At 33.2% G+C, this 72,089-nt stretch overlaps 2 protein-coding genes and 1 pseudogene across 2 annotated transcripts; 1 reads left to right on the top strand and 2 right to left on the bottom strand.

The window, feature by feature from the left end:
* Positions 1–24,884: 24,884 nt before the first annotated feature.
* On the top strand, positions 24,885–28,055 carry LOC139856808 (uncharacterized; annotated as a pseudogene).
* Positions 28,056–43,294: 15,239 nt separating this feature from the next.
* LOC139840857 (purple acid phosphatase 22-like) lies at positions 43,295–46,878 on the bottom strand. The gene is made up of 5 exons (XM_071831114.1): positions 46,679–46,878; positions 45,519–45,813; positions 44,151–44,719; positions 43,937–44,025; positions 43,295–43,520 (listed from the first exon to the last, which is right to left on the bottom strand). Exons 1-5 carry the CDS (start codon positions 46,829–46,831, stop codon positions 43,295–43,297), a joined length of 1,332 nt encoding a protein of 443 aa, XP_071687215.1. The 5' UTR covers positions 46,832–46,878.
* Positions 46,879–58,828: 11,950 nt separating this feature from the next.
* On the bottom strand, positions 58,829–62,614 carry LOC139886397 (uncharacterized). Its single transcript, XM_071870210.1, has 5 exons — positions 62,364–62,614; positions 61,484–61,740; positions 60,983–61,194; positions 60,157–60,421; positions 58,829–59,383 (listed from the first exon to the last, which is right to left on the bottom strand). The coding sequence occupies exons 2-5, from the start codon at positions 61,733–61,735 to the stop codon at positions 59,084–59,086; spliced, it is 1,029 nt and encodes a 342-aa protein (XP_071726311.1). The 5' UTR covers positions 61,736–61,740; positions 62,364–62,614; the 3' UTR covers positions 58,829–59,083.
* Between the last annotated feature and the right edge of the window lie 9,475 nt (positions 62,615–72,089).

Genomic DNA, 72,089 nt, shown 5'->3' with positions numbered 1-72,089 from the left:
ATAACGGAAAAGTAAATGGAAAAAGGCGGGATGTTACATTTTCTCCGTACACCATTAAGGGTTTTCCTTTTTCTCGTATAATGCGAATTGCATTTTTGTAACAAACGATCTCTGCTTTCACTTCTTTCAACCAGTCCATACCGATTATCACATCAAAACTCCCTAACTCTACTGGTATCAAATCAATCTTAAATGTTTTGCTAACCAGTTTAATTTCTCGATTCCGACATATATTATCTGCTGAAATTAATTTACCATTTGCTAATTCGAGTAAAAATTTACTATCCAAAGGCGTCAATGGACAACTTAATTTAGCACAAAAATCTCTACTCATATAGCTTCTATCCGCACCCGAATCAAATAAAACGTAAGCAGATTTATTGTCAATAAGAAACGTACCCGTAACAAGCTCCGGGTCTTCCTGTGCCTCTGCCGCATTAATATTGAAAACTCTTCCGCGGCCTTGTCCATTCGTGTTCTCCTGGTTCGGGCAATTTCTAATAATGTGGCCCGGTTTTCCACATTTATAACAAACTACATTGGCATAACTTGCTCCGACACTACTTGCTCCGCCATTACTCGTTCCGACACCATTTGTTCCTTTCGTTCTATTAACCCCTGGTCCGTAGACCTCGCACTTCGCCGCGCTATGACCATTTCTTTTACACTTGTTGCAAAATTTGGTGCAGAACCCCGAGTGATACTTTTCACACCTTTGGCATAGCTGCTTCTGATTGTTGTTGTTGTTGCGGTTATTATTGTTGTTGGGATGATTGTTGTAGTTGCTGTTGTTGTTGTTGTTGTTAGGCCGTTTGTTGTAGTTGCGATTGATGTTTCGATTGTTGGGATAATTGTTGCGATTATTGTTGTAATTGCTGTTGTTGTTGTATTGGTGATTCTTATCACCGTTTTCCTCCCACTTTCTTTTGACTTGCTTCACATTGGCCTCTTCAGTGGTCTGTTCTTTAATTCTTTCTTCAATCTGGTTCACTAGTTTGTGAGCCATTCTACATGCCTGTTGTATGGAGGCGGGCTCGTGTGAACTTATATCTTCTTGGATTCTTTCCGGTAATCCTTTCACAAACGCGTCGATCTTCTCTTCCTCATCTTCGAATGCTCCCGGACACAATAGGCACAATTCTGTGAATCGTCTTTCGTACGTGGTAATATCAAATCCTTGGGTTCGTAACCCTCTAAGTTCTGTCTTGAGCTTATTGACCTCGGTTCTGGGACGGTACTTCTCGTTCATCAAGTGCTTGAATGCTGACCACGGTAGTGCGTACGCATCATCTTGTCCCACTTGCTCTAGATAGGTATTCCACCATGTTAACGCAGAACCTGTGAAGGTATGCGTAGCGTACTTCACTTTGTCCTCTTCAGTACACTTACTTATGGCAAACACCGATTCGACCTTCTCGGTCCACCGTTTCAATCCGATCGGTTCTTCGGTTCCATCAAATTCCAAAGGTTTGCAGGCAGTAAATTCTTTGTAGGTGCATCCTACACGATTTCCTGTACTGCCAGATCCAAGGTTATTGTTGGTATGTAGCGCAGCCTATACTGCAGCTATGTTTGAAGCTAGAAAAGTACGGAATTCCTCTTCATTCATATTCACGGTGTGTCGAGTAGTCGGTGCTATTTCCTTCAAAATAGTCAAATGGAACAAGTTAATCATACAGAATATTAAGAGTAGTTAATAGTATTTCGTAGCATAATATGAACTCATTTATAAAAGCTTTTTCTTCATATTAGCGTTTTATAAGTTTAAATTCGGGTAGTACCTACCCGTTAAGTTCATACTTAGTAGCTAATATACAATTCAACTACTATAATTCTATATGAAAAACTGATTGTAATAATATTTCGCGTTCAAACTTTTATACAATATTTTACAAACTTACAATACCGCTTATTTTACATAAAGCATGAAATATAGCACACAATAACTTTGATACAAGATAGTTGTGAAGATAATTCTAGCTAGTACACAAGTCGTTCAGCAAAGGCAATAAAGACACGTAATTCATACGTCCAGAAACAAGTCATGCATTCTGGTTTTACTAGGACTACTTCCCATCCTTGGTCTTGTGGAACATAACCGTTATGGCCGTTGATAAGACAGCGTGTTGTAACGTCGTCAAAGGGACGAGGGTTACGTAATGACCAACAGTCTCGTAATAATCTAAAAACCTCATTTCTTACCCCAATTACCGACTCCGTCACTTGTGGGAATGTTTTGTTTAATAGTTGTAGCCTGATGTTCTTGTTCTCACTTTGGTGAGAAGTGAACATTACTAACCCGTAAGCATAACATGCTTCTTTATGTTGCATGTTAGCTGCTTTTTCTAAATCACGAAGTCCTATATTCGGATATACTGAGTCAAAATAATTTCTTAACCCGTTGCGTAAAATAGCATTTGGGTTCCCCACAGTATATGCGTCAAAGTAAACACATCGTAACTTATGGATTTCCCAATGTGATATCCCCCATCTTTCGAACGAAAGCCTTTTATAAACCAAGGCATTCTTGGAACGTTCTTCGAATGTCTTACAAACTGATCTCGCCTTAAATAGTTGTGCCGAGGAATTCTGACCGACTCTAGACAAGATTTCATCAATCATGTCTCCGGGTAGGTCTCTTAAAATATTGGGTTATCTATCCATTTTGTGTTTTTATACTGTAAAATAGACAAGAGTTAGATTCATAAAAAAATACTTATTAATACAAGCAATTTTTACATATATCATAAAGCATAAGCACACTATATTACATATATTACACCACACGAATACAACTATCTTATTCCGACTCGCTCGTTTCTTCTTGTTCGGTTTTGGTTCATTTTGCCAAGTTTCTAGGGATATATGATGTTCCCCTAATACGAGCCGTCGTTGTCCACATTGGTTTAGAAAAACCTGGTGGTTTAGAGGTTCCCGGGTCATTGTTACAACTTAAGGACTTCGGGGGTTGACGATACATATAAAGTTCATCGGGGTTGGAATTAGATTTCTCTATTTTTATGCCCTTTCCCTTATTATTTTCTTTTGCCTTTTTAAATTCAGTTGGGGTAATTTCTATAACATCATCGGAATTCTCGTCGGAATCCGATTCATCGGAGAATTGGTAATCCTCCCAATATTTTGCTTCCTTGGCGGAAACACCATTGACCAGAATTAATCTTGGTCGGTTGGTTGAGGATTCTCTTTTACTTAACCGTTTTATTATTTCCCCCACCGGTTCTATTTCTTCTTCCGGTTCCGATTCTTCTTCCGGTTCCGATTCTTCTTCCGGTTCCGACTCTTCTTCCGGTTCCGACTCTTCTTCCGGTTCCTCTTCGGGAACTTGTGAATCAGTCCACGAATCATTCCAATTTACATTTGACTCTTCATTATTATTAGGTGAGTCAATGGGACTTGTTCTAGAGGTAGACATCTATCACATAATATCAAACACGTTAAGAGATTAATATATCACATAATATTCATATGTTAAAAATATATAGTTTCCAACAAAAATGTTAAGCAATCATTTTTAAAGAAAACACGGTCGAAGTCCAGACTCACTAATGCATCCTAACAAACTCGATAAGACACACTAATGCAAATTTTCTGGTTCTCTAAGACCAACGCTCGGATACCAACTGAAATGTCCCGTTCTTATTGATTAAAAACGTTCCATATTAATTGATTTCGTTGCGAGGTTTTGACCTCTATATGAGACATTTTTCAAAGACTGCATTCATTTTTAAAACAAACCATAACCTTTATTTCATAAATAAAGGTTTAAAAAGCTTTACGTAGATTATCAAATAATGATAATCTAAAATATCCTGTTTACACACGACCATTACATAATGGTTTACAATACAAATATGTTACATCGAAATCAGTTTCTTGAATGCAGTTTTTACACAATATCATACAAACATGGACTCCAAATCTTGTCCTTATTTTAGTATGCAACAGCGGAAGCTCTTAGTATTCACCTGAGAATAAACATGCTTTAAACGTCAACAAAAATGTTGGTGAGTTATGTAGTGACCCGAACTTTTCCATGTTTATATATATTAATTGAGATTGATGTTTACATGATTAAATGTTTCCAACATGTTAAGCAATCAAACTTGTTAAGACTTGATTAATTGAAATAGGTTTCATATAGACAATTGACCACCCAAGTTGACCGGTGATTCACGAACGTTAAAACTTGTAAAAAACTATATGATGACATATATATGGTTATATATATAGTTAACATGATATTATGATAAGTAAACATATCATTAATTATATTAACAATGAACTACATATGTAAAAACAAGACTACTAACTTAATGATTTTGAAACGAGACATATATGTAACGTTTATCGTTGTAACGACATATAATGTATATATATCATATTAAGAGATATTTGTACATCATAATATCATGATAATATAATAATTTAAAATCTCTTTTGTTATTATAAACATTGGGTTAACAACATTTAACAAGATCGTTAACCTAAAGGTTTCAAAACAACACTTACATGTAACGACTAACGATGACTTAACGACTCAGTTAAAATGTATATACATGTAGTGTTTTAATATGTATTTATACACTTTTGAAAGACTTAAATACACTTATCAAAATACTTCTACTTAACAAAAATGCTTACAATTACATTCTCGTTCAGTTTCATCAACAATTCTACTCGTATGCACCCGTATTCGTACTCGTACAATACACAGCTTTTAGATGTATGTACTATTGGTATATACACTCCAATGATCAGCTCTTAGCAGCCCATGTGAGTCACCTAACACATGTGGGAACCATCATTTGGCAACTAGCATGAAATATCTCATAAGATTACAAAAATATGAGTAATCATTCATGACTTATTTACATGAAAACAAAATTACATATCCTTTATATCTAATCCATACACCAACGACCAAAAACACCTACAAACACTTTCATTCTTCAATTTTCTTCATCTAATTGAACTCTCTCAAGTTCTATCTTCAAGTTCTAAGTGTTCTTCATAAATTCCAAAAGTTCTAGTTTCATAAAATCAAGAATACTTTCAAGTTTGCTAGCTCACTTCCAATCTTGTAAGGTGATCATCCAACCTCAAGAAATCTTTGTTTCTTACAGTAGGTTATCATTCTAATACAAGGTAATAATCATATTCAAACTTTGGTTCAATTTCTATAACTATAACAATCTTATTTCAAGTGATGATCTTACTTGAACTTGTTTTCGTGTCATGATTTTGCTTCAAGAACTTTGAGCCATCCAAGGATCCATTGAAGCTAGATCCATTTTTCTCTTTTCCAGTAGGTTCATCCAAGGAACTTAAGGTAGTAATGATGTTCATAACATCATTCGATTCATACATATAAAGCTATCTTATTCGAAGGTTTAAACTTGTAATCACTAGAACATAGTTTAGTTAATTCTAAACTTGTTCGCAAACAAAAGTTAATCCTTCTAACTTGACTTTTAAAATCAACTAAACACATGTTCTATATCTATATGATATGCTAACTTAATGATTTAAAACCTGGAAACACGAAAAACACCGTAAAACCGGATTTACGCCGTCGTAGTAACACCGCGGGCTGTTTTGGGTTAGTTAATTAAAAACTATGATAAACTTTGATTTAAAAGTTGTTATTCTGAGAAAATGATTTTTATTATGAACATGAAACTATATCCAAAAATTATGGTTAAACTCAAAGTGGAAGTATGTTTTCTAAAATGGTCATCTAGACGTCGTTCTTTCGACTGAAATGACTACCTTTACAAAAACGACTTGTAACTTATTTTTCCGACTAGAAACCTATACTTTTTTTGTTTAGATTCATAAAATAGAGTTCAATATGAAACCATAGCAATTTGATTCACTCAAAACGGATTTAAAATGAAGAAGTTATGGGTAAAACAAGATTGGATAATTTTTCTCATTTTAGCTACGTGAAAATTGGTAACAAATCTATTCCAACCATAACTTAATCAACTTGTATTATATATTATGTAATCTTGAGATACCATAGACACGTATACAATGTTTCGACCTATCATGTCGACACATCTATATATATTTCGGAACAACCATAGACACTCTATATGTGAATGTTGGAGTTAGCTATACAGGGTTGAGGTTGATTCCAAAATATATATAGTTTGAGTTGTGATCAATACTGAGATACGTATACACTGGGTCGTGGATTGATTCAAGATAATATTTATCGATTTATTTCTGTACATCTAACTATGGACAACTAGTTGTAGGTTACTAACAAGGACAGCTGACTTAATAAACTTAAAACATCAAAATATATTAAAAGTGTTGTAAATATATTTTGAACATACTTTGATATATATGTATATATTGTTATAGGTTCGTGAATCAACCAGTGGCCAAGTCTTACTTCCCGACGAAGTAAAAATTTGTGAAAGTGAGTTATAGTCCCACTTTTAAAATCTAATATTTTTGGGATGAGAATACATGCAGGTTTTATAAATGATTTACAAAATAGACACAAGTACGTGAAACTACATTCTATGGTTGAATTATCGAAATCGAATATGCCCCTTTTTATTAAGTCTGGTAATCTAAGAATTAGGGAACAGACACCCTAATTGACGCGAATCCTAAAGATAGATCTATTGGGCCTAACAAACCCCATCCAAAGTACCGGATGCTTTAGTACTTCGAAATTTATATCATATCCGAAGGGTGTCCCGGAATGATGGGGATATTCTTATATATGCATCTTGTTATTGTCGGTTACCAGGTGTTCACCATATGAATGATTTTTATCTCTATGTATGGGATGTGTATTGAAATATGAAATCTTGTGGTCTATAATTATGATTTGATATATATAGGTTAAACCTATAACTCACCAACATTTTTGTTGACGTTTTAAGCATGTTTATTCTCAGGTGATTATTAAGAGCTTCCGCTGTCGCATACTTAAATAAGGACAAGATTTGGAGTCCATGCTTGTATGATATTGTGTAAAAACTGCATTCAAGAAACTTATTTTGTTGTAACATATTTGTATTGTAAACCATTATGTAATGGTCGTGTGTAAACAGGATATTTTAGATTATCATTATTTGATAATCTACGTAAAGCTTTTTAAACCTTTATTGATGAAATAAAGGTTATGGTTTGTTTAAAAATGAATGCAGTCTTTGAAAAACGTCTCATATAGAGGTCAAAACCTCGCAACGAAATCAATTAATATGGAACGTTTTTAATCAATAAGAACGGGACATTTCAGTTGGTATCCGAGCGTTGGTCTTAGAGAACCAGAAAATTTGCATTAGTGTGTCTTATCGAGTTTGTTAGGATGCATTAGTGAGTCTGGACTTCGACCGTGTTTTCTTTAAAAATGATTGCTTAACATTTTTGTTGGAAACTATATATTTTTAACATATGAATATTATGTGATATATTAATCTCTTAACGTGTTTGATATTATGTAATAGATGTCTACCTCTAGAACAAGTCCCATTGACTCACCTAATAATAATGAAGAGTCAAATGTAAATTGGAATGATTTGTGGACTGATTCACAAGTTCCCGAAGAGGAACCGGAAGAAGAGTCGGAACCGGAAGAAGAATCAGAACCGGAAGAAGAATCGGAACCGGATGAAGAAATAGAACCGGTGGGGGAAATAATAAAACGGTTAAGTAAAAGAAAATCCTCAACCAACCGACCAAAGTTAATTATGGTCAATGGTGTTTCCGCCAAGGAAGCAAAATATTGGGAGGATTACCAATTCTCCGATGAATCGGATTCCGACGAGAATTCCGATGATGTTATAGAAATTACCCCAACTGAATTTAAAAAGGCAAAAGAAAATAATAAGGGAAAGGGCATAAAAATAGAGAAATCTAATTCCAACCCCGATGAACTTTATATGTATCGTCAACCCCCGAAGTCCTTAAGTTGTAACAATGACCCGGGAACCTCTAAACCACCAGGTTTTTCTAAACCAATGTGGACAACGACGGCTCGTATTAGGGGAACATCATATATCCCTAGAAACTTGGCAAAACGAACCAAAACCGAAGAAGAAGAAACGAGCGAATCGGAATAAGATAGTTGTATTCGTGTGGTGTAATATATGGAATATAGTGTTCTTATGCTTTATGATATATGTAAAAATTGCTTGTATTAATAAGTATTTTTTTTTATGAATCTAACTCTTGTCTATTTTACAGTTTAAAAACACAAAATGGATAGACAACCCAATATTTTAAGAGACCTACCCGGAGACATGATTGATGAAATCTTGTCTAGAGTCGGCCAGAATTCTTCGGCACAACTATTTAAGGCGAGATCAGTTTGTAAGACATTCGAAGAACGTTCCAAGAATGTCTTGGTTTATAAGAGACTTTCGTTTGAAAGATGGGGGATATCACATTGGGAAACCCATAAGTTACGATGTGTTTACTTTGACGCATATATTGCGGGGAACCCAAATGCTATTTTACGCAACGGGTTAAGAAATTATTTTGACTCAATATATCCGAATATTGGACTTCGTGATTTAGAAAAAGCGGCTAACATGCAACATAAAGAAGCATGTTATGCTTACGGATTAGTAATGTTCGCTTCTCACCAAAGTGAGAACAAGAACATCGGGCTACAACTATTAAACAAAACGTTTCCATAAGTGACGGAGTCGGTAATTGGGGTAAGAAATGAGGTTTTTAGATTATTACGGGACTGTTGGACATTACGTAACCCTCGTCCCTTTGATGACGTTACAACACGCTGTCTTATCAACGGCCATAACGGTTATGTTGCACAAGACCAAGGATGGGAAGTAGTCCTAGTAAAACCAGAATGCATGACTTGTTTCTGGACGTATGAATTACGTGTCTTTATTGCCTTTGCTGAACGACTTGTGTACTAGCTAGAATTGTCTTCACAACTATCTTGTATCAAAGTTATTGTGTGCTATATTTCATGCTTTATGTAAAATAAGCGGTATTGTAAGTTTGTAAAATATTGTATAAAAGTTTGAACGCGAAATATTATTATAATCAGTTTTTCATATAGAATTGTAGTAGTTGAATTGTATATTAGCTACTAAGTATGAACTTAACGGGTAGGTACTACCCGAATTTAAACTTATAAAACGCTAATATGAAGAAAAAGCTTTTATAAATGAGTTCATATTATGCTACGAAATACTATTAACTACTCTTAATATTCTGTATGATTAACTTGTTCCATTTAACTATTTTGAAGGAAATGGCACCGACTACTCGTCACACCGTGAATATGAATGAAGAGGAATTCCGTACTTTTCTAGCTTCAAACATAGCCGCAGTACAGGTTGCGCTACATACCAACAATAACCTTGGATCTAGCAGTACAGGAAATCGTGTAGGATGCACCTACAAAGAATTCACTGCCTGCAAACCTTTGGAATTTGATGGAACCGAAGGACCGATCGGATTGAAACGGTGGACCGAGAAGGTTGAATCGGTGTTTGCCATAAGTAAGTGTACTGAAGAGGACAAAGTGAAGTACGCTACGCATACCTTCACAGGTTCTGCGTTAACATGGTGGAATACCTATCTAGAGCAAGTGGGACAAGATGATGCGTACGCACTACCGTGGTCAGCATTCAAGCACTTGATGAACGAGAAGTACCGTCCCAGAACCGAGGTCAATAAGCTCAAGACAGAACTTAGAGGGTTACGAACCCAAGGATTTGATATTACCACGTACGAAAGACGATTCACAGAATTGTGCCTATTGTGTCCGGGAGCATTCGAAGATGAGGAAGAGAAGATCGATGCGTTTGTGAAAGGATTACCGGAAAGAATCCAAGAAGATATAAGTTCACACGAGCCCGCCTCCATACAACAGGCATGTAGAATGGCTCACAAACTAGTGAACCAGATTGAAGAAAGAATTAAAGAACAGACTGCTGAAGAGGCCAATGTGAAGCAAGTCAAAAGAAAGTGGGAGGAAAACGGTGATAAGAATCACCAATACAACAACAACAACAATTACAACAATAATCTCAACAATTATCCCAACAATCGCAACATCAATTGCAACTACAACAAACGGCCCAACAACAACAACAACAACAACAACAACAGCAACTACAACAATCATCCCAACAACAATAATAACCGCAACAACAACAACAATCAGAAGCAACTATGCCAAAGGTGTGAAAAGAATCACTCGGGGTTCTGCACCAAATTTTGCAACAAGTGTAAAAGAAATGGTCATAGCGCAGCGAAGTGTGAGGTCTACGGACCAGGGGTTAATAGAACGAAAGGAACAAATGGTGTCGGAACGAGTAATGGCGGAGCAAGTAGTGTCGGAGCAAGTTATGCCAATGTAGTTTGTTATAAATGTGGAAAACCAGGCCACATTATTAGAAATTGCCCGAACCAGGAGAACACGAATGGACAAGGCCGCGGAAGAGTTTTCAATATTAATGCGGCAGAGGCACAAGAAGACCCGGAGCTTGTTACGGGTACGTTTCTTATTGACAATAAATCTGCTTACGTTTTATTTGATTCGGGTGCGGATAGAAGCTATATGAGTAGAGATTTTTGTGCTAAATTAAGTTGTCCATTGACGCCTTTGGATAGTAAATTTTTACTCGAATTAGCAAATGGTAAATTAATTTCAGCTGATAATATATGTCGAAATCGAGAAATTAAACTGGTTAGCGAAACATTTAAGATTGATTTGATACCAGTAGAGTTAGGGAGTTTTGATGTGATAATCGGTATGGACTGGTTGAAAGAAGTGAAAGCGGAGATCGTTTGTTACAAAAATGCAATTCGCATTATACGAGAAAAAGGAAAACCCTTAATGGTGTACGGAGAAAAGGGCAACACGAAGCTACATCTTATTAGTAATTTGAAGGCACAAAAACTAATAAGAAAAGGTTGCTATGCTGTTCTAGCACACGTCGAGAAAGTACAAACTGAAGAAAAGAGCATCAATGATGTTCCCATTGCAAAAGAATTTCCCGATGTATTTCCGAAAGAATTACCGGGATTACCCCCACATCGATCCGTTGAATTTCAAATAGATCTTGTACCAGGAGCTGCACCAATAGCTCGTGCTCCTTACAGACTCGCACCCAGCGAGATGAAAGAACTGCAAAGCCAATTACAAGAACTTTTAGAGCGTGGTTTCATTCGACCAAGCACATCACCGTGGGGAGCTCCTGTTTTGTTTGTCAAGAAGAAAGATGGTACATTCAGGTTGTGTATCGACTACCGAGAGTTGAACAAACTTACCATCAAGAACCGCTACCCACTACCAAGAATCGACGACTTATTTGATCAACTACAAGGCTCGTCTGTTTATTCAAAGATTGACTTACGTTCCGGGTATCATCAAATGCGGGTGAAAGAAGATGATATTCCAAAGACTGCTTTCAGAACACGTTACGGTCATTACGAGTTTATGGTCATGCTGTTTGGTTTAACTAATGCACCAGCTGTGTTCATGGACCTTATGAACCGAGTGTGTGGACCATACCTTGACAAGTTTGTCATTGTTTTCATTGATGACATACTTATTTACTCAAAGAATGACCAAGAACACGGTGAACATTTGAGAAAGGTGTTAGAAGTATTGAGGAAGGAAGAATTGTACGCTAAGTTTTCAAAGTGTGCATTTTGGTTGGAAGAAGTTCAATTCCTCGGTCACATAGTGAACAAAGAAGGTATTAAGGTGGATCCAGCAAAGATAGAAACTGTTGAAAAGTGGGAAACCCCGAAAACTCCGAAACACATACGCCAGTTTTTAGGACTAGCTGGTTACTACAGAAGGTTCATCCAAGACTTTTCCAGAATAGCAAAACCCTTGACTGCATTAACGCATAAAGGGAAGAAATTTGAATGGAATGATGAACAAGAGAAAGCGTTTCAGTTATTGAAGAAAAAGCTAACTACGGCACCTATATTGTCATTGCCTGAAGGGAATGATGATTTTGTGATTTATTGTGATGAATCAAAGCAAGGTCTCGGTTGTGTATTAATGCAACGAACGAAGGTGATTGCTTATGCGTCTAGACAATTGAAGATTCACGAACAAAATTATACGACGCATGATTTGGAATTAGGCGCGGTTATTTTTGCATTAAAGACTTGGAGGCACTACTTATATGGGGTCAAAAGTATTATATATACCGACCACAAAAGTCTTCAACACATATTTAATCAGAAACAACTGAATATGAGGCAGCGTAGGTGGATTGAATTATTGAATGATTACGACTTTGAGATTCGTTACCACCCGGGGAAGGCAAATGTGGTAGCCGATGCCTTGAGCAGGAAGGACAGAGAACCCATTCGAGTAAAATCTATGAATATAATAATTCATAATAACATTACTACTCAAATAAAGGAGGCGCAACAAGGAGTTTTAAAAGAGGGAAATTTAAAGGATGAAATACCCAAAGGATCGGAGAAGCATCTTAATATTCGGGAAGACGGAACCCGGTATAGGGCTGAAAGGATTTGGGTACCAAAATTTGGAGATATGAGAGAAATGGTACTTAGAGAAGCTCATAAAACCAGATACTCAATACATCCTGGAACGGGGAAGATGTACAAGGATCTCAAGAAACATTTTTGGTGGCCGGGTATGAAAGCCGATGTTGCTAAATACGTAGGAGAATGTTTGACGTGTTCTAAGGTCAAAGCTGAGCATCAGAAACCATCAGGTCTACTTCAACAACCCGAAATCCCGGAATGGAAATGGGAAAACATTACCATGGATTTCATCACTAAATTGCCAAGGACTGCAAGTGGTTTTGATACTATTTGGGTAATAGTTGATCGTCTCACCAAATCAGCACACTTCCTACCAATAAGAGAAGATGACAAGATGGAGAAGTTAGCACGACTGTATTTGAAGGAAGTCGTCTCCAGACATGGAATACCAATCTCTATTATCTCTGATAGGGATGGCAGATTTATTTCAAGATTCTGGCAGACATTACAGCAAGCATTAGGAACTCGTCTAGACATGAGTACTGCCTATCATCCACAAACTGATGGGCAGAGCGAAAGGACGATACAAACGCTTGAAGACATGCTACGAGCATGTGTTATTGATTTCGGAAACAGTTGGGATCGACATCTACCGTTAGCAGAATTTTCCTACAACAACAGCTACCATTCAAGCATTGAGATGGCGCCGTTTGAAGCACTTTATGGTAGAAAGTGCAGGTCTCCGATTTGTTGGAGTGAGGTGGGGGATAGACAGATTACGGGTCCAGAGATTATACAGGAAACTACCGAGAAGATCATCCAAATTCAACAACGGTTGAAAACCGCCCAAAGTCGACAAAAGAGCTACGCTGACATTAAAAGAAAAGATATAGAATTTGAAATTGGAGAGATGGTCATGCTTAAAGTTTCACCTTGGAAAGGCGTTGTTCAATTTGGTAAACGAGGGAAATTAAATCCAAGGTATATTGGACCATTCAAGATTATTGATCGTGTCGGACCAGTAGCTTACCGACTTGAGTTACCTCAACAACTCGTGGCTGTACATAACACTTTCCACGTCTCGAATTTGAAGAAATGTTTTGCTAAAGAAGATCTCACTATTCCGTTAGATGAAATCCAAATCAACGAAAAACTCCAATTCATCGAAGAACCCGTCGAAATAATGGATCGTGAGGTTAAAAGACTTAAGCAAAACTAGATACCAATTGTTAAGGTTCGATGGAATGCTCGTAGAGGACCCGAGTTCACCTGGGAGCGTGAAGATCAGATGAAGAAGAAATACCCGCATCTATTTCCAGAAGATTCGTCAACACCTTCAACAGCTTAAAATTTCGGGACGAAATTTATTTAACGGGTAGGTACTGTAGTGACCCGAACTTTTCCATGTTTATATATATTAATTGAGATTGATGTTTACATGATTAAATGTTTCCAACATGTTAAGCAATCAAACTTGTTAAGACTTGATTAATTGAAATAGGTTTCATATAGACAATTGACCACCCAAGTTGACCGGTGATTCACGAACGTTAAAACTTGTAAAAAACTATATGATGACATATATATGGTTATATATATAGTTAACATGACATTATGATAAGTAAACATATCATTAATTATATTAACAATGAACTACATATGTAAAAACAAGACTACTAACTTAATGATTTTGAAACGAGACATATATGTAACGTTTATCGTTGTAACGACATATAATGTATATATATCATATTAAGAGATATTTGTACATCATAATATCATGATAATATAATAATTTAAAATCTCTTTTGTTATTATAAACATTGGGTTAACAACATTTAACAAGATCGTTAACCTAAAGGTTTCAAAACAACACTTACATGTAACGACTAACGATGACTTAACGACTCAGTTAAAATGTATATACATGTAGTGTTTTAATATGTATTTATACACTTTTGAAAGACTTAAATACACTTATCAAAATACTTCTACTTAACAAAAATGCTTACAATTACATTCTCGTTCAGTTTCATCAACAATTCTACTCGTATGCACCCGTATTCGTACTCGTACAATACACAGCTTTTAGATGTATGTACTATTGGTATATACACTCCAATGATCAGCTCTTAGCAGCCCATGTGAGTCACCTAACACATGTGGGAACCATCATTTGGCAACTAGCATGAAATATCTCATAAGATTACAAAAATATGAGTAATCATTCATGACTTATTTACATGAAAACAAAATTACATATCCTTTATATCTAATCCATACACCAACGACCAAAAACACCTACAAACACTTTCATTCTTCAATTTTCTTCATCTAATTGAACTCTCTCAAGTTCTATCTTCAAGTTCTAAGTGTTCTTCATAAATTCCAAAAGTTCTAGTTTCATAAAATCAAGAATACTTTCAAGTTTGCTAGCTCACTTCCAATCTTGTAAGGTGATCATCCAACCTCAAGAAATCTTTGTTTCTTACAGTAGGTTATCATTCTAATACAAGGTAATAATCATATTCAAACTTTGGTTCAATTTCTATAACTATAACAATCTTATTTCAAGTGATGATCTTACTTGAACTTGTTTTCGTGTCATGATTTTGCTTCAAGAACTTTGAGCCATCCAAGGATCCATTGAAGCTAGATCCATTTTTCTCTTTTCCAGTAGGTTCATCCAAGGAACTTAAGGTAGTAATGATGTTCATAACATCATTCGATTCATACATATAAAGCTATCTTATTCGAAGGTTTAAACTTGTAATCACTAGAACATAGTTTAGTTAATTCTAAACTTGTTCGCAAACAAAAGTTAATCCTTCTAACTTGACTTTTAAAATCAACTAAACACATGTTCTATATCTATATGATATGCTAACTTAATGATTTAAAACCTGGAAACACGAAAAACACCGTAAAACCGGATTTACGCCGTCGTAGTAACACCGCGGGCTGTTTTGGGTTAGTTAATTAAAAACTATGATAAACTTTGATTTAAAAGTTGTTATTCTGAGAAAATGATTTTTATTATGAACATGAAACTATATCCAAAAATTATGGTTAAACTCAAAGTGGAAGTATGTTTTCTAAAATGGTCATCTAGACGTCGTTCTTTCGACTGAAATGACTACCTTTACAAAAACGACTTGTAACTTATTTTTCCGACTAGAAACCTATACTTTTTTTGTTTAGATTCATAAAATAGAGTTCAATATGAAACCATAGCAATTTGATTCACTCAAAACGGATTTAAAATGAAGAAGTTATGGGTAAAACAAGATTGGATAATTTTTCTCATTTTAGCTACGTGAAAATTGGTAACAAATCTATTCCAACCATAACTTAATCAACTTGTATTATATATTATGTAATCTTGAGATACCATAGACACGTATACAATGTTTCGACCTATCATGTCGACACATCTATATATATTTCGGAACAACCATAGACACTCTATATGTGAATGTTGGAGTTAGCTATACAGGGTTGAGGTTGATTCCAAAATATATATAGTTTGAGTTGTGATCAATACTGAGATACGTATACACTGGGTCGTGGATTGATTCAAGATAATATTTATCGATTTATTTCTGTACATCTAACTATGGACAACTAGTTGTAGGTTACTAACAAGGACAGCTGACTTAATAAACTTAAAACATCAAAATATATTAAAAGTGTTGTAAATATATTTTGAACATACTTTGATATATATGTATATATTGTTATAGGTTCGTGAATCAACCAGTGGCCAAGTCTTACTTCCCGACGAAGTAAAAATTTGTGAAAGTGAGTTATAGTCCCACTTTTAAAATCTAATATTTTTGGGATGAGAATACATGCAGGTTTTATAAATCATTTACAAAATAGACACAAGTACGTGAAACTACATTCTATGGTTGAATTATCGAAATCGAATATGCCCCTTTTTATTAAGTCTGGTAATCTAAGAATTAGGGAACAGACACCCTAATTGACGCGAATCCTAAAGATAGATCTATTGGGCCTAACAAACCCCATCCAAAGTACCGGATGCTTTAGTACTTCGAAATTTATATCATATCCGAAGGGTGTCCCGGAATGATGGGGATATTCTTATATATGCATCTTGTTATTGTCGGTTACCAGGTGTTCACCATATGAATGATTTTTATCTCTATGTATGGGATGTGTATTGAAATATGAAATCTTGTGGTCTATAATTATGATTTGATATATATAGGTTAAACCTATAACTCACCAACATTTTTGTTGACGTTTTAAGCATGTTTATTCTCAGGTGATTATTAAGAGCTTCCGCTGTCGCATACTTAAATAAGGACAAGATTTGGAGTCCATGCTTGTATGATATTGTGTAAAAACTGCATTCAAGAAACTTATTTTGTTGTAACATATTTGTATTGTAAACCATTATGTAATGGTCGTGTGTAAACAGGATATTTTAGATTATCATTATTTGATAATCTACGTAAAGCTTTTTAAACCTTTATTGATGAAATAAAGGTTATGGTTTGTTTAAAAATGAATGCAGTCTTTGAAAAACGTCTCATATAGAGGTCAAAACCTCGCAACGAAATCAATTAATATGGAACGTTTTTAATCAATAAGAACGGGACATTTCAAGTTATAGGTTTAACCTATATATATCAAATCGTAACAATAGACCACAAGATTTCATATTTCAATACACATCCCATACATAGAGATAAAAATCATTCATATGGTGAACACCTGGTAACCGACATTAACAAGATGCATATATATAAGAATATCCCCATCATTCCGGGACACCCTTCGAATATGATATAAATTTCGAAGTACTAAAGCATCCGGTACTTTGGATGGGGTTTGTTAGGCCCAATAGATCTATCTTTAGGATTCGCGTCAATTAGGGTGTCTGTTCCCTAATTCTTAGATTACCAGACTTAATAAAAAGGGGCATATTTGATTTCGATAATTCAACCATAGAATGTAGTTTCACGTACTTGTGTCTATTTTGTAAATCATTTATAAAACCTGCATGTATTCTCATCCCAAAAATATTAGATTTTAAAAGTGGGACTATAACTCACTTTCACAGATTTTTACTTCGTCGGGAAGTAAGACTTGGCCACTGGTTGATTCACGAACCTATAACAATATATACATATATATCAAAGTATGTTTAAAATATATTTACAATACTTTTAATATATTTTGATGTTTTAAGTTTATTAAGTCGGCTGTCCTCGTTAGTAACCTACAACTAGTTGTCCACAGTTAGATGTACAGAAATAAATCGATAAATATTATCTTGAATCAATCCACGACCCAGTGTATACGTATCTCTGTATTGATCACAACTCAAACAATATATATTTTGGAATCAACCTCAACCCTGTATAGCTAACTCCAACATTCACATATAGAGTGTCTATGGTTGTTCCGAAATATATATAGATGTGTCGACATGATAGGTCGAAACATTGAATACGTGTCTATGGTATCTCAAGATTACATAATATACAATACAAGTTGATTAAGTTATGGTTGGAATAGATTTGTTACCAATTTTCACGTAGCTAAAATGAGAAAAATTATCCAATCTTGTTTTACCCATAACTTCTTCATTTTAAATCCGTTTTGAGTGAATCAAATTGCTATAGTTTAATATTGAACTCTATTTTATGAATCTAAACAGAAAAGTATAGGTTTATAGTCGGAAAAATAAGTTACAAGTCATTTTTGTAAAGGTAGTCATTTCAGTCGAAAGAACGACGTCTAGATGACCATTTTAGAAAACATACTTCCACTTTGAGTTTAACCATAATTTTTGGATATAGTTTCATGTTCATAATAAAAATCATTTTCTCATAATAATAACTTTTAAATCAAAGTTTATCATAGTTTTTAATTAACTAATCCAAAACAGCCCGCGGTGTTACTACGACGGCGTAAATCCGGTTTTACGGTGTTTTTCGTGTTTCCAGGTTTTAAATCATTAAGTTAGCATATCATATAGATATAGAACATGTGTGTAGTTAATTTTAAAAGTCAAGTTAGAAGGATTAACTTTTGTTTGCGAACAAGTTTAGAATTAACTAAACTATGCTCTAGTGATTACGAGTTTAAACCTTCGAATAAGATAGTTTTATATATATGAATCGAATGATGTTATGAACATCATTACTACCTCAAGTTTAGTAGGTAAACCTACTGGAAGTGACAAGAAATGATCTAGCTTCAAAGGATCTTGGATGGCTTGAAAGTTCTTGAAGTAGGATCATGACACAAAAACAAGTTCAAGTAAGATTTTTACTCGAATTAAGATAGTTTATAGTTATAGAAATTGAATAAAAGTTTGAATATGAATATTACCTTGAATAAGAAAGATAACCTACTGTATATAACAAAGGTTTCTTGATCTTAGATGATTACTTGGAATGGATTAGAAAGCTTGGAAGTAAATTAGTAAACTTGAAGGGATTTTTGAAGTGTTCTTGAAGTGTTCTTCCTATGATGATTATAGCTTGATTCTTGAAGTGATTTTTGATGAAGATGATGATTAACTACTGGAAAAATACGTTCATAATAGTGTGGGTGTGTTGAGAGAGAATTAGAAAGAGAATTGGAAGTGAAATGGAGTGAATGATGAGTGGTAATTGGTGAGTGGGGTTAAAGGAGTTCTAGTTAGTTGACTAGCTCATGGTAGAAGTTAAAATTGATTAGTCATACATGACATAATCAAGAGTGGAATCCCATGCTAGTTCCTATTGGTATATACTCATAGTAAGTACGTTTTGAAGCTGTGTATAATACGGATAAGAATACGACTAGAATTCTTGATGAAAGAAAAGAATGGAAAAGTAACTGTAACCATTTTCGTTAAGTATGAGTGTTTTGATATATGTCTTGAAGTCTTCCAAAAGTATTTTAATACATCTAAATACACTACATGTATATACATTTTAACTGAGTCGTTAAGTCATCGTTAGTCGTTACATGTAAGTGTTGTTTTGAAACCTTTAAGTTAACGATCTCAATTAATGTTGTTAACCCATTGTTTATTATATCTAATGAGATGTTAAATTATTATATTATCATGATATTATGATATATTAATATATCTTAATATGATATATATACATTTAAATGTCGTTACAACGATAAGCGTTACATATATGTCTCGTTTCAAAATCCTTAAGTTAGTAGTCTTGTTTATATGTATATAACTCATTGTTAATATACTTATGGAGATACTTACTTATCATAATCTCATGTTAACCATATGTATATCCATATATATATATCGTCATGTCGTTTTTACAAGTTTTAACTTTCGTGAATCGCCGGTCAACTTGGGTGGTCAATTGTCTATATGAAACATATTTCAATTAATCAAGTCTTAACAAGTTTGATTGCTTAACATGTTGGAAACATTTAATCATGTAAATATCAATCTCAATTAATATATATAAACATGGAAAAGTTCGGGTCACTACAGTACCTACCCGTTAAATAAATTTCGTCCCGAAATTTTAAGCTGTTGAAGGTGTTGACGAATCTTCTGGAAATAGATGCAGATATTTCTTCTTCATCTGATCTTCACGCTTCCAGGTGAACTCGGGTCCTCTACGAGCATTCCATCGAACCTTAACAATTGGTATCTTGTTTTGCTTAAGTCTTTTAACCTCACGATCCATTATTTTGACGGGTTCTTCGATGAATTGGAGTTTTTCGTTGATTTGGATTTCATCTAACGGAATAGTGAGATCTTCTTTAGCAAAACATTTCTTCAAATTCGAGACGTGGAAAGTGTTATGTACATCCGCGAGTTGTTGAGGTAACTCAAGTCGGTAAGCTACTGGTCCGACACGATCAATAATCTTGAATGGTCCAATATACCTTGGATTTAATTTCCCTCGTTTACCAAATCGAACAACGCCTTTCCAAGGTGAAACTTTAAGCATGACCATCTCTCCAATTTCAAATTCTATATCTTTTCTTTTAATGTCAGCGTAGCTCTTTTGTCGACTTTGGGCGGTTTTCAACCGTTGTTGAATTTGGATGATCTTCTCGGTAGTTTCTTGTATAATCTCCGGACCCGTAATCTGTCTATCCCCCACTTCACTCCAACAAATCGGAGACCTGCACTTTCTACCATAAAGTGATTCAAACGGCGCCATCTCAATGCTTGAATGGTAGCTGTTGTTGTAGGAAAATTCTGCTAATGGTAGATGTCGATCCCAACTGTTTCCGAAATTAATAACACATGCTCGTAGCATGTCTTCAAGCGTTTGTATCGTCCTTTCGCTCTGCCCATCAGTTTGTGGATGATAGGCAGTACTCATGTCTAGACGAGTTCCTAATGCTTGCTGTAATGTCTGCCAGAATCTTGAAATAAATCTGCCATCCCTATCAGAGATAATAGAGATTGGTATTCCATGTCTGGAGACGACTTCCTTCAAATACAGTCGTGCTAACTTCTCCATCTTGTCATCTTCTCTTATTGGCAGGAAATGTGCTGATTTGGTGAGACGATCAACTATTACCCAAATAGTATCAAAACCACTTGCAGTCCTTGGCAATTTAGTGATGAAATCCATGGTAATGTTTTCCCATTTCCATTCCGGGATTTCGGGTTGTTGAAGTAGACCTGATGGTTTCTGATGCTCAGCTTTGACCTTAGAACACGTCAAACATTCTCCTACGTATTTAGCAACATCGGCTTTCATACCCGGCCACCAAAAATATTTCCTGTGATCCTTGTACATCTTCCCCGTTCCAGGATGTATTGAGTATCTGGTTTTATGAGCTTCTCTAAGTACCATTTCTCTCATATCTCCAAATTTTGGTACCCAAATCCTTTCAGCCCTATACCGGGTTCCGTCTTCCCGAATATTAAGATGTTTCTCCGATCCTTTGGGTATTTCATCCTTTAAATTTCTCTCTTTTAAAACTCCTTGTTGCGCCTCCTTTATTTGAGTAGTAAGGTTATTATGAATCATTATATTCATAGATTTTACTCGAATGGGTTCTCTGTCCTTCCTGCTCAAGGTATCGGCTACCACATTTGCCTTCCCCGGGTAGTAACGAATCTCAAAGTCGTAATCATTCAATAATTCAATCCACCTACGCTGCCTCATATTCAGTTGTTTCTGATTAAATATGTGTTGAAGACTTTTGTGGTCGGTATATATAATACTTTTGACCCCATATAAGTAGTGCCTCCAAGTCTTTAATGCAAAAACAACCGCGCCTAATTCCAAATCATGCGTCGTATAATTTTGTTCGCGGATCTTCAATTGTCTAGACGCATAAGCAATCACCTTCGTTCATTGCATTAATACACAACCGAGACCTTGCTTTGATGCGTCACAATAAATCACAAAATCATCATTCCCTTCAGGCAATGACAATATAGGTGCCGTAGTTAGCTTTTTCTTCAATAACTGAAACGCTTTCTCTTGTTCATCATTCCATTCAAATTTCTTCCCTTTATGTGTTAATGCAGTCAAGGGTTTTGCTATTCTGGAAAAGTCTTGGATGAACCTTCTGTAGTAACCAGCTAGTCCTAAAAACTGGCGTATGTGTTTCAGAGTTTTCGGGGTTTCCCACTTTTCAACAGTTTCTATCTTTGCCGGATCCACCTTAATACCTTCTTTGTTTACTATGTGACCGAGGAATTGAACTTCTTCCAACCAAAATGCACACTTTGAAAACTTAGCGTACAATTCTTCCTTCCTCAATACTTCTAACACCTTTCTCAAATGTTCACCGTGTTCTTGGTCATTCTTTGAGTAAATAAGTATGTCATCAATGAAAACAATGACAAACTTGTCAAGGTATGGTCCACACACTCGGTTCATAAGGTCCATGAACACAGCTGGTGCATTAGTTAAACCAAACGGCATGACCATAAACTCGTAATGACCGTAACGTGTTCTGGAAGCAGTCTTTGGAATATCATCTTCTTTCACCCGCATTTGATGATACCCGGAACGTAAGTCAATCTTTGAATAAACAGACGAGCCTTGTAGTTGATCAAATAAGTCGTCGATTCTCAGTAGTGGGTAGCGGTTCTTGATGGTAAGATTGTTCAACTCTCGGTAGTCGATACACAACCTGAATGTACCATCTTTCTTCTTGACAAACAAAACAGGAGCTCCCCACGGTGATGTGCTTGGTCGAATGAAACCACGCTCTAAAAGTTCTTGTAAATGGCTTTGCAGTTCTTTCATCTCGCTGGGTGCGAGTCTGTAAGGAGCACGAGCTATTGGTGCAGCTCCTGGTACAAGATCTATTTGAAATTCAACGGATCGCTGTGGGGGTAATCCCGGTAATTCTTTCGGAAATACATCGGGAAATTCTTTTGCAATGGGAACATCATTGATGCTCTTTTCTTCAGTTTGTACTTTCTCGACGTGTGCTAGAACAGCATAGCAACCTTTTCTTATTAGTTTTTGTGCCTTCAAATTACTAATAATATGTAGCTTCGTGTTGCCCTTTTCTCCGTACACCATTAAGGGTTTTCCTTTTTCTCGTATAATGCGAATTGCATTTTTGTAACAAACGATCTCTGCTTTCACTTCTTTCAACCAGTCCATACCGATTATCACATCAAAACTCCCTAACTCTACTGGTATCAAATCAATCTTAAATGTTTTGCTAACCAGTTTAATTTCTCGATTCCGACATATATTATCTGCTGAAATTAATTTACCATTTGCTAATTCGAGTAAAAATTTACTATCCAAAGGCGTCAATGGACAACTTAATTTAGCACAAAAATCTCTACTCATATAGCTTCTATCCGCACCCGAATCAAATAAAACGTAAGCAGATTTATTGTCAATTATTGTGGTGAGTGGGGTTAAAAGGAGTTCTAGTTAGTGGACTAGCTCATGGTAGAAGTTAAAATTGATTAGTCATACATGACATAATCAAGAGTGGAATCCCATGCTAGTTTCTATTGGTATATACTCATAGTAAGTACGTTTTGAAGCTGTGTGTAATACGGATAAGAATACGACTAGAATTCTTGATGAAAGAAAAGAATGGAAAAGTAACTGTAACCATTTTCGTTAAGTATGAGTGTTTTGATATATGTCTTGAAGTCTTCCAAAAGTATTTTAATACATCTAAATACACTACATGTATATACATTTTAACTGAGTCATTAAGTCATCGTTAGTCGTTACATGTAAGTGTTGTTTTGAAACCTTTAAGTTAACGATCTCAATTAATGTTGTTAACCCATTGTTTATTATATCTAATGAGATGTTAAATTATTATATTATCATGATATTATGATATATTAATATATCTTAATATGATATATATACATTTAAATGTCGTTACAACGATAATCGTTACATATATGTCTCGTTTCGAAATCCTTAAGTTAGTAGTCTTGTTTATATGTATATAACTCATTGTTAATATACTTATGGAGATACTTACTTATCATAATCTCATGTTAACCATATGTATATCCATATATATATCGTCATGTCGTTTTTACAAGTTTTAACGTTCGTGAATCGCCGGTCAACTTGGGTGGTCAATTGTCTATATGAAACATATTTCAATTAATCAAGTCTTAACAAGTTTGATTGCTTAACATGTTGGAAACATTTAATCATGTAAATATCAATCTCAATTAATATATATAAACATGAAAAAGTTCGGGTCACTACAATAGGTATCCGTGGGTGGAGGAATGACTTCCCTTTTACTTTAGGGTAGAGGAAAGGACTGTCTACATCTAACCTCTCCCATACTCCACTCTAGTGGAATTGGGTATTATTGTTGTTGTTGTATATATATACATATATATATATATATATATATATATATATATATATATATATATATATATATATATATATATATATATATATATATATATATATATATATATATATATATATATAATCGAAGATTTGAGAAACTAGAGAAACACAACTGAAGCAGCGAAAGACGAAGCATAATAGGTCCAAAAACAACAATCAAATTAAAGGCGCCAGAGAAAACTCTATCAAAATCTATTAGCATTTTAGCAAGACTCAATAAGCCTTTTTTCTTAAATGCTTATATTATTGGTTAAGTTGTAAAGTCTTTTTTTTTTTAAATATCATACTCAATATATACTCCTTTTTTTTTTTTTAAATATATATTATATTCAATACTCAATATATATTCTTCAATATATTAACACTCCCAAAAACCCACTAATAGAAGGGGATCATTCTCATAAACACTTTTTTATCCTCACACATCAATAATTGAGTATTATTAGAAGAGTAAAAGGTTAAAATAGGTGTGTGAGGATAAAAAAAGTGTGTGTGAGAATCATCCCCTGATAGAAAGCAGGGTAAGATCACATCACACACTATTTTAATCAAAATTTCTTATCCTCTGTTTTTCAACCCAAATACTAGTATTTTTGGTTTCAAGAATTCTAAAACTTCAAAATCTTGAATCGAATTGGGTTATATGGATTCCATCAAGAACGGTGGAGGTTTTTGGAGGGTGGTGTATGTTGTGTTTATGGGTCAATTGGTGTCTTTTTCAATGGCTCTTATGAGTTTTAACTCTTCCCTTTCTGCTAATCTAGGTTCGTTTTTAATTTAATTATATTTTCTTAATAGTTTTCTTCATATTACTATGTCTATATATATATATATATATATATATATATATATATATATATATATGTGTGTGTGTGTGTGTGTGTGTGTGTGTGTGTGTGTGTATCCAATGAATTGTTATTTTTTGTGTTTTGTAGGTGTTAATGCACCCTTTACACTTGCATTTTGTTCTTATGTGGCTTTAACATTAGTCTTTGGAAGCATCTTATTATACCGTCGTCAACACCTACAAGTAAATCTTATATCATGTTCATATATTTTGATACATGATTTGTACGTAACTCAGATTGGTTAATTCAATACCCAACGGATAATTGTGTTTGGACATATTTTGTTATCCCCTAAAAGATTTGTTTTTTATATTATTTTTGTTGCAGGTTTCCTGGTATTGGTATCTCCTCATTGCATCAGTGGATGTCCAAGGAAATTTTCTTGGTTAGTAAAATTAGTACTTACAATCTAAGCAAGAATTTGAGGTCAAACATATAATCTTCAATTTTACAAAACGGGCATGAAATCTTTGATTTATATGGAAAAATTTTGTACCAGCATTTAAGTTGATTAAGTGATTCCTAGATAAACAACTCCTTGTATTAGATTTAGTGTTATAATCATTTAGATTTTGAACTTGACTTAAATGCTATTTGACCTGAAAAGTCAACCATAGTGAACAAGTCTGTGAAATACATGGGTCTGCTGTTGAATGTTGCAATGATGTTTATTGTGGCTGATTTCAGTAAATAAAGCGTACCAGTTTTCATCCATAACAAGTGTGACAATACTTGATTGCTGGACGGTTGTTTGGGTGATAATCCTCACTTACATGTTTCTTGGAACAAAGTATTCTTTATGGCAGTTTTTTGGGGCAGCTCTTTGTGTTTCTGGTCTATGTTTAGTGCTACTTTCGGATTCTGGGGTGCGCGGTGGAGGTAAAGAAAACCTAGTCCTAATGCAGGTAATATTGTGTTTTTGAGGTATCATGCTTTTTAAGTGATACAGTATATGTTATGGTATTGTTTCAGGTGGCTCCAATCCTATTCTTGGTGATGTAATTGTGATTGCAGGAACATGTTTTTTTTGCATTTAGCAATGTTGGTGAGGTTAGTGTTGGTACATGTGCTGTTTAATGTTTTCGACCAATCACTATTAATGGGTTGATTGAGTTTTCTATTAGTAATAGTTTCCATATGCAGGAATATTGTGTTAAAAAAGCTGGCCGGATTGAAGTAATTGCGATGTTTGGTTTATTTGGAATGCTTGTTAGTATATTAGAGATGTATCCTTTTTTGTTAAGAAGCGGCTTTATGTATGTTTCCCTAATAATAGGTATACGGATGTTTTGTTTACTATCATTGTTTTGTTTTTCTATAACAATATTTTAGGGCCATATTTGAGAGGAAGAATCTTGAAGTTGTATCTTGGTCTCCAGAAGTTGTAAGTTAACAACTTCTGTTGTATATCAAACTTCAAAAGTTTCTAACTTTCTATATATGGCAATAGAGGAATATTCATTTGAGTCCATAAATTAAGTTGAGATTCAAGGGACCAATGAGAGCGCGACATGTGTCACGAAAATCACATGTGATTGGAAAAAAAAAAATTCAAAAATTTTTTTTGAAAAAAAAAATTTTTAAATTTTTTTTCGAAATTTTTTTAAAAAAAAAAAAAATTTTAAATTTTTTTTTTTTTTTACAATCACATGTGATTTACCTGCACAATCACATGTGATTGAATTGTACAATCACATGTGATTGGATTTGCCATGCATAATCACATGTGATTGGGTTTACAATCACATGTGATTGACATGCATAATTACATATGATTTTTTTTAAAAAAAATTCGAAAAAAAAATTTCGGAAAAAAATTCGAAAAAAAAAATTCAGAAAAAAAATTTGAAAAAAAAAAATTTTCGAATTTTTTTTTTCAATCACATGTGATTTTCGCGCCACATGTCGCGTTCTCATTGGTCCCTTTGTTTTCAAGCAAATTTATGGATGCAAGTAGCCAAAATAGAAGTTTGATGCGTACAATGAAAATATTGGTAAAAGGTTAACCGTGATTTTATATTTCAGGTTTTAACTTTTGCTGGTTTTGGGATAGCAGGATTTGCGTTCTCTTCTTTGACACCTGTCGTTCTACAGGTTCATTAAGCTCCTCATTAAAGAAATGACTTAAACAGATGAAAGAGACATAAACCAAACTGATTTATTCATGATAAAAGAATGGCTGAATTATGCAGGCAAGTGGAGCCACACTATTTAATCTATCATTACTTACTGCTGATATGTGGGCGGTGGTTATTCGCGTGTTTTTACACCACCAAAAGGTAATGAATTATGAATCCGCATTTCGATTCAATAAGCCTCTGCAAAAATCGGTCTAACTTCGTTGAATCACTATCGCAAAAGTTTGAGTTTGGTTTGCTTGTAAGTCTTGCAGGTGGACTGGTTATATTATGTTTCGTTTCTATTTGTTGGAATCGGGCTTGTCATATATTCAAAAACGTAAGTCTTTTTATCACTGTATTTGTTATATCATTCATCATGTATTTCATGTTGTGATCTTATATGAAAGTACTACTTGTTTTAACAGCGAAAAGGATTCTAACGAGTTACCAAAACTCGAGAATGGCGACGCTGAACAACCATACAAGCTGCTACCAGAGGAAGCCACCTGAGTGTGGAATCGTGCATCAGATATATAGAAGTATAGACGTATATTATTTCCAAACATACAAAACAGTGTAATTGTTTGTATAAATAAGCATTTATAGGGCAAAGGTAGGGATGTCAATGGTTACCCGATCCACTTGGATATTCTCCGATCCATTCGGTAAATGGTGGATATGGATGATATAGATAGGTGAACTGCTGATATGGATATGTATGTGGATGATTAGTGGATTGCATGTGGATAACAATTTAACATCCATGAATATATCTCATATCATCTAAACTATATACATACATATATATTAATATATTCACATATTGATATACATATATCTATTACGCAGAGTCAAATTTTACTTCCATTCATATAGTGAAGTCACAATCCAACACAGTTCAACTACTTCAAATTTACTTATCTTGACCCGTTTCTCGATCCAGCTGACCCATTTCCCCCTCCTAGTGTTTTTCCCTGTTCTTGCGATTTCATTTGCTAAGAAAGGTAGGAAATATTATCTTAAGTGTAGAAGTAATTTATATATCCAGAAACTTTGTGTTAAAATGGCTGCTCAGTTTGAAGTAATACTATTATTATAAACTGAGCACCCTTTTTAACACAGTTTCTGGGTTTTATGGAATGTTTATCTGCATATTGGAGATGTATTCTTTTTTATTCAGACAGGGAGTTAACTTGCAGTTATTCCTATATCTGACCCTTTATAACTTGTAAGCTGATGATGTGGCAACAATTTTGATGACATTGCAAGTTATGGGGATGCTACATCAGCAAAAGAACAGATACCTTAACATTTGAAGTTTTGTATATACAACATAGAAGTCATAAAGTGAAAATATAAGATAGAACTTTGGGTACAGATTTATTCATTTTCAGAGATGTAACTTGATATTGTTATACCATTGTTTGTACAAACAATTTACTGCGATACCAAGCCTGTACTATACACACGCTCGATCTGGTTCTTGGTTTCAAAATTTTGTTGCTTTTTTAATAGCCGAAGTGCAGGTTGAAAGTATCGGTGAATGCATATTTTTAGCTTATATTGATGAAGAAGTTGTGTTTTAAAGTACACTTGGAAAGCGCGGGTGCATTCCATTAGTTAAAAACTGAAAACGAACTTACATGAAATTATCTTAACTTCTAACTTTTGATTAAGGTTCAACACGAAGACATATATCAAAGAAAATACAATTGATGTGCTGGATCGAAACCTTTATTTATGAACGGATTTGAGTTGTTTTGTTACACGAATTGATTTATTGTATATGTGGTATTTTATTGATTTTAGGTTGATTTCACACATATATATAGGCAACTAGTCCTATCCGTGTAGTTTAGATTGTTGGTAAATCCGATTCGTTCCACAGGGAGATGGAGTGTTTAATGGTTTTCTTTTTTAATAGTCTTTGATGTCAAACTTAATTAAAGTGGGGTTTTGTATTAGGCAATTTATAGTAACAGTAAAAGAAAATAACTTAACTAATGTACTAAATAAAATAAAATTACAATATGACGAGAATTATCTTAAAATGATACTAAATGAAATTATACTAATTATGATGCATTAATTATGTTACTAAATGGTAATTAGTAAAATAGTAATTTTTAATAAAACTATATGTTTAGATTTTTGTTTTAAGCAATTATTATATAAACTTAATTAATTTAACTAAAATGCATTTTTAATAAAACTAATACAAATTAAAAGGAATTTAATTAATTTACTAATTATAAACTAATTACAATTTATAAACCTATAATGATTAATACTAATTTTAGGATTAAAACATGTATTTTTGTATTTTATACTTAATTAAAACTAATTATATAATAAATAACCTAATTATAATAATTAAATAACTAATAACCTAAATTATAAATAATTAATTAATCAAAACCCTAATTTTTACCCTAGCTAGTACTGTAGCCGCGTCAAGGCCTACACGATTCGTGTGAGGCCACACGATTCGTGTATGGTTTAAATTATGGGACAGATTCCTGTTTCGAAAATTAGTTATTTTTATGTATTTTTATATATTTTAAACTTGAAATTCGTAAATAATAAAGATAAAACTTTTATAAGAAGTAAAAATAATATAAATGGGAAGTGTTTACTTAATTGTGTCACCCCTAGGTCCATGGATTGTCTTAAGTTTTACGCCCTATTAAAATGTTCTAGTATCAAACTTTACATTTTTCTCTCGAATAAATATAAAGTTACAACTTAACTAAATAAAATCTAATTTTCATCGGATTCTTTTTAGAAAGCTACTAATCCCTAAGTATTTAAATTGAGACCTAGCCTAGTTTTGACTTTCGTCATTACCCAAATTATAACGGTTTCCCTTTTTATAATTTCACTTTCATATAATTTATTGATATCACCCAAACCACCGAAGTTTATTCCTAAATTGGTGTCAATAACTTATTCATAAATTCGTCTAGATCATTTTTAATGTTGAAGCTTAATTTAGGTAAATAAATATAACTTTCGTTATATAAATTTACTAAATTAAGTGGCAAGGGTTAAATACCTAATTACATAAAAATGGTTCTTTTAACTAGGCTCAATATTAAAAATACTAAAGTTACATTTTAACTTTACTAAGGGTAACAATCCATTTCACTAGGGGCTCTACATTTAAGCAAACACTAGAGAAATTTAGCTATCCATTACACTAGGGGAAACATAAAAATATAGATATGCAGGCATAATAACAACGCTAATTTTAACAGAGTAAACTTACTAAAATATCTTCACTTGCATTAACTTCAAACAGTAGAAAAATTACAATAATAACAACCCTTTCACGCGTATAATAACACCCTTTTATCACGAACAATACCCCTTTAATAGTTGAAACTATTTTTACAGCGTAATAAAATTTACAATAATTTAACTATAATAAACTTGTTTTGTAAATGTGTTGTAATAATCTCCCTTGTGTCTGTTGATAGTACTCCATATTTATGCTTGAATAGAAGTAGTAGTTGAGCTTAATTTGGTCAAAAAGACTGTCCAATTGCTGAGTGTTTTGATGATTATTCGTCCATTACTTGCAGCACTAGCCAAAAGTAGTATAAAAAAAATAATAAAGCAGCCGCCAGCTTTTTGCACGTTCTGGAAACTGTTGAGGCCTAACATTACCCGAATCGGGTATATATACACGAATCGTGTATGACCAGAGATATTACACGATTCGTGTAATAGTACACGATTCGTGTAAGGCAAATTTCCAGTTTTCTTGATTTTTCTTCTTCATTTGTTCTTTGTTGATCTCGTGTTGACGTGTACTGTCTTGGCACTATACATTTGAACTCTTTTCTTCTTTCATCTTGTACTTTCATTCGGATAAACGTTTCTTGATATAAATCTGGTTAAAACGATCGTTTTATCGTCGAATCTTCAAATAACAAACTCTTGTCTACCTTTATCGTTTTTCTCGTGAAATGCGCATTGAATGTCTTCGTAGAAGATAAAAACCTATGAAATATGAGTGATATTGCGTCGAATAATATGTATGTTTAGAGCAATATCAAAATACCCCACACTAGAACGTTGCTTGTCCTCAAGCAATTACATCTTTTAACAGAGTTAGAACATTATATATTACACAACACACACTACACGAAATGAAACACACGCTATATGAAATTTATTACACAACACAGTATTTATTGGATCACACGCACACCACACGAAATGAAATTCTGACAACAGAAACAAACATGAAACTCGTGATTAGGGTTTAAAAATTTGGATCCTTAGGGAAAATTGGACCTTGTGAAAACGTTTTATGATTTTATAAAATGTCATGCTAGTTTTTACACTAGACACGTTTTCCGGTTTTAACCTCAAATTCCGGTTGAGGGTAACTGAAAACCGAAGTCTCAGTCGGCGATAAGCAAGCTATTCGCCCCCATGATTGTAGTATCATGGAACTTGAAGCCGAATGTCCAAAAATAGTTTTACACAATATAATTCAAAAAATAGCATAAGTTTTAGAACAAAATTATATCGTGTCCAAATATCATCGGTGAACCATGAGTTTGCACACCTCAATTTGTTATGGCATATGTATGTTGACCGCGGTCAAACATAGATGCGGTTGATCTTTACGGAGATCATCCATCTGGGGATTAGATTCATTAGTCTTAAAAGCTAATTTGCATTGTGCCCCCCCATTGTACGAGACAGATCCATCTCATGGTTAGGATAAGTCTGACCACCAAAAACCCTGTTTGATGCTGAGGTTAGGTGGATTTCCAGCCGATTTTAGGGATGACTTTTCAAGATTTTTCGTCAACCTACAGCTGTTCTGGACTACATCTTCTAACATAAGTTAGCAAGTGTGTCAATTCGGAAGACTTTACTTCCTTACGGGATGGATTTGATTCATCCTCTATTACTCGTGATAATGGAATATTCAGGTTTATACATTCTGTAGCAATGATATCTGCAATAAACTTCAAAGAAACATGTGATAAATGGTTCTCAATATAAGGATTTATAAATTCTTGTTATAAATGGTTTTCTTTTATAAGTTTTAAACAAATAAACTTATGTATTTTTAATGTATGGAGACAACAATTTCGGTTTTTACACCTGATCTTTAATTGCTCGTAGTTACCTTTAAAAATTGATTAGATACATTTGTTTAAAAATTTTCAAATTTTCATAAAAACCAATAACTTATTAGTTCTCGAGAATTTATATATTCCCACCCCACACTTAAGATTATGTAATGCCCTCATTACATAAAATCAGATAATAATGTATAAATTTGAGAGGACAAAAAGTGTAGAGTATTTGGAACTTCCTTTGTTAACCGATTTGGATTTTCAAATTGTTTTACCTATGATCATATCCAATGTTTGTATCACAATGTAATTTGATGTTTCGTTTCGTCTAATTGCATTTTCGTCTGTACCTGTCAAAACCATGTTAACAACACACAAAATATGGGGTTTTAATTCAATCGTACAACACATTTTTTTTTACCCCACACTATATTTTCTTGCTAATATATAAAAAATAAAAACATTATAAGTTTCAATACACACCAAAAAAATTCTGTTATTACAAACTAATTTTTTTTTTCTTTTTATATATATATATATATATTTTTTTATAACTTATAATCAATTAAATTTAAAATATCTTTTATAGATTTATATTTGTAACGGAAATTCGGTTTTTACACCTGTTCTTTATCCGTTTATAAATCTTAAAAATAAATTTATAAAATTCAATTCATTAATAGTTAAAGTTTTTAATGTTTTTTCTGAAGACAAATTCAAAAATAAAATAAAAACACTCTATTTTTGTGTTAAAGATATTAACATTTTTAATTTTAGAACAAGTACATGAAAAATAAAAGTTTAAACAAATTAAAATACACTCTATATTTTTTTTATAACTTAAAATCAATTGAATCTTAAAATATCTTTTAAAAATTTATATTTGTAACGGAAATTCGGTTTTTACACCTGATCTTAATCCGTTTATAAATTTTTAAAGTCAATTTATAAAATTCAATAAATTAAAAGTTTAAAGTTTTTATAGTTTTATCGAAAATAAATAAAATAAAAACAAGTACATGAAAAATAAAAATTAAAATAAATAAAAATTCACTCTATTTTTGTTATATACCCTTAAATCAACTAATTTTCAAACTTAAAACTTTGTTTCCTATCGTCTAGGTAGAGATTAATTTCGGTTGTCAAACCTATCATTATCCACGACAAAGTTTTACAAGTTATATATTTTTACGGTTATTGATAAAAGAGTATAATTTTGCAATCTACTACAGACTTTTAGAATTTAACAAATATTCTGTACAATTTTTGAAAAATAAAAATTCAGTTGTGACACCTAACATTTTTATTTTCAAAGAAACAAGTTAAACTCAAGGCGTTTCACCTCAATTTAGTAGAGAGGATTTTTTTTTTTTTAAATTTTTTTTTTTTTTTTTTCGTGATTTACTATTTAAATGATATCTTAAAAATTTAACAATTAATTTCGTGCAATTTGAACAACAATAATTCAGTTTTAACACTTTAACATTATCGTTTTCAATGAAAACAGGTTAAATTCAAGTTTAATCAATTTTAAATAGTAGATCTTTTTATAAAACTCACTGCAAACAAATATAAACCAAAATACACACAAAATAAAAAAATAAAAATAAAATATGCACATACATACAATCGACGAGAAAAAGAATTAGATAGTGAACCCACGTTGACTCGCCTCGTAGTCGAGTCGTGAAATTTCGCTTCCCATTGCCTCGTAGGCGTAACCTCGTGGGTTTAAGAGGTTTTCTTCTAAACATTTGAAAGGCCCTTCTCGGCATAAAGTTACGTACTCGAAATTAGAGTCCGTTTGGTTCTTTGGGCAATCTCCGGAGTGAGCCGGTTTTCCACATTTTTCACATTTACCCAATTGACGTGCTCGACGTCTCTTAGCGCATTTTGATTTGCCTTTTCCATAATTTTTCTCATTATAATCTTGTCTCTCTTCTTTTCTCGTCGCATCGCATCTTTTCTTAATATCTAACACCACATCCCTTGGTAAAATCTTATCGCACATTAAAATGAAATGGTTGTAGATATATTGACTCCGCATCTTGAAAATAAAAAAAAAAATAAATACAAACCAAAAGAAATTAAAAAGGTAGAATGGAGGGAGAAGACTAGTTCTTTAGGGTCTGCTAGGGAAAGACCGATCTAACCCCACTCTTAAAGATAAAAAATAATACAAATCGAGAATGGAGTTTAAAACCTTAGAGTTACCCTGAATTTATTTGTCCTTAGGGTAGAATGTGACTTCGTCTCTTTCCGTAGTGTTGATTCCGTCAAAGTATAGTTTTAGTCGATGACCGTTCACTTTGAAAGTTCCACCGTCTTTACCGTATAATTCTGTATATCCAGATGGAAAAACTTGTTTTATTATATATGGCCCAGTCCATCGGGATCTTAGTTTCCCAGGTGAAAACTTAAAACGTGATTGGAAGACTAATACTTTATCTCCCTGTTCAAATTCTTTCTTTTCTTTTAATCGTGCATCGTGCCATCTTTTAGTTTTCTCTTTATATGTTTTAGAGTTTTCATATGCTTGTAGTCTTAATTCATCTAATTCATTAAGTTGTAAGAATCGGTTTTCTCCGGCTTGCACAAGGTCGGTGTTACATTCTCTTAAAGCCCAATATGCCTTGTGTTCGACTTCGACAGGTAGATGACATGCCTTACCATAAACTAATCGGAAAGGTGTAGTACCAATGGGCGTTTTAAATGCGGTTCTAAATGCCCAAAGCGCATCATCTAGCTTTCGATGCCAGATTTTTGGATTGTTTTTTACCGTTCTTTCTAAAATTCGTTTAAGACCTCGATTCGTGTTTTCAACTTGGCCACTCGTTTGAGGGTGGTAAGAAGTTGAGAAACGATGATTAACTCCGTACTTTTTAAGCACTTTCTCGAGTAATTGATTTGTAAAATGAGTTCCACGATCACTGATTAATGCCTTTGGAATCCCAAAACGTGAGAAAAGGTTTTTAAGAAAGCTGACAACAACTCGAGCATCGTTAGTGGGTAGGGCTTTTGCTTCAGCCCATTTAGAAACGTAATCGACTGCTACGAGAATGTATTTACATTTGTTTGAAGCGGGGAATGGACCCATGAAGTCAATACCCCAAATGTCAAATACTTCGCATACTAGGATGCTTTGTTGTGGCATTTCGTCTCTCTTGGAGATATTTCCAGATCTTTGACAAGAATCACATGTTTTAACCATGTGGTGTGCATCTTTGAAAATAGTTGGCCAATAAAAGCCTGAGTCAAAGACCTTTTTAGCTGTATAGCTAGGTCCGAAATGACCACCAGCTGGGCCTTGATGACAGTGCTCCAATATTTGTTGAGCTTCTTTACCATATACGCATCGGCGGATAACTTGATCGGCTCCTATTCGAAAAAGATTAGGGTTTTCCCAGAAGTAAAACTTTAAGTCAGCAAAGAATTTCTTCTTTTGCTGGTACGTTTGGTTTTTAATTAATACTCCTGCAGCAAGATAGTTTGCAAAATCAGCAAACCATGGAACTTCAAATTCGGTTTCTATTCTCATTAGAAACTCATCGGGAAAAGTGTCATGAATAACTGACTCGTCTAGTTTTTCTAGGTCGGGATTCTCAAGACGAGACAAGTGATCAGCAGCGAGATTTTCAGCACCCTTTTTATCCTTGATTTCTATATCAAATTCTTGTAAGAGAAGAATCCAACGTATTAATCTAGGCTTTGCATCTTGTTTCTTGAACAAGTACTTTAGGGCTGAATGATCGGTAAAAACAATCGTTTTGGATAACACAAGATACGATCTAAATTTATCGAAAGAAAATACAATTGCAAGGAGTTCTTTTTCGGTAGTTGTATAGTTAATTTGTGCTCCTGTTAGTGTTTTACTTGCATAATATATTGGTTGAAATTTCTTATCTTGGCGTTGTCCTAAAACGGCTCCTAGTGCGAAATCACTAGCATCACACATTAGTTCGAATGGTTTGGACCAATCGGGAGATACTATGATAGGTGCATTCGTAAGTTTATCTTTTAGAATGGAGAAAGCTTGTAAGCATTCGTCATTGAAATCGAATGTACTATCTTTCTCAAGAAGTTTAGTCATGGGTCGAGCGATTTTGGAAAAGTCCTTTATGAATCGTCGATAGAATCCCGCATGACCTAAGAAACTACGAATTCCTTTAACGTTAGTTGGAGGAGGAAGCTTTGAGATTACATCAATCTTAGCTTTGTCTACTTCCATTCCATCTTGAGAAATCTTGTGTCCTAAAACAATGCCTTCCTTCACCATGAAGTGGCATTTTTCCCAATTTAAAACAAGATTTGATTCCTCGCAACGAATTAACATTCGCTCGAGGTTTGAAAGGCATGAATCGAAGGAGTCTCCAAAAACAGAGAAATCGTCCATGAAGACTTCCATACTTCCTTCTATCATGTCATGAAATATTGCCATCATACACCTTTGGAAGGTGCCTGGCGCATTGCATAATCCGAACGGCATTCGTCGGTATGCGAAGGTACCAAATGGACAAGTAAAAGTTGTCTTGTCTTGGTCTTTTGGATCAATGGGAATTTGAAAATAACCGGAGAATCCATCAAGGAAACAATAGTACTCTTTTCCCGCTAAACGTTCTAGCATTTGGTCAATATAAGGAAGTGGGAAATGATCTTTCCTTGTGGCGTCATTTAAACGACGGTAGTCTATACAGACTCTCCAACCAGTGACTGTCCTCGTAGGAACGAGTTCATCTTTATCATTAAGGACGACAGTTGTACCCCCTTTCTTGGGTACTACTTGAACAGGACTAACCCACGGGCTATCGGATATAGGGTATATTAACCCGGCATCAAGTAACTTGATAACCTCCTTCTTGACAACTTCTTTCATGTTAGGGTTTAACCTTCGTTGCCTTTGTACCACGGGTTTAAAATCTTCTTCCATTAGAATCTTATGAGTACAATAAGCTGGGTTAATCCCAGGAATATCGGTTGTTTTCCAAGCAATTGCCCTTTTGTGAGCTTTTAGAACGGACATTAACCTACCCTTTTCGTCATCGGAGAGTTTTGATGAAATTATAACGGGTAATTGTGACGTACCTTGGAGATAAGCATACTCCAAATGTTCCGGTAATTCTTTAAGTTCTAAGGTTGGTGGTTCTTCCAAGGAAGATTTTATTCGGAACCTATTACCATCGGTAATTTCTTCAAAAGGTTCAGCTTCTTTGAGAATTTCTTCCTCAACGTCATCTCCATCGATGACTACTTTCAACAATTCGTTAAGTTCAAGCTCTACATCAAATTCATTACTTTCACTCATTGGATTGAAGTTCGAGGTGTCGACATTTAGTAATTCTTGTAATTCTTCTTCAACACAACAATCAACAATGTCTACCTTATAAACTTCGTCATCGGAGGAGATAGGTTGTTTCATAGCTTTATCTATGTTTAAGGTAACTCTATCTTCCCCTACACCTAGACTAAGTTTTTTATCTTTAACACGCACAATCGCATCGGCGGTATTTAGAAAAGGTCGCCCTAGAATTAGGGGAACCTTGCTATCTTCTTCCATTTCAAGGACAACGAAATCGGCAGGAAAGATTAAATGATTAACTTTAACCGGTAGGTTTTCGGCGATACCAATAGGATAGTTAAAAGTTCTATCGGCTAGGCGTATACACATCCTAGTTGGTTTTAGATCACCTAGGTTTAATTTTAAGTACAAGGAGTGTGGCATAAGATTAATACTTGCCCCTAAGTCAGCTAATGCATCGTACATTACTGAATCTCCCATCAGACACGGAATAATGAAACTACCAGGATCTCCAAGTTTCGGTGGCATCTTTTGCTTTTGCAAAATTGCTGAGCATTCCTCATTGAGGAATGTTGTTGAAACTTCTTCATATTTACCTTTATCAGCTATGAGATCCTTGATAAACCTTCCATAATTTGGCATACCCGCAAGAACATCTACAAGTGGTACATTGATACAAATTTGCTTAATCATTTCGGCAAACCTGTTGTACTGTGCTTGTAATTTATCTTTCTTTAAACGTTGTGGGTATGGAATTGGATGTTTGTATTCTTTTAATGGCGGTTGAGTTTTAGGTGCACTTGTGGTTGGCACTTTATCCTCTTCCACGGAAGACTCTTTTTCGTTAGGAAAAGAAACACGAGCAGGAGGTTTTGGAATATCGGGGTTAATGGTTAACCCACTTTTCGTAGTTATGGAATTTACTTGCTCATTCCTTGCTTGACTGTTGTTGGGATTCACTTGAGTATTTGAGGGGAGAGTACCAGGTGGTCTCTCTGCTAGTAACTGTGAAATCCTTCCAACATCTCTTTCTAAATTCTGAATCGTAGCTTGTTGATTTCGAATTTGCTGATTTTGAAGTTCCGCGGTTTGCTCGTTCCTAACCATAAAATCTCTCAAGAGATCTTCTAAACCGGATTTCTTCTCGGGTTGTGGTTGTGTAAGTGCTAATTGTTGTGGTTGTGGTTGATTGTGTTGGAAATTATTTTGATAAATTCGTTGAGGTTGATTACGGTTGTTTAGGTTATTATAACCTGGTGGTGGATTTCTTTGAATTTGATTTTGATTTGGGAAATTTCGGTTATTTTGGTAACCTGGATTTCCTCCTTGATAGTTATTGTTATTTGAACCTGAAGGTCCTCCTATTTGATAGCTGTTGATAGGAGGATATCTTCGGTTATTTGCTTCTATCGCTGGAAAATCGCTAAAATTCATTTCACCTTTTCGTAGGTAACCTAAGAAATTTGCTTGCTCTTCCATTGTTGCTTGATTACAATCTTTAGTAAGATGGGGACCTTGGCACAGTTCACATCCTACCCTAATAGCATGCATTTCCTTAGTTACTTTCTCAATTTGTCTGGCTTGATTTGCCATTTGAACTTTTAAAGAAGCAATTTCATCATCGCTTTCGATATTAGCAACGGTTAATGATCTAGAGAATTCTATTTCTTGATGCCAATTATGAGAATGGGACGCTAAATCAGCAATGATTGCATGAGCGTCTTCAGGTGTTTTCTTCATAACCGATCCTCCGGCTGCAGCATCTATATCTTTTCTAGTTGCTACATTCACTCCTTTATAGAATATACAAACTTTTTGAAATGTACTCAACCCGTGTTGAGGACATATTCGAAGCATTTTGTTGAATCGAGTCCAAGCTTCATAAAGAGTTTCATTAGGTTTTTGTTTAAAGTGATTTATATCGCTTTGTAATTTTGCTGCTTTTGAAGCAGGAAAGAATTCTGACAAAAATTTGTCCATCATATCATTCCAGTCTTCAATATAACCTTCAGGTAATGAGTCTAGCCAATCTCTAGCTTCATCTTTTAATGACCATGGAAAGATTCTTAAACATGCGACATCATCGGTGACATCCTTAATTTTGAATAGTTTGCAAATGCTTACAAACTTACGAAGATGCTCGTTAGCATCCTCGTTTGGAGCTCCACCGAATTGGCATGTATTAGTTACCATGTGTAAAAATTGACCTTTTATTTCAAAACCATCACTCATCTCGGGTTGGATGATTGCGTGGCCTTGACCTTTTCTTGTGGCTTTCATTAACTCTTCCATAGTTAGATTTGTTTCAGCCATTTCTTCTTCTTCTTTAATAATAGGCTCTATGATTGGTTGATTTATTGGTTCAGAGTCGGATTCTAAGGAAAGTGATTCTAAATTTTTAGCAAGAGAATCGACTTCTTGAGCTCTTAAGCGTTCGTGAAATTTTCTTTCAGGTTCAGGATGTGAAGGAGTTAATTCAGCGTTGGAGGAACGTAAGTTCATACATTAATTTCTATTATAATAATAAAGGTTTATCTAGGGTTACCTACTTGTTTCTAAATTTTTTAGTGTTTTTCGCTGTTTTAAAATTACTAGTACTTCTTTTTGTTGTTTTTGTCTTTTATTAATTCTTTGCAGTTCCGTATTAAGTTTAACGAGTTTAGGATTGAACGGATCATACAATTTGGGAAATTGTACAAAGAACTAAAGGATTTAAAAAATTTTGAACTTTCTTGGAAATGAATTTCCTCGAGAGGATCGAATAACATAAAAACAATGATAAAAACCTTTAAACAAACAGATTATCCTTCTGATTTTGCCCACGTTTCGAATAGCCAAAAGATGCAGCAGAGGGGCAGGATCCTTCAAAGACCAATAAAATTGGTGATCCAACAACCCGGTCCACGTACAAATCCAACTATTACTACGAACCAGAAAAATTATCTATTTATTTACTGCCAACTCCCCGGCAGCGGCGCCAAAAAGTTGATGTGCTGGATCGAAACCTTTATTTATGAACGGATTTGAGTTGTTTTGTTACACGAATTGATTTATTGTATATGTGGTATTTTATTGATTTTAGGTTGATTTCACACATATATATAGGCAACTAGTCCTATCCGTGTAGTTTAGATTGTTGGTAAATCCGATTCGTTCCACAGGGAGATGGAGTGTTTAATGGTTTTCTTTTTTAATAGTCTTTGATGTCAAACTTAATTAAAGTGGGGTTTTGTATTAGGCAATTTATAGTAACAGTAAAAGAAAATAACTTAACTAATGTACTAAATAAAATAAAATTACAATATGACGAGAATTATCTTAAAATGATACTAAATGAAATTATACTAATTATGATGCATTAATTATGTTACTAAATGGTAATTAGTAAAATAGTAATTTTTAATAAAACTATATGTTTAGATTTTTGTTTTAAGCAATTATTATATAAACTTAATTAATTTAACTAAAATGCATTTTTAATAAAACTAATACAAATTAAAAGGAATTTAATTAATTTACTAATTATAAACTAATTACAATTTATAAACCTATAATGATTAATACTAATTTTAGGATTAAAACATGTATTTTTGTATTTTATACTTAATTAAAACTAATTATATAATAAATAACCTAATTATAATAATTAAATAACTAATAACCTAAATTATAAATAATTAATTAATCAAAACCCTAATTTTTACCCTAGCTAGTACTGTAGCCGCGTCAAGGCCTACACGATTCGTGTGAGGCCACACGATTCGTGTATGGTTTAAATTATGGGACAGATTCCTGTTTCGAAAATTAGTTATTTTTATGTATTTTTATATATTTTAAACTTGAAATTCGTAAATAATAAAGATAAAACTTTTATAAGAAGTAAAAATAATATAAATGGGAAGTGTTTACTTAATTGTGTCACCCCTAGGTCCATGGATTGTCTTAAGTTTTACGCCCTATTAAAATGTTCTAGTATCAAACTTTACATTTTTCTCTCGAATAAATATAAAGTTACAACTTAACTAAATAAAATCTAATTTTCATCGGATTCTTTTTAGAAAGCTACTAATCCCTAAGTATTTAAATTGAGACCTAGCCTAGTTTTGACTTTCGTCATTACCCAAATTATAACGGTTTCCCTTTTTATAATTTCACTTTCATATAATTTATTGATATCACCCAAACCACCGAAGTTTATTCCTAAATTGGTGTCAATAACTTATTCATAAATTCGTCTAGATCATTTTTAATGTTGAAGCTTAATTTAGGTAAATAAATATAACTTTCGTTATATAAATTTACTAAATTAAATGGCAAGGGTTAAATACCTAATTACATAAAAATGGTTCTTTTAACTAGGCTCAATATTAAAAATACTAAAGTTACATTTTAACTTTACTAAGGGTAACAATCCATTTCACTAGGGGCTCTACATTTAAGCAAACACTAGAGAAATTTAGCTATCCATTACACTAGGGGAAACATAAAAATATAGATATGCAGGCATAATAACAACGCTAATTTTAACAGAGTAAACTTACTAAAATATCTTCACTTGCATTAACTTCAAACAGTAGAAAAATTACAATAATAACAACCCTTTCACGCGTATAATAACACCCTTTTATCACGAACAATACCCCTTTAATAGTTGAAACTATTTTTACAGCGTAATAAAATTTACAATAATTTAACTATAATAAACTTGTTTTGTAAATGTGTTGTAATAATCTCCCTTGTGTCTGTTGATAGTACTCCATATTTATGCTTGAATAGAAGTAGTAGTTGAGCTTAATTTGGTCAAAAAGACTGTCCAATTGCTGAGTGTTTTGATGATTATTCGTCCATTACTTGCAGCACTAGCCAAAAGTAGTATAAAAAAAATAATAAAGCAGCCGCCAGCTTTTTGCACGTTCTGGAAACTGTTGAGGCCTAACATTACCCGAATCGGGTATATATACACGAATCGTGTATGACCAGAGATATTACACGATTCGTGTAATAGTACACGATTCGTGTAAGGCAAATTTCCAGTTTTCTTGATTTTTCTTCTTCATTTGTTCTTTGTTGATCTCGTGTTGACGTGTACTGTCTTGGCACTATACATTTGAACTCTTTTCTTCTTTCATCTTGTACTTTCATTCGGATAAACGTTTCTTGATATAAATCTGGTTAAAACGATCGTTTTATCGTCGAATCTTCAAATAACAAACTCTTGTCTACCTTTATCGTTTTTCTCGTGAAATGCGCATTGAATGTCTTCGTAGAAGATAAAAACCTATGAAATATGAGTGATATTGCGTCGAATAATATGTATGTTTAGAGCAATATCAACAATCAATTTCACTATCAATCTCTCTCTATAAGATCAAGAATGGTAAATTTATACAATCAATTTCACTATCAATCTCTCTCTATAAGATCAAGAATGGTAAATTTATACAAACAATCGCACAATCAACCTCTATCTATAAGATCAAGAATGGTAAATTTGTCTTTGTTCTGTGTGTTACAACAAGATTATAAGCATCAAACATCGACCACTAATGTATGTTACAGTAAAAAAAAAAAAGAGTATAAATCAAAGCTCATCATTTGCTTTTGATTGTGGCTTTTGTTGGGTTTTTGCGATACATGAAGGAGTTGAGCTCAAACTAGCAAACCAAATATCATCAGCCACACTTGAGACAGAGTCATCATTGCGATTCCATGACCAATGAGCATCTGTCTCGTTCAATATTCTTAATCGACCATGTCCAAAGCTTGCTTCCCTATATTCTGATATTTCCGGCTGTGGATCTTTGTATCTTCAATTTATCGAAGCATGTTCCAAATAGATTAGTTGGTTTATCAAGCGATAAACAAAATACGTGTTCTCATCAAAGCAATTGATATCTATAAGTGTTTCATCCATTTTATCCTAATTAGCATTTAGTGTGATCACTATATGCTACATGTGTACTATACTTGAGTTTCGTTGGCCTATAAGTTGCTGTTGACATTTAATGAATGATGACTAGTGTTAATTTGAATACTTAAAATATTATTGTATCAAGTTTTACGTTGTGTTTTGTGTCTTTGCTTGTATCGGTTTCATCTGTTCATGAATTTCCTTTAATTTTAATTTTAATAGTAATTGTTATTTTAGTAAAAAACAGTTATGTAAGTTAAAACTTTAGTTAATTTGAAAATTTTAAAACAAAGAATGTTAAAGCAAACTTACGACATAGCGAGGCCTTCTCGATTTCCTCCATCTCCAATTGTTATGTACATCGGACCGCATGGATCAGCGTTGTTGTTGTAAACCCTTGTCTAGAAATATTAACAAGAATCATGTTATTCTGGTTTGTTTTAATTCTTCAAAAATAAGAACAATTATTTTAGGATAGAGGAAATAACATTTTATTGGAGTTAGAAAAATTGAATAAAGGACTTACAAATCGTTCATATGCATGAACATGGCCTGAAAAAACTATGTCAACACGTGCATTATACAACATTTCTTCCATTGCTAGTCTCATACTTTCACCTTCACCTTGATGAGCCGTATTCGAATTATACCAAGGTGCATGAAGGAGCACAATGACCCATGGTGTTATTGATCGATCGATTTTAGCCAAATCGTTGGCCAACCACTTATATTGATCAGAATCAGTACCAAAATCGGCATAAGAACCTAACATGATAATGTGAGTTCCAACAACGTCGAACGAGTAATAAAGGTTTGATTTTGAGCCACTTTGTTCATATGGCATGGGCCAACGTTCATTGTACGCTTTGAACCCTTTTGGGTAAATGATTGGGAATATTTCTTGTTCATGGTTCCCTTCGGTCACCATCCATGGCCTACGGCTAGCATATGGCTCGACTAAACGTCCAAATGAATCCCAAAGTGGTTGCTGTGTATCTGCGTAAGATAGATCGCCTGGGAGGAGCAAAACGTCGTAGTCTTTTGCGTTAATATGTTCCAAGGTCGTGTTCGTCCATTCAGTCTGTCCAAGGTCACCTGAATACATGTACAAGATCTTATTTATCGTGGTATCATTATCATATCAATTAAATAGTTGTAATTTGAATTTCGATATGACATGATTAATAGAAACTGAGATGCTACTGTAATATATATAACTTTTTTATTTATGTTGTGTACACCATTTCATAATTCTTTTAGAAAGGCACATACTCGATCACACATCCACACCACTTATCATGAATATATATACATATTTGTCCGGGCATCATGATACATGATACTGCTAGATCAATACGCTTTGACAGCTATTTCATAGATTGAGCAAATTAAAAGTTATAATGTAATACCTAATTAATATTAGTATTAATTAAGTTGATACTTCTAGTTTAAAAGGATGAAATATATATAGTTTGCTTTAAAAGATAGAAAAGATAATGTAAACTTGAAGTGTTGTCAATGAAAAACGTAGGAGCTAGTCTTGGTCAATATATGTTTAACTTAGCTTATTTATTTATTTATTTTTTAAACAGCAGTTCGATGTGTATCGACTTATAAATGTAAGAAATACGATGAATTTTACTCTCTCCGTCCAAGTATAAACGTCCACATTTGCATTTAACTTTGAAAGTTAAATGTAGACACTTCTATAGAATAGAGGCGGAAGAAGTAAAATTATATAATGTAAATATATAACTCTATAAAGAAGAATTTGAACCTAAAACCTTTTTTAAGATATTACAATCCTAACCACTAAACTACGTACATGTTTGAAATGTGACGGTAAATAATATGCATTAAACACCATTTAAGTGATAGTACAAAAGTAACTTACCAACAACTACAAACTCAATGGGAAAGGTAGTAGGCGGGGTCCGGAAATTAAATTCGGGGCCGGAGCCACCACAACGGTAGTAATAAGTGGTGGCGGGATCAAGAGGTCCGATAGTGACATGATGGATATCGCCGGAAGAATATAAGAAATAATGGTAATTCGATGAACGTTCTCCGGTAGCCGATGAGTCGTACTTCCCAGGTGTTTTTCCGTAGTCAACGGTAGACAATGCACCACTTTCCTCGGTTACCCATGACACTTTCATGTGATTCTTTCCGACCAATGAAACATGCACCTATTCCAACACAAGATATTTTACATTGATATTTTACCATTTGTTTCATAAAAACTCCTATATATATTTCCAATTTTATTAAAATTATTTTCACTTCGTCCTGAACTAATAGTCATACTTTGACTTTATTAATTTTGACTTTAAATAATTTTTTTGTGTTATATAATTTTTGATGAATTTATATGAATAAATTAATTAAGTTTTATATGTGTTTTTCATTTAATATAATTTTCGTCAAGTATTACATAACACAAGAAGATTATTTAACACAAGAAGATTATTTAACGTCAATGTTAAAAAAATAAAGTTAAACAATACTATTAATGTACTTGAGACAAAAAGATTATTTTACGTTAAAGTTAAAAAATAAAGTTAAAGCAATACTAGTAACTTGAGACGGAGAGTGTATTCTATTAATGCTAATAACTACTCATATTAAGTAATTGGTGTTGTAACGGTTAAAATTGATAGACTATTGAGACACTACACTATATATGCTCTGAATATGTGATGGTTATGGGTTTGAGCACTAGCATCCTATAATCACAACCGCAGAGTGAGTCAGGTATGAGTATGACTCCTGCATTGTAAAACTGACAGCTGATTGTGGGGTTTCTCATAATTGTCCGTTATCAACCTTATACTCCGAATTGAGTCACTAACTGGACTACGTACCGGAGAGTAATTTGAACCATACAAATATCTAATCGGATAGGTTAATTTTAATCTATAACAATGTCCACGTTAACTCTTGGTCAAATAACACTAACAATACAAATTATACGAAAAAAACCTCAACCACCATAAAACTTAATTTCTGGTTATACATCGATCAAATGTGATTACAACATAATTAAACTCAAACCTGTTGAGGATGAGAAGCTGGCCGGTTGTGATGGGTGATAACTACGGGCCGTGGGGGTGGACGAACGTAATCCTCGGATGAATGGAGTGGCTCGATGATACTCGAGATCAGGACGAAGAGGAAGAGGAAGAGGAAGGATAATAGGTTAGTCATGGTTTTTGCGTTTTGAATTGAAGGATAGAAAAGTTAAAAGGTAGTTGGGGTACTAAAAGCAAAGTTTGGCAAGATTTGTATATATTGCAAAATATATAGCATGTGATGGTATATTGTGATGGCGTGAAGCAAACTACCATATGACTATGGATATGCTCTCAGCAATTAAACGCCACTCATACTCTTCGTGTTTACTTTTATTTTGCTTTCTATTGCTTTCTACATTGTTAAAACTAGCTTGACTTTTACAAATATAGTCCGATATATCTTCATCTTACTATTTATTTATATTCATTATAATTATATACGTATCAAAATAATTATACAATTGTTATTTATATTCATTAAGACTAGCTATTACGTTGTTTATTACAATTTTCTAACAGTTTGCTCTCGTTGAAAAAAAAAATTCTAAATCCACGACGGACACTACACAATACAAAAGGTCGTCATTGGTGTGTAAGGAGTGGCTTCGCCATTGTCTCCGACCATATATATGAAAGAACGACATTAATATGAATGAATGGTTACTAAATATGTAAATAGTAGTGTATTGAATATACGTTGGGTCCAAAATAAATGGTAGAAATCACTAGTAAGTACTACATCGATGTGAATGTGAAAACGAATTATAATTGTACCAAAAAGCATACGAAACATTCATATCGACATCGTGTACAACTAGAACTTGAAGTGTCAAACATCAATTGATTAAAACAAAGTCAAGAATTTATTTCTGGGAAATAAATGTTAGAAAAATAAAAATTGTACGTGGACACGTGTTGCAGAAGAATCGGCATATTCATGGAATGTACCAATTTCATGGTCCTTGATCTCACGTTTCGTATAGTCAACACGTAGATAAATAATACTCCACCCGTATATATAGGAGAAGCATATTCTGGTCCATCATCTATACGAGGATGTTACTAAGGAAATCAGTTTGTGGAAGCCATTGTTGTGTTTTTTATTAAAGGAAAGTTGTCAAGTCATTAATTAAATGAAGGTAACTTGTACCGTACATCGTGTATCTAGATCCCTTCTAAGAGTTAAATGGAAGACTTGTTTATTAAAAACTATTGAAATGACCCGTGGAAACACGGGTTTGTTTAAACGAAATAGTTAACGATATGTTTTAGGTATTAAGTGAATGTAAATGTTAAAGTCATTTAGTTTATTGCCCCGTGGAACCACGGATTCCGACTAAGAAACTTGTCGTTGATTTTAAAAACATAAAGTTCGCTCAAAGTTGAATATTTATATTTATGTGTTCGATCCACCTTCACCGCATGACTTCATCACCACTCAAGTGGTATTGGGTACTGTTGTTGTTGTTGTTGTTGTAATAATAATAATTATTAATAATAATAATAAATGTCTTTTAAATTTTTTTAGAAAAATAAAATTATGTTATAATTCAGTAGGCTTATAACTACTTTTAGTGGTTCTTGACTGTAGAAGGTATATAGAGATAGAGATACTGTAAAACGGAGAAAACAAAGGTTGAACAAAAGGTATGAGTAATTGGTTTTTTATTTATAGAAAAATGTACAATGAGAGTTTGGTGGCATTTGGAATCTAGAGAGAGAGAGTGTTTTTGTTAACCAAAAAATACATACAATAAACTCTAACTCAACACACCTATTTATACTCAAAAAAATATACTATGCAATATCTATAATAATAATAAAATTATCATCCAATTATTACTTTTATAACAAATTACAATTTAAGAGAGATTAATATTTCTTTTTATAAAAGATTTTGTATTATTTTTTTAATTAAATTAATATATAATTATGACATCATCATTATGAAAAGTAAAGGGTAATTTAGCTTAATAATGATCTCATCATTTTAGAGGTTTATTAGACTATATAGATAGATAGGACTCAAATATGTTCTCATATAGACCAGACAAATACTCTAACAATTACGGAGTACTAAAAATTGAACTAATCTGGCTAACTTTTACATTAATTGTAATATCTTTATTATTTTATTATCCACACAAAATAAAAGGAAAAAATAGTTAAAAGGAAAAAAAAAATTGTGTGTATTCAGTTCATCATTAAATTTGAAATGATTAAAATACCTTCCTTCAGTTTTTCTTCATTTGTAAATTTACCAAGGTGTTCGAGTTGTGGCGGGTAGTTTGGGTTCAGATGAGTTGCGATATGGCTGCTTTGACTTCTTGGACTAGTTTCATAGCTTGGCTTGATGGATGGGATTCATTGCAGGTTAACAAACAAAAAGTGTTAGTGATCGCAACGGAATAGTGTTTAATGGGAAATCAGTGAAAAAAAATGTATTTTATTTGATTTTGTTAGATTGTACTATTTTTCATGACTTAAAACATAGAAATAACATAGTTTTGTTATAATATATAAATATATATATATAAATGGATAGTCAATTATTGGTACACAAAAGTAATATTATTGTATTACCTAAACTTGTGATATTTTTACTATAAATAGCCATGAATGCAAGCATTAAATTTGCACCATTTCTCACACTTACAAAGTGTTTCTTTCTTTCTCTCCATTATCATCTTTGTTCTTACACTTCATTATTAGTATTCTTAATCAAGAATCAAATCACTAAAGGTAGTTATAAGCCTACTGAATTATAACATCAAGAATCAAACCACTAAAGGTAGTTATAAGCCTACTGAATTATAACACGTTATCAGCACGATAATCTTAATACTAATTATGGTTGGCTCTGCCACCCAAATGATATATGGTCGGTTATACCATCTGAATAATATATGGTCGACACTGTCGTCTAATTATCATTTATGTTACTAACATTTATATTTCAATTATCTAACATTTATATGGCCGACACTGTCACCTAATTATCATTTATGTTACTAACATTTATATTTCTATTATCTAACATTTATATGGCCGACACTGTCGCCTAATTATCATTTATGTTTACTAATATTTATATTTATGTTATATAACATTTATTAATGATTGCTTACATATGGTCGACACTGTCACCTACTTATCATTTATGTTATATTAAATTTATGTTTAATGTTTATATACTTATGAATATAAAGTGACTATAATTTATCATGTTATTTGTTTTAATAGAAAATGTCGAATCTGGAAAAGCTTAAATTTACTCCTTTAGAATCAACTGGAAACAACTACATGCCATGGGTTATAAAAGTAAAAATGCATCTTAAATCAATGGGCATTCTTGAAGCCATAAATGAAAACAAAAATTGTTCTGAAAAAGAACAAGCAACGGTATGTTGCTTCATTCATCAACATATTGATGAATGCTTACAAAATAATTATGTGACTGTAGAAGATCCCCATATTTTATGGGAAGGTCTCAAAAGCAGATTCAATAATCAAAGAGAAATTTTACTTCCAGCTGCTATAGAACAATGGAGAACATTAAGGTTCCAAGACTTTAAGAAAGTAAATGAATATAGCTCAGCTCTGTATAATACATGTTCACAACTTAAATTCTGTGGACATGAAATAAGTGATGCAGACATGATGGAGAAAACTTTCTCCACAATGAATGCTGCAAACATCACAGTGCAAAGAAATTTGAGAATGCTAAAGTTTAAAACATATCCTGAACTTAATTCATATCTCTTAGTTGCAGAGCAAAATGATGAGCTATTAATGAAAAATCAGCAATCCCGTCCTACTGATACACTTGCAATCCCTGAAGCAAATACAGCAAATAATTATAAACAGGGACAAGGACGCGGGCAAGGTCGTGGTTATAATAACCATCACCATCATCATGCCAAAAGCCATAACTATGGTAGAAACCATCCTTATGGTAATGGTAATGGGCGAGGACGTGGTCGTGGCCGTGGTGGTCAAAGAAATAATAATCCACGAAAATATAAATATCAACCACAAAATAAGCCCACTAAACAAGATGTTGAAGAAAATTCTTCTAAAAATTCTGAAGAATCTTGCTACAGATGTGGTAGAATGGGCCACTGGGCTAATACTTGCCGAACATCTAAACATCTTGTTAAGATGTATCAGGATTCGCTGAAAGATAAAGAAAAGGAAGTAAACTTTGTGGATAACGTCGATGCAACAGTCACTGAGAAACCATCTGATTTATATGAAGATTTCTTGAATGTTTAAGTTGTGTGTCTTTCGAAAAAATAAACTATTTAATATCGTCTGTCTTTGTCATTATGTTTGCTAAATGTTTCAGTACTATCTATTTGCGTCTAAAATATTGTGTAATATTAATGTACTCACTATTTATTTCTTATATATGAAGTTCAATATGAATTTTGCTGGAATACAACATCAATCAAGTGGTGGAGATCTCTGTATAGCAGACAGTGGAACTACACACACTATACTTAAATCTGAGAAATATTTTATTGATCTAAAACCAATGGAAGGAACTATACATACAATATCAGGACCTGCTAACTTGATAAAAGGGATAGGAAAGGCAAATTTCATACTACCAAATGGTACAAAATTTTTAATAAATGATGCCTTATTTTCTCCCAAGTCAAGCAGAAATTTATTGAGTTTCTCCGACATATACCTTAACGGGTATGATTATCAGTCAGTGACAACAGAAAATGAGAAATATTTAAGTATCACTGACAAGAGTCATGTGGTTGAAAAACTGCCAAGACTTAGTTCTGGATTACATTATACACATATAAATGTACCAGAAATACATATGGTAGTTAACGAAAAATATATTGATCCTGGTGTATTCAGTTTATGGCATAATAGATTAGGCCATCCAGGATCAACAATGATGAAAAGGATTATTGAATGTACTCATGGACATCCACTAAATGATAGAAAAATCCATCATGATACAATGGTTCCATGTACATCTTGCTCTCTTGGAAAATTGATAACTAGACCCTCACCACTTAAGGTTGAGAAAGAATCACCAATGTTTCTTGAAAGAATTCAAGGTGATATATGTGGACCAATTCATCCACCATGTGGACCATTTAGATATTTCATGGTTCTAATAGATGCATCTAGCAGATGGTCTCATGTTTGTCTGTTATCAAGCCGTAATGTGGCATTTGCAAAATTTCTTGCCCAAATTTTTAAATTGAGAGCACATTTTCCTGATTACACCAGTAAAAGAGTGAGACTTGATAATGCTGGTGAATTTACATCTCAAGCATTTAATGACTATTGCATGTCTATAGGAATTGTTGTTGAACATTCTGTTGCTCATGTGCATACACAAAATGGTTTAGCCGAGTCATTGATTAAACGTTTACAGTTAATCGCTAGACCATTGATAATGAGAACAAAACTCCCTGTATCTATATGGGGTCATGCAATTTTACATGCTGCGGCATTGATTCGCATCAGACATAGTGCAAGTCATAAATATTCCCCCCTACAACTTGCTTTTGGTCAAGAGCCAAATATTTCCCATCTTAGAACATTTGGTTGTGCAGTGTATGTTCCAATTGCGACACCACAACGTACAAAAATGGGTCCTCAAAGGAGGTTGGGAATATATGTTGGATATGAAACATCTTCAATATTAAGGTATATTGAACCTATTGTAGTGACCCGAACTTTTCCATGTTTATATATATTAATTGAGATTGATATTTACATGATTAAATATTTCCAACATGTTAAGCAATCAAACTTGTTAAGACTTGATTAATTGAAATATGTTTCATAAAGACAATTGACCACCCAAGTTGACCGGTGATTCACGAACGTTAAAACTTGTAAAAACTATATGATGACATATATATGGATATATATATATATATAGTTAACATGATACTATGATAAGTAAATATATCATTAGGTATATTAACAATGAACTACATATGTAAAAATAAGACTACTAACTTAATGATTTTTAAACGAGACATATATGTAACCATTATCGTTGTAAAGACGTTTAATGTATATATATATCATATTAAGAGATATTCGTACATCATAATATCATGATAATATAATAATTTAAAATCTCTTTTGATATTATAAATATTGGGTTAACAACATTTAACAAGATCGTTAACCTAAAGGTTTCAAAACAACATTTACATGTAACGACTAACGATGACTTAACGACTCAGTTAAAATGTATATACATGTAGTGTTTTAATATGTATTTATACACTTTTGGAAGACTTCAATACACTTATCAAAATACTTCTACTTAACAAAAATGCTTACAATTACATCCTCGTTCAGTTTCATCAACAATTCTACTCGTATGCACCCGTATTCGTACTCGTACAATACACAGCTTTTAGATGTATGTACTATTGATATATACACTCCAATGATCAGCTCTTAGCAGCCCATGTGAGTCACCTAACACATGTGGGAACCATAATTTGGCAACTAGCATGAAATATCTCATAAAATTACAAAAATATGAGTAATCATTCATGACTTATTTACATGAAAACAAAATTACATATCCTTTATATCTAATCCATACACCAACGACCAAAAACACCTACAAACACTTTCATTCTTCAATTTTCTTCATCTAATTGATCTCTCTCAAGTTCTATCTTCAAGTTCTAAGTGTTCTTCATATATTCTACAAGTTCTAGTTACATAAAATCAAGAATACTTTCAAGTTTGCTAGCTCACTTCCAATCTTGTAAGGTGATCATCCAACCTCAAGAAATCTTTGTTTCTTACAGTATGTTATCATTCTAATACAAGGTAATAATCATATTCAAACTTTGGTTCAATTTCTATAACTATAACAATCTTATTTCAAGTGATGATCTTACTTGAACTTGTTTTCGTGTCATGATTCTGCTTCAAGAACTTCGAGCCATCCAAGGATCCATTGAAGCTAGATCCATTTTTCTCTTTTCCAGTAGGTTTATCCAAGGAACTTAAGGTAGTAATGATGTTCATAACATCATTCGATTCATACATATAAAGCTATCTTATTCGAAGGTTTAAACTTGTAATCACTAGAACATAGTTTAGTTAATTCTAAACTTGTTCGCAAACAAAAGTTAATCCTTCTAAATTGACTTTTAAAATCAACTAAACACATGTTCTATATCTATATGATATGCTAACTTAATGATTTAAAACCTGGAAACACGAAAAACACCGTAAAACCGGATTTACGCCGTCGTAGTAACACCGCGGGCTGTTTTGGGTTAGTTAATTAAAAACTATGATAAACTTTGATTTAAAAGTTGTTATTCTGAGAAAATGATTTTTATTATGAACATGAAACTATATCCAAAAATTTTGGTTAAACTCAAAGTGGAAGTATGTTTTCTAAAATGGTCATCTAGACGTCGTTCTTTCGACTGAAATGACTACCTTTACAAAAACGACTTGTAACTTATTTTTCCGACTATAAACCTATACTTTTTCTGTTTAGATTCATAAAATAGAGTTCAATATGAAAACATAGCAATTTGATTCACTCAAAACGGATTTAAAATGAAGAAGTTATGGGTAAAACAAGATTGGATAATTTTTCTCATTTTAGCTACGTGAAAATTGGTAACAAATCTATTCCAACCATAACTTAATCAACTTGTATTGTATATTATGTAATCTTGAGATACCATAGACACGTATACAATGTTTCGACCTATCATGTCGACACATCTATATATATTTCGGAACAACCATAGACACTCTATATGTGAATGTTAGAGTTAGCTATACAGGGTTGAGGTTGATTCCAAAATATATATAGTTTGAGTTGTGATCAATACTAAGATACGTATACACTGGGTCGTGGATTGATTCAAGATAATATTTACCGATTTATTTCTGTACATCTAACTGTGGACAACTAGTTGTAGGTTACTAACGAGGACAGCTGACTTAATAAACTTAAAACATCAAAATATATTAAAAGTGTTGTAAATATATTTTGAACATACTTTGATATATATGTATATATTGTTATAGGTTCGTGAATCAACCAGTGGCCAAGTCTTACTTCTCGACGAAGTAAAAATCTGTGAAAGTGAGTTATAGTCCCACTTTTAAAATCTAATATTTTTGGGATGAGAATACATGCAGGTTTTATAAATGATTTACAAAATAGACACAAGTACGTGAAACTACATTCTATGGTTGAATTATCGAAATCGAATATTCCCCTTTTTATTAAGTCTGGTAATCTAAGAATTAGGGAACAGACACCCTAATTGACGCGAATCCTAAATATAGATCTATTGGGCCTAACAAACCCCATCCAAAGTACCGGATGCTTTAGTACTTCGAAATTTATATCATATCCGAAGGGTGTCCCGGAATGATGGGGATATTCTTAAATATATGCATCTTGTTAATGTCGGTTACCAGGTGTTCACCATATGAATGATTTTTATCTCTATGTATGAGATGTGTATTGAAATATGAAATCTTGTGGTCTATTGTTACGATTTGATATATATAGGTTAAACCTATAACTCACCAACATTTTTGTTGACGTTTTAAGCATGTTTATTCTCAGGTGATTATTAAGAGCTTCCGCTGTCGCATACATAAATAAGGACAAGATTTGGAGTCCATGCTTGTATGATATTGTGTAAAAACTGCATTCAAGAAACTTATTTTGTTGTAACATATTTGTATTGTAAACCATTATGTAATGGTCGTGTGTAAACAGGATATTTTAGATTATCATTATTTGGTAATCTACGTAAAACTTTTTAAACCTTTATTGATGAAATAAAGGTTATGGTTTGTTTTAAAATGAATGCAGTCTTTGAAAAACGTCTCATATAGAGGTCAAAACCTCGCAACGAAATCAATTAATATGGAACGTTTTTAATCAATAAGAACGGGACATTTCACCTATGACAGGTGACGTTTTTACAGCACGTTTTGCTGATTGTCATTTTAATGAAACATTGTTCCCTAGATTAGGGGGAGAAATGAAAAATAAAGAAAATGATGTTTCATGGTGTGAACCTCAATTAAAGTATCTTGATCCTCGCACAAAAGAATGCGAGACAGAAGTTCAAAAGATAATGCATATACAAGAACTTGCAAATCAATTGCCTGATGCATTTACAGATACAAAAACGGTGACAAAATCATATATACCAGCAGTAAATACTCCAGCTCGAATTGAAATTCCAAAAGCTGGCAATAACGTCACTCATGAATCTTTGCCACGTCAGAAACGTGGAAGACCAATTGGTTCAAAGGATAAAAATCCTCGAAAAAGAAAATCAGCTGATAATGAAGTAAAAGAAAGTGTTCAAGAAGAACCACAAATCAGTACTCCTACTGCAGAGGAGATTGATGATGTCAATACAGAAATTACAATCAATTATGCATATTCAAAAATATTATGGAACCGAAATGAAATGAAAAATCTTGATGAGAAATTTTCATTTAATGTTGCATATGACATCATGAATAATGATGATGATCCAGAACCAACATCTATGGTTGAATGTCAAAATAGACATGATTGGGCTCAATGGAAAGAAGCAATACGAGCTGAATTAGAATCACTCAATAAAAGAAAAGTTTTTGGATCCATCATTCTCACTCCTAAAGATGTGAAACCTGTAGGATGCAGATGGATTTTTGTCCGAAAAAGAAATGAGAAAAATGAAGTTACAAGGTATAAAGCTAGACTTGTAGCTCAAGGTTTTTCTCAAAGACCGGGAATTGATTATGAAGAAACTTATTCCCCTGTTATGGATGCAATTACTTTTAGGTACTTAATCAGCCTGGCAGTTTCTAAAAATTTAGAAATGCATCTCATGGATGTTGTGACTGCTTACCTATATGGATCACTTGATAGTGATATATATATGAAGATACCTGAAGGATTTAAGGTACCAGAAGCATCAAATGCAAAACCTAAAGAAATGTATTCGATTAAATTACAAAGATCTTTATATGGGTTAAAACAATCGGGACGTATGTGGTATAACCGATTAAGTGATTACTTGATAAGCAAAGGGTATACAAATAACCTTACTTGCCCTTGTGTTTTCATTAAGAAAACAACATCCGGATATGTGATCATAGCTGTTTATGTTGATGATCTTAACATCATAGGTACAAATAAAGAGATCCATGAAGCCATTCAACTTCTAAAGAAAGAATTTGAAATGAAAGATCTGGGAAAAACCAAGTATTGCCTTGGTTTACAAATTGAGCATATGCCTAATGGTTTACTTGTACATCAGACAACATATACTGAAAATATTTTGAAACGTTTCAATATGGACAAGGCAAAACCATTAAGTACTCCTATGGTTGTTAGATCACTCAATGTTGAAACTGATTCATTTCGTCCATGTGAAGATCATGAAGATATTCTTGGACCAGAAGTACCATATCTTAGTGCAATTGGAGCTCTTATGTATCTTACAAATCGTACAAGACCTGACATTTCTTTTGCAGTTAATTTGTTGGCAAGGTTCAGCTCTGCTCCTACCAAAAGACACTGGAATGAGATCAAACACATATTTCGATACCTTCGAGGAACTACTAATTTAGGATTATTTTATTCTAACGAATCAAAACAAGATTTGATTGGTTATGCTGATGCAGGTTATTTATCTGATCCACATAAAGCTAAATCTCAAACTGGATATGTATTTCTAAATGGAGGTACTGCAATATCATGGCGTTCTCAAAAACAAACACTTGTTGCTACATCATCAAATCATGCCGAAGTGATTGCATTACATGAAGCTACTCGGGAATGTTTTTGGTTGAGATCAATGGCACAAATCATTACTGATTCTTGTGGACTAGAACGCGGTAAAAGTCCAACAATTATCTATGAAGATAATGCAGCTTGCATAGCACAGATGAAAGAAGGGTATATCAAAAGTGACCGATCCAAACACATACCTCCTAGATTCTTCTCATACACTCAAAATCTCATTAAGGACAATGAGATTGAAATGAGATATGTTCAATCCAGCAAAAACTCTGCTGATCTTTTCACGAAAGCACTTCCAACTGCTATTTTCAGAACACACGTTCATAACATTGGCATGAGACATGTTCAAAAGATGTAACAACCGAAGCGATGTCTACTAGAGGGGGAGCAACTCCATGCTGCACTCTTTTTCCCTTAGCTAAAGTTTTTCCCACTGGGTTTTCCTTAGCAAGGTTTTTAACGAGGCAGTAACTTACAGTTGATCTTCAACAAACAAAATTGCTATCCAAGGAGGAGTGTTATAATATATAAATATATATATATAAATGGATAGTCAATTATTGGTACACAAAAGTAATATTATTGTATTACCTAAACTTGTGATATTTTTGCTATAAATAGCCATGAATGCAAGCATTAAACTTGCACCATTTCTCACACTTACAAAGTGTTTCTTTCTTTCTCTCCATTATCATCTTTGTTCTTACACTTCATTATTAGTATTCTTAATCAAGAATCAAATCACTAAAGGTAGTTATAAGCCTACTGAATTATAACATCAAGAATCAAACCACTAAAGGTAGTTATAAGCCTACTGAATTATAACAAGTTTCTAATTGTAATCTATGGCTTATGAGACTTTTAATTCCTTCCCTAATGTCTTGTTAGGGTGTGATTTTCAATACGGAGTAATATTTTTGGCCTTCTAAAAGAATATGGTTTTGTTTGAAGATCTATGACCATATTTATAAATTGTGATTTAGAAATTCTTTATGTTGAACACTTGAATCATACAGAATATTTGTTTTATTTTTGCTAAATAAATTTAATTAAGAATATCTGCATTTTTCAATTTTTTTATCCAAAAATATAAAATTCTTGAAAAATATAAAAAAAGTTTGGAAAAAATTTAGTTAAAATTAGCACATTCACACAAGTTATCTACTCTTCTTTAAAAGAGGACACAGATATCGGTTAAGAAGGGTTGGAATTGTTGTTTGGGTGGTTGTGTATTTTTTCCTTTAAATTGCATAAAACACCACTAATTTAACTAATCGAACCACATATATTTTTTAAATTTGAAGATAGCAACCACTAAAATAGCATTCAAATTCAAATATAATTAAAACGTCAAGACTTAAACCACACCATTTGATTGATAGTACAATTCTGTTATACCAGTACGTCAAATGTCGTTTGGTCGATCTGTGGGTACGTAAGAGTTGATAATCCCATGAGACATAAGATAATCATATATTACGACATAACGACAATAAGATGGTTCAACTTGAAAAAATAAAAGAAACCGGGCTACACTCGTGGGTTTTAAGACCGAACAAGTAGATATAATGGTCATTAAACATAAACCTACTTATCTTTGACATCTAGAAGTGTTTTAAGGACAGTGTCCATCATCCCATCAGCAAGAGCAAACATGTGACCAGCACGTGGGAGCTCATGATAATTGATCCAAGGGAGCTGTTTTGCAACATAGCGTTGTAATGTCACAGGCGTAAACCGATCATCATCACCTTGCCATACATGAACCGATCCTTCACCATCCGGAAATGGGTTCTCGAGTTCCATCGGATCAAATTCCCACTTACCAAACGAAATCATCAAATCGCGATGAAGTGACTCGTATTCTCCTTGTTGTTTTGGCTGCGTCTACAAAACATTAAAAAGAGTAACATAAGGCTAACTCTCTAGGTACACAATTGTGCAACGGCTATGATGTCTTCATACAATATAATTCTAGAACCAAATGGATATATTATAAGTAACAAGATGAGTGGGTCGGATAACAACGGTAACAAATTCGGGTGGGAATATTCATTTGTTAGTAAAGGGTTGAATTTGCCTACACTAAAATAGATGACCAAAAATGTAACAGACTCGTCCCACATCGGTGGGAGAGGAAAACAAAGCACTCCTTATAAGGGTGTGGATACCTCTTCTGGTATGACGCGTTTTGAGGGTGTTTACCCGAGAAGCAAATCCGTGAGGTTGAAGTGCGATCCGGGGTTGTACTCGTGCGCGGGTAGCCCGTCGGTGATCGGCTTGTGTCCAAAGCGGACAATATCATACTACGGGCTGATGGTGATGTTACTTATGGTATCAGAGCTGGGGCCCGCATCGATGTGCACTGCGGGGACGCAGTGTCCCGAAGGGGGGGAGAGTTGTAACAGACTCGTCCCACATCGGTGGGAGAGGAAAACAAAGCACTCCTTATAAGGGTGTGGATACCTCTTCTGGTATGACGCGTTTTGAGGGTGTTTACCCGAGAAGCAAATCCGTGAGGTTGAAGTGCGATCCGGGGTTGTACTCGTGCGCGGGTAGCCCGTCGGTGATCGGCTTGTGTCCAAAGCGGACAATATCATACTACGGGCTGATGGTGATGTTACTAAAAATCTGCAAAATGTTGAAAGAAAACAGAGTACCTTTTGTGCTTCGGTTAGAGTAAACTTTGACATAATTTCCATGTCAGGGGGAGAAAACATAGCAAGGGATTCAGAAGCGACAGCGGAACTAGGGAACCATTTTTGAGTGTTCCACCAATAAGTCAACCATGGTAGATGGTGGGCCACACGCAAACTCCATTGGTCCTGCTTAAACATCTTGTAATATACTTCATTTGATATGTTCGAAGGGAAACTACGCCACCAGTGATTAATTACGGGAGCAAGCAGAGCAGCTCCTGCTAGTCTGTGTAATTCAAAAAACACAATATAAAAAAGAAAGTCAGATTAATTCAAAAAATAGAAAGAATCCACAACAAACTCAAACATACAACTAAAGGTGACAACTTTGACCCATATCACTAAGAGAACATTAATAACCGGCAACTCAAACAACTTTGCGCGCCAAACCTGGCCCAACCCCGCCCTAAGGACAACATGTGAAAGGTAATGCAAGGAAAAAGCTCGAGACTGACCCATCTCCTTTTTAATGGTTTGATTTGGGTTGTTCTTTATCTCAACGAGTGAAACAGAATGAACATGTTAAAAGTTGCCCAAAGTCTTTTTCGTATCATATTGGTATACCAATATCATGGTGTCAATAACCATAAAATAAATCAATTTTGTAATCATAACTAAGTCATTAACTATTTATAACGAATTGTGGTGCTCATTGTTCACTTCAACATGAACGGTTTTTTTTTTTTTTTTTTTTTTTTTTTTTTTACTCATTAGCTAGACCACCTAACCTGCAGATGTTGCCACATTTAAGAAAATGTTTAAAAGTTAATCAGAATTTGATTTACACCTGTTATGGATGTACTTGAGTAACGGCCATACTAATAACCCACCCATTGACATTCCAACTACATAGAACTTTGATCCAAGTTCCAGTTGATCAGCAAGCTCCTCTATATCCAATGCCAAACTCTTGAGAGTTCGCTTAGGATCTGGATCACTCTCTCCATAACCAGGCCGATCAAATGAAACAGTGTACACACCTAAATCTTCAATAACAGCCTGCATAAAAATCGCACCAATCCTTAGAAAAGTAACACAGACACACCAAAAGCCAGTTCACACAAAATGCCAGTTCAGTTCAGAGGCGTCTTCGGGCAGGGGCAAAATGGGCAATCAACCAGGGCCAAAAAAGTTAAGAATGCAGAAACGAAAATATCATACTTCTCAGTTTTCAAGTTTTAAAGCATAAATTTGTCAAAAACGAACAAGAAACTGTGCACATTTAACTAAGTCGTTATAGTTTAACAAAATTTTAAAAAGAGAAGAAAAGATGGAAAATTAAATATACCCGAGATGCTGCATCAGCAAAAATATTATGATGCCTTGAACCACCAAAACCATGCACAAATATGATTTTATACTTGGCTTTCTCTTTCGGAACACCGAATTCTAAATAAGCCAAATGCCTTCCATCGCGAAGCTTTATTCTGGGTGATGTAACAGGTGGACCGTTCGCAGATCCACATATCTTCGGAGGTGGTGGACGTGTTGCACGGTAGGCCGCCCATGCCAAAAGCACCGCCAGAAAAACGAGCAGCATTTCAACTGCATGTATCATATTTCCAATTTCCAATTAATGTTACTCCATATTTCATGTATCCAATGACTTCTTAATAAATAAAAATTCTTTTTTGTTTCTTTTTGCTGACGTCATAGTAATACAAGTTGCCTAATCATCTACCATATCACCAGTTTACAGCTTGATCGCAGAGACAACTGAAAGTTTGATATAGTAGAGTTTGATCCATTAGATACTTAAATTTAGACTTAAGTATGCAAATAAAATATATATCATCATAAATTATACTATATATTAATATTAACATTAACACTAATTAAATAGAAGTACATGTGCCGATATATAATTATTATATAATTATAAGTATATAATATAAATTTAAAGGAACCTGGATTCTAGGTTTTGAAACAGATTGGCATAATTAAATAGACATATACCCCTCTAATTCACACACAATTATGCAAATTGACCAAGTCTTCCCAATTTCACTTTTCAATCCTCACTCAAAAAGTGCTACTCAAAGTTACTTTCACTTACATATATGGCAACAGGATTTGAATCAGTATGTTGAAATTTTAATAAATGATAAATAATTAAGTATTATACAGAAAATACATAACAAAGAAAGTGAGTAAAAAAGAAGACAAACCTTTTGGAAAAAGGAAGAGGTTGAATGATTTTGATGTTGCCCAGTTGCTGTTCTTTTAATTTATGTAAGTGACCGAACAGATGACGGTGTTGCGGTGGCTACACGATCATTTATCGTAAAATATATACGTTTTGCTAAAATTAGATTAATTGCATTTATTATATTTTAGACTATCATAACTGCTAGTCCACATACTCACAAAATTTCAATAGCAACACAATTTCACTGGCGGTGCACTTTGTTTGAGTGATGATTATAAAAGAGTAAAGAAAAAAAATTAAAAAAAAATTCACATATAGCCGACTACAAAAGAAAGACTCGCGAATTAGGATGTTTTTTTTATTTTTTTTATTAACTAATTATCAAACTTTTTATTTTAATTGATTTATCCGAGGGAGAATACTAGCTTTGTGAGTAACTCAGAGTAATTGCGAACTCTCATGACCATGAGGGAGAATAAGTTTGTAGTTCAATGGAATCGAACCCTTGACCTCCACACAGGATGGGGTTGTTTAGTTCAAGAGATACGATGCCGGTAATGCCACATAAAACGACCTTGACTCATAATCGAAAAACGACAAAATTTTTTTTATGGAATACTGCGCAGCGCCCCATATAGTTGCGCGGCGCGCAGCAAAACAGAAAACAATATCAATAGAAGTGGTGCTAACTGGTTCTGAAACATTCTTTACTGCGCGCCGCGCATCAATATTTAATGCGTTTATTTCTAACTTTAAGACATATGATGTTGAATAGTTCATCATCAGAGTTGAAAAATACTATTAACAATTAAACATCTAAATTTTGTGTAATACCCTACTTGAATCATTTCTTTAACATTTATCTAACAGGTATATTAAATATTTTATTTATAAAATTCGTTAATAATGATATTTTATCTCATTCATATTGTTTGTTTAGAATTATTATCAAATAGCTTATAGTTATTCAGAACTGAATTCATTAATAACCTTTGAATCATTCAGATTATGAATCATTCAGCGCTTAATTATTCAATTTTATCAAATGCATCCTTACTCCGCGTATTCGTTTACATTTATAATTTTCGGAGTTGTCTCGTAAGATAGCTTATTGGTAATACCCTAAAATCCAGCCAAAGGTGTTATGTAGTAGTCATGAAAGGGTTGAAAACAAAGTAATTCTTTTGAACTGCGTACTAGAGTGTAGAGTTAGATTACTCCCTCTTCTAAATATACAAACAAGTAAAAGGTCCTTAAAAAAAAAATTAGACTATTTTTGGTAAAGAAGAATATGGTTGATGAGATGTCATATTAGCATTTAGTACAACTCTACATCTATTTCATCTTTTGTAGCATGAACAAACGTGTGATATGTAAATGTTTCTTGTTCTTTGTTTACATGGAAAAAGAAGAAAAATGTTTTCTCTCTATGACAAGTGTAATTTTGTAAGCTATCTTTTCAAATAATGATTATTTATTTTTTCATGTCTCAATGTTTCATGTTACTACTAGGATGAAAAGGTACCATTATATTAATGTTGAAAGTTTTCTAACTAGACTATCATTAAAAAATCAAGACACACAATATTTATTTGTACATTAAAATTGACCGCTCACCTCTTATAAATAACTACCGTTTAGCAGTTCAGGGCCTCCACGAACTCAATGTAGTGCCACTTTATACATAAATACAATTATTGAGGCTATCATTGAATTTTTATTATTATTATTATTATTATTATTATTATTATTATTATTATTATTATTATTATTATTATTATTATTTATTTAAAAGGTTTTCAAGTTGGGTCACAATTAAGTGTTAACCATTCTCAATATGTCGATGACCTTACAATGTTCGCTCATCCTTCTACTCAAGAGCTTCTTCACATTAAGGATATCCTTCAATTCTTTTTTCAACTGTAGGTGTTACAGATGAATTCGATTAAAACGCTTATGTACGAGGCTCACATCTTGAGGAGCAATCTGATTTCATAAGCTGTTGATTTTGGTGGTAATGTGGGGTTCTTCCGTTCGTATATCTTGGTATCCCGATTGAAAATAATAGGGAGCAGTGCTAGATGTGAGATCCGATTATCTCTAAATTCAAGAATAAACTAGCGGGGATGGAAGGGGTGATGTTTTTCGATTGGAGAACTTCTAATCATGGTTAATGATATTCTTTCAAGCCTTCCTTTTACATTATATAAGTGTAAGATTGTTTCAGGTCCACCAAGATGTCATGCATATAAACTCATGAGTCCCTCTTTTTCTCTAAAATCAATTGGTGATAGAGGAAGGTTCCCCTAAGCTTATATACACACATAAATTTCTTTCTCATTCCTATGTGGGACACACTCTAACCGATTAGCTCTAACAATCACCCCCCTAATCGGTTTGTTTATGCACTCGTATCATATAACATGACTTTTTACCCCAGACCCGTTCATTTACATCTCGACTTTTTTGAACACTCGACCTCTTCCCCTGGTCACGTCCAAAGTCACCCCGATTTGAACCGCCATTGTCACAATGATTACACCCGTACCACCCGCTCTGATACCATTTGTAGGATTGTTTCAGGTCCACCAATATGTCATGCATATAAGCTCATAAGTCCCTCTTTTTCTCTAAAACCAATTGGTGATAGAGGGAGGTTCCCCCGAAGCTTATATACATGCATTTATTTCTTTCTCATTACTAAGTGGGACACACTCTAACCTATTAGCTCCAACAATCACCCCCTCCCCCGGTCGTTGCCAGCGTGCTGTCACAATTACTTGTGAACAACAGATCATCCACGTAAATGCTTACCACAATAAACTTCTCTTCTTCTCTTTTGACGAAAAGAGTTTGTTCACTCGGACTAGTAATAAAGCCTTCTTTGACAAAGTATGACTCGATTCGACTAAACCAAGCCCTTGGTGCTTGCTTTAACCTGTACAATGCCTTTCTTGACTTATACACTTTATGCTCGCTTCCTCTTTTAACATAACCTTCCAGTTGTTCTACATACACATCTTCTTCCAAATCGCCATGTAGGAAAGCAGATTTAACGTCTAATTGTTGTACTTTCCACCCGTTTACAGCTGCCAAAGATACAATCATTCTAATAGTATCAAGTCTAGCAACATGAGCAAATACCTCGGTGTAGTCCACGTCATGTTCTTGATTGTAACCTTTGACAACCAAACGCGCTTTATGCTTGTCAATCTTGTGACGACCGGGAAATTTCCGACCAAATTTAAACTTGATATTTATTTGATTTCGACACGATAAGCAAAGTCCGTTATGTTGCGTCTCAAAATTTTTGAACTATTTTAATATATTCAATTGACCTTCGACTGTTCTCGACGATTCACGAACAATTAATTGTAAATAGATATGTGTGTGTGTATATATATAAACAATAATTTGAAATATAATTTGAAGTATTATATGTTGTTGTTATTAAAAATTAATTATGTAAAATAAAATCAAAATATGATATTATGATAATTATTATTTAAAACACATCTATATAAATAAAGTATATTAAATATATATTTTGTGATTTCGAATCTATTTAGTAAACGACTGTAACACTCAATTGTCATTCGATCGATATAAAGCAAGTTAAATTCAAACTTATGCGATTTTAAAATAATTGATGATCCAGAAATGAGTAATATAAATTATAGGCTTACTAAAAATGTATTTAGGAGCTATTTGTAAATTTTAACATTTTTTATATTTTACCTAGGATCGAGCGCGGACAATTAATTTAATTGTTATTTAATAATTTTATATAATTAATGACAAATTTTATACCATAATGAACGAAATAAAGAAAGATAATTACTGTAAAAATTTAGGATTTTTCTGAAGACTTTTATCCGCCACTGATTGCAAATAGTGGACGATACACTACCCGTGAAAACTGTCGGTACTAATAAACAAAACACACGCTGCTAATTGGATTTCACTGTTCTCATGTTGAAATTCATATCTACTTGTTTATATTATTAATATTAATGCACACGTTTCTTAAACTTTTTGATTAGTTAATTATTATCATAATGTTATCAATTCATTACTTGAAAACAACAGATGGATTACTTACATTTCTGTTTCAATAATCACCCTTCATCACTTGGCTTTTGCCACTTTTGATCAAGAGCAAAACTCACGTAATTTTTACTTATATTACATATTCCGTATAAGGTATTACTCTTCACACACCTTCATGGAAATAACTGGCACCACCACTCTCGATCACTCTCTTCCAACTTGAACCACCATCACAACCTGAAAACCATTCTTATTTCTTCTTGCTCGTCACCATCACCAAACCTTAAACCACCATAGCCACCACCAAATCCATCATTCATCACCTTCAAAATGCCAACAAACCACCATGAAAAAACCCACAAAACATGTTACGTTTCCTGCTGCAATGCTACTGTAAACGACCACCAAAAACCATCACCCTCATCCTACATCCCCACCATTGAACCTCCGACTTACCATCATCTTCAACCGTATATAACCGCTACCATCACTTACATCTCTATATATATATATATATATATATCTCTTCTCTTTAAACCGCCATCATCATCATTCATTAATTTATTTATTTTTTCTCACGGATAACCTGCTACCTTCGATCACGCCCTATTGTTACTGCGTTTCTGTTTTGTTCCTATTATCGACCATCACCACCATCGAACCAACACCATAGAACTAAACTACTGCTATTTGGGTTTATATTGCAGATGCAAATCATCAAGCCCGAACCCCCTGAGCTACTACTACATCCACTTCTGTTTCTGGTCCTTCGATCAAACCCAGTCACCATCATCACGTTGCCACTCATGTTACTGCTATTCATGTACTTGTTCGATACTATTGCAACCCAATAAACCACCATGATCATCACCATTATTTCTGTTGAATCGAACGCTACCATGAACAACCCATTGATCACCAACTCATCGAAACCCACCTCACCAATTGCCTTCTTTCTTCTTCTTTTTCGACAACCCATTTAAACACCACCTATCTATCCTATTTCTCTCTTAAATTGTTTTCTGCCTTATTTGAAAGTTGAAAACCCACTTGTTTTGTTCATCACCGGTATTAACCACTTGGTTATGGAAAATAAGAGAAAGGCGTTTTTTTTAGATGGTAGTGGGGGACAATAAGCACATGAAGGACTTATGCTTTCTATTATAATATTACATCCATGTTATATATTTTTGCTGCCATCCGATTTTTTTTTTTAAAAACACAAACGAAATCTACATATTCTCAGTTGGGCCGAGATTTACAATTTAACCTGTTGGGCCAATTTAATTTGGGATTTTGAAGTTCATGTTGGGCCGAGAGCGATTAAAATTCTGTTGGGCCAAAATCTAGTAAAATTCAGTTGGGCCGTATATTTCCTTGTGTCATTGGACTGAGGTCCAGTTCATATTATACCGAATGATGATGACATAATTTCAGAAAAACAAAGTTGGGCGAATGGTTAAGAGTGATGGGTTAGCGGGAGGACGCGGGTTCGAGCCTGGTCTGTGGCAATTTTTTTTTGGGAAAACTTTTAAAGGTAGTATACTTATTAATTTTACTCTTATTATTATTATTATTATTATTATTATTATTATTATTATTATTATTATTATTATTATTATTATTATTATTATTATTATTATTATTATTATTATTATTATTATTATTATTATTATTATTATTATTATTATTATTATTATTATTATATTATTATTATTATTATTATTATTATTATTATTATTATTATTATTATTATTATTATTATTATTATTATTATTATTATTATTATTATTATTATTATTATGTAACAACCCAACCCATTATACAATCAAACACGCGTAATAATTTTTTATTTTTTTTTAAGTCAGAAGGGTGCGCCACGCGCACCACCCTAGGGTGCGCGGCGCGCACAGGCCCAAACAGCTTCTGTCCGGTTTTGTCAATTTTCAATTAATGATCTCCCACTTCCCGACATATTTGGACGAAACGCTTTTCACAACATGATATAATAGTTAAATCTCACACGATTTAATCATAAAATGAGTTTTACGAAACCGGGCCCACATATGCCGTAATACGAGTTTCGTACAAAAGTATAAGTTTTAACCGAATTAGTTTAAATTCCAAACGATACTAGAGCATGATGTTTGGGGGTTAAACTACCCAACTCTCGGTCAAACTTCAAAAGCTAACACATCCAAAAGCGTCCCCTATCAAAACAAAGCGGGATCTCTAGTCCAATCGAACGCCCTTACCCTTGTCAATGCCCGAGCCTATAAAAAGGTAAACAACGAGAGGGTAAGCAAAGCTTAGTGAATGCAATAATTATACATACACATATATAATCTACTTACTTACAAACACTTACACAATACTGCATACAAGCTAGCAATTCGACAACTATGCAAACATTATGCATATACCAATATCCGCAATCATAATAAGCTAGCGATTCCAAAAGCATATAGTTCACAATTAAATATGCTAGTACAAAAATTCACACAACCATGGTTAACCAATCGTACAAAGGAATGGTACTCGAATTTCCCATCGGTGTTCATAACAACCGTTAGCGTACAACAACATATATCACTAACCCTTGGCGGAACGACAATACATATCTGTTCATAAAACCGTTAGTGTACAACGACATATATCACTAACTAGGACAACACATATCCGTTCATAAAATTCGTTAGTGTACAACAACATATATCACTAACTCGGACAACACATATCCGTCCTTAGAAACCGTTAGTGTACAACAACATATATCACTAACTAGGACAACACATATTCGTCCCTACAAACAAATACATTATATACATACATGTATACTTATTCCACTCACCTTAACGATTCGGTGACAATTTTAACTTCCGCAAGCCTCAAAGCAAAGTACCTAATACAATAAGTACTCGATCAACACACAAACTAGTTGGGTTAAAAGCCAACAACTTACACATGTGCATTTAATGACTTAATGCATTAAATGCCCCATTTTCGCCAAGACCGACCATTAAGGTCAAAACCACCACATATCACTAAAAGCTAGTGATCTAGGTCTAACAACACTAACTAATATATAATTTGGGTGTTTCATACCCATCTATTTCAATTAGGTCAATTATCACCCATTTGACCACTTTAAGATCAACACACCCATTTCGGATCGTCCACAAACCCACATAACACCCATTTACCAAACATCTAGGTGTGCCAGTAATTAACTAACCAATTTAGGCTCATAAACCCCAATTAACACTTGAAACCCTAGGTTAGTTACTATTGAGTCTTCATGACCCAATCTTACCCAAGAACACCCAAAATCACCAAATATGGATTTTATGTTCATCACTAACCCAAACTCTAACCCTTATACAAATTAAAATAGGGAAAACAAAGTTAGAACATACCACTACAATCAAAACGTAGCTAGAGAGGAGATGAACAACTTTATAACCCGAGCTAAGACTCAAAACTAGCTCTTTCTTCCTTTGCTTGAGCTTTCTCACACAAGAATCTCACTCTCTTTCTCAAATTGAAGTGGAAAGGATAAGGTTGTTGGAATTGGAGTGAATGCTACCCCAATATCTGATCTACTTATAACAACCCTCATATTTCCATACCTGAATTGACAAATTTGACTATAGGGTTGTTATCCATACGTAATATATAATTAAATTTGACATTGATCAAATATTTATTTTTAGTCGACACTTTTTGTTAACTAAAGTTTACACTAATTATATAAAATAACTTTAGTTAATATTAATATTAATGCGTATTATATTTAAAACTATATGAAACATAATTATTAATTAAATGATAAGTTATTTTAATCATTATATATATATTTTTAGCTTATAAAAAAAAGAGAATTTTTTTATAAATTAAATAATGAGCCCATGAATTTTGACTAAATATTTTTCAAAAACAAAAAATTATTAAAAACATTTTTAACATGTTTTTATTTTTTGTCAAAATTGACACCTTTATTTTATTTATATTTTTTCTTTTCACCAACCATTTTTTTCCTATAAATATCCACTTCCATTTCATAAAAACTTGTATCAAATCTTTGGAAAAACTCTCTCACAAACTTGGGAAAGTACTTGAGGTATTTTCTATATTTTTTATCGAATTGCTTTTATTTTTTTTGTATATTCTTTAAAAATTCGAATTTAATATATATAAATTATTTTTACATGTTATAATTAGTAGTATAAGTATTATGATGTATAAAAATAATTTTGATAATTTATGGAATATTATTTATAATTAAATACGAATTATGTAGTATTTAAACATAAAAAAATATAAAATTCGTAATAAAATATTAAACAGTAATAAAAATAATTATAATTTTTTTTTTGAGATTATTATACTTTTATAAACAAGTGAAAATTATAAAAATTAAATAAATGGGAAGATTAGTATTTAAAAAGAATTTACTTTTGCATTATTCTAAATCGAGAGAAATAATAAAGAAAATACAAAATAAATACAAACATGTATTAAATATTTTTATAAAATTTTTATATGATTAGTAGCATCACTAGATACTTTAAAAAAAATATAAAAATTAATTTTAAATTAATTTTCCTATTTATTTAATTATAGGACGATTACAATAGTTAAATAATTAGAAAACATTAAATAAATAATATTTTGATATAAAATTTAATTTAATAATTTTTATAACATTTTTACATAATATAGAACCTATAAAAAATATAAAATTATTTATTTAGGTCGATTTAATATTTATTACCTAATTAAATTTGATTAATATAAACCAAGTATATATATAAAGAAAAGTGGGAAATAAATACAAAAACTTGATAAAATTATTTTTATAAAATATCCTACTGAATTGTATAATTAACTAAGTTTATAAAAATTATAAATATAATATTTAATGAATTAATATTCGAATTAACATATATTAGTATGATTTTCGATTAACATAAGTATATTACATATACTAAATTAAAATTATTATTATAACTTACGGTTAATAACTAAGTATACTATATAATAAAGTATAATGCTTATAATGTAAGTTAATAACAATACATTATTAATAAACACTTATTTTATAACTATAATAATTTAATAATAATAACTTATAGTATATAATATAAGATAATCAAATTGTTAATGCATTAATAAATATAATATAACATATATAATAACATATAAACCTAAAGTGAAGGTTAATCAAAGATAATGTACAATTCATGTGAACTTCATCGCTACTCACGGTCGTAAGTGAATGATGTCTAGGTTGCCATTTATGGGTAAGCTTGTGGATCTCGAATGCCATGACTTAGATTCTGGTCAAGAGTCCTAGGCCCCCGGTTACATCTGGTCATTCCTGACTTATTTTATAGCAACGAAGTTTGAGTAAAGTTATACAACGTCTTGCTAAAGATTAACCCGAACTTTCTAAAATTGGAAAATTACTATAAGTGGAAACTTTCCATAAATAGTAACCTTCCGAAAATGGAAATTCTTTAGTGAACCATTACTATCAATATAGTACTATATACTATTGTCTGTTAGGCAATGTCTAATCATACATTCTATCTCTAGGTTGAGATCTCGATCACGTCCTTCCGTTCAATTCTTTCGTGGAATACTCTTTTGTGCTACTAAGGTGAACTTCATAGCCCCACTTTTTATTGTTTCA

Source organism: Rutidosis leptorrhynchoides, chromosome 1 (assembly GCF_046630445.1).
Source record: "Rutidosis leptorrhynchoides isolate AG116_Rl617_1_P2 chromosome 1, CSIRO_AGI_Rlap_v1, whole genome shotgun sequence".
Lineage (NCBI taxonomy): Eukaryota > Viridiplantae > Streptophyta > Magnoliopsida > Asterales > Asteraceae > Rutidosis > Rutidosis leptorrhynchoides.
This window is presented reverse-complemented; position numbering and strand designations above follow the sequence as displayed.

Bases quoted from the DNA above. Each gene is read 5' to 3' on its own strand.
- LOC139840857 (XM_071831114.1), bottom strand. From the start codon at position 46,831: ATGACTAACCTATTATCCTTCCTCTTCCTCTTCCTCTTCGTCCTGATC. The intron at 45,814-46,678 runs GTTTGAGTTTAA...GTGTTGGAATAG, and splicing joins CAGCTTCTCATCCTCAACAG to GTGCATGTTTCATTGGTCGG. The intron at 44,720-45,518 runs GTAAGTTACTTT...ACATGTATTCAG, and splicing joins CATTGAGTTTGTAGTTGTTG to GTGACCTTGGACAGACTGAA.
- LOC139886397 (XM_071870210.1), bottom strand. From the start codon at position 61,735: ATGCTGCTCGTTTTTCTGGCGGTGCTTTTGGCATGGGCGGCCTACCGT. The intron at 60,422-60,982 runs GTGTAAATCAAA...TGAATTACACAG, and splicing joins CTCAAGTACATCCATAACAG to ACTAGCAGGAGCTGCTCTGC. The intron at 59,384-60,156 runs GTACTCTGTTTT...AATGTTTTGTAG, and splicing joins CTCTAACCGAAGCACAAAAG to ACGCAGCCAAAACAACAAGG.